General features: G+C 46.6%; 4 protein-coding genes across 9 annotated transcripts in view; all 4 read left to right on the plus strand.

The window, feature by feature from the left end:
- Positions 1-333: 333 nt before the first annotated feature.
- Positions 334-6,708, plus strand: fgf11.L (fibroblast growth factor 11 L homeolog). Its single transcript, XM_018253916.2, has 5 exons — positions 334-1,660; positions 2,372-2,482; positions 5,138-5,241; positions 5,943-6,141; positions 6,561-6,708. Exons 1-5 carry the CDS (start codon positions 1,468-1,470, stop codon positions 6,659-6,661), a joined length of 708 nt encoding a protein of 235 aa, XP_018109405.2. The 5' UTR covers positions 334-1,467; the 3' UTR covers positions 6,662-6,708.
- Positions 6,709-7,124: 416 nt separating this feature from the next.
- On the plus strand, positions 7,125-21,034 carry chrnb1.L (cholinergic receptor, nicotinic beta 1 L homeolog). Of its 3 annotated transcripts, XM_018253915.2 has the most exons (11): positions 13,954-14,061; positions 14,340-14,479; positions 15,946-15,990; positions 16,231-16,340; positions 16,475-16,583; positions 17,466-17,613; positions 17,924-18,115; positions 19,014-19,237; positions 19,419-19,582; positions 20,087-20,234; positions 20,768-21,034. In XM_018253915.2, the coding sequence occupies exons 1-11, from the start codon at positions 14,001-14,003 to the stop codon at positions 20,906-20,908; spliced, it is 1,482 nt and encodes a 493-aa protein (XP_018109404.1). In that variant the 5' UTR covers positions 13,954-14,000; the 3' UTR covers positions 20,909-21,034. The 3 variants fall into 3 exon arrangements, with proteins under 3 accessions (XP_041443350.1, XP_041443351.1, XP_018109404.1); XM_041587416.1 differs by lacking the exons at positions 13,954-14,061; positions 14,340-14,479 and adding an exon at positions 7,125-7,493; XM_041587417.1 differs by lacking the exons at positions 13,954-14,061; positions 14,340-14,479 and adding an exon at positions 7,384-7,918.
- Positions 21,035-27,160: 6,126 nt separating this feature from the next.
- On the plus strand, positions 27,161-41,186 carry LOC121393065 (ATP-binding cassette sub-family B member 10, mitochondrial-like). 3 transcript variants are annotated; one of them, XM_018250528.2, is made up of 6 exons: positions 27,161-27,317; positions 27,425-27,476; positions 29,402-29,488; positions 33,454-33,555; positions 33,683-33,723; positions 38,704-41,186. In XM_018250528.2, the coding sequence occupies exons 1-6, from the start codon at positions 27,171-27,173 to the stop codon at positions 40,858-40,860; spliced, it is 2,586 nt and encodes an 861-aa protein (XP_018106017.1). In that variant the 5' UTR covers positions 27,161-27,170; the 3' UTR covers positions 40,861-41,186. The 3 variants fall into 3 exon arrangements, with proteins under 3 accessions (XP_018106017.1, XP_018106021.1, XP_018106020.1); XM_018250532.2 differs by lacking the exons at positions 27,161-27,317; positions 27,425-27,476; positions 29,402-29,488; positions 33,454-33,555; positions 33,683-33,723 and adding an exon at positions 35,399-35,541; XM_018250531.2 differs by lacking the exons at positions 27,161-27,317; positions 27,425-27,476; positions 29,402-29,488; positions 33,454-33,555; positions 33,683-33,723 and adding an exon at positions 36,088-36,261.
- A 4,985-nt stretch (positions 41,187-46,171) lies between these two features.
- sat2.L (spermidine/spermine N1-acetyltransferase family member 2 L homeolog) overlaps positions 46,172-53,007 on the plus strand; it is a 7,038-nt gene continuing 202 nt past the window's right edge. The window contains exons 1-6 of one of the 2 annotated variants that reach the window (XM_041584784.1): positions 46,172-46,338; positions 47,083-47,134; positions 48,899-48,985; positions 51,838-51,939; positions 52,209-52,249; positions 52,372-53,007. The exon at positions 52,372-53,007 is cut by the window's right edge and continues 202 nt beyond it. In XM_041584784.1, coding sequence (XP_041440718.1) covers positions 46,321-46,338; positions 47,083-47,134; positions 48,899-48,985; positions 51,838-51,939; positions 52,209-52,249; positions 52,372-52,566 — 495 coding nt within the window. In that variant the 5' untranslated portion in view covers positions 46,172-46,320 and the 3' untranslated portion in view covers positions 52,567-53,007. 2 annotated transcript variants of the gene reach the window in all.

Consider the following 53,007-nt stretch of genomic DNA (forward strand, 5'->3'; position numbering starts at 1 on the left):
TGTTCACGTTTGGATGACTGTGTCCCTCCCGCTCCCCCTTCCCTCTAATTCTGATCAATTTTCTGATTAACTGAGAGTCTGGCGGCCGTGTGTATATATTATATATATCTCTCTCTGGGCAGCGGCGCAGCATGGGGGCTGGGAGGGAGCATAGAGTGCCCAGCGGAGACTGCAAGACTGGCACCCCCACCTTATCTCATGTACACTCACTGGCACACTCATACTCACTGGCACACTCACTGGCACATACTCACAGACTCATACTTACTGGCACACTCACTGGCACACTCATACTCACGGGCACACTCATACTCACGGGCACACTCATACTCACGGGCACACTCATACTCACGGGCACACTCATACTCATGGGCACACTCATACTCATGGGCACACTCATACTCACTGCCAGACACATACTCAACACCAGATTCATACTCATGGGCACACTCATACTCATGGGCACACTCATACTCACTGGCACACTCATACTCACTGCCTGTGCCATACAAAGGTTACTGTGTGTGCCCCTCGGTGTTGGTGGAATAACTTCTGTTTAACAGTCACAGCCCTCAACTCATCACATCTGCCCTTTTCCTGAAACCCCAGGAGCTGACGCTCTGCTAACCTTACACTGACCCCCAGACACAGGAAGGAGTTGGCAGGAATCCCTGGCAGGAAAGTCTCACTCGCTGTTCTTGGCGCTCGTCCCACCGCTCAACATTCACTTGTAATAAAACTGTCAGCTGCTGGCGGCACAGTGTTTGGGCTGGAACCAGTGAGATGGAACTGAGAGGCGGCAGGGGCCACAAGTGCCCAAATTCACCCCCAGCCCCACTGTAAAGTTTAAGGTTTAGGGGGCATACGTGGGTTCTAGTGATACACTGGGGGGAGATAGAGGGGCCACTCCAGGAATATATTACATATTTGCCTTTATTCCCATACAGGGGCACATGCTGAGTGAGTGGGTGGGGGAGTGAGTGGGTGGATGAGTGGGTGAGTAAGTGAGTGTGTGGGTGAGTAAGTGAGTGGGTGGATGAGTGTTTGTGCAGCAAAGGAAAAGGAGGTCAATGTCACACCTTCCACACCCTCACACACTGATGTGACTGGAGTCTCCTGGCTGCTGAGATGTCAGACATTGTTCCTCACACCTCCCTGGTCCCATCCATTTGCCTCCTGACAGTTAAACAGGGGGGGGAGGGAGGCGGAGAGAGAGGATTGGGGGGGCCCAGTGAGCACCGAGGGGAAGGGAGAGGCTCAGACTCACAATGAGACAATAACGGAGCTGGGACAGAGAAGGAACTCGTGGGGAGAAGGTTCTGTTGAGCCCAGGATGGAAATGCTGGACCCCAATAACCAGGAGACAGATTAGTGGAAGGAGACCCCCAATCCTAAATGTAAATCACTGGGAGATGTTGCCTTTGGATCGACACCTGCTCTGAGGGGCCACACTCGTTGCTGAAGGGAATGGCAGCTTTGGCGAGTTCTCTTATTCGACAGAAGCGAGAGGTTCGGGAATCGGTGGGACCTCGTCCTGTTCCCCCACAAAGGAAAGTCTGTCCCAGAGGAACCAAGTCCCTGTGCCAGAAACAACTTCTCATCCTGGTCTCCAAAGTCCGGCTCTGTGGGGCCCAACTGGGGACACAAGAAAAGGACTCAGGTGAGTGGGGGGTTCAGACATGGGGAGAGAAGGTAGAGAACTTTGGGGGTGTAAGACAATCCAGTAGAGAAAAAACACAGAGCGGGAGAGGCAAATGGAGAGTCACTCAGTGAGTGGGAGAGATGACAAGACTTTGGAAAGGCAAGGAGTGCCTGTGAGTGTGGGATAGTGCAAATTACTGAGGATAAATCACTAATAGACTAGTGAGAACCTGCTGCCGTTCCTTTGCTGACCCCAAATTCACACCTAATTCCAACTGCCCCGACATTACAGACCCTAAGCTTCTGTTATTCCTTTCCTAACCCCCCATGTCACTAGACCCTGTTTCTGCACCTCCTCTACTTTCCCATCACCCCCAACTATTCTTTCCTTGCCCAACATCTTCTCTTGTGCTTCTCCCCTGCTGTCCCTCCCCCACCCAGAGAAGTGCCATTGCATCTCTTGCTCTGCTGTCCCCTCCATTCCTCCCCCTGCCAGCCTGTCTGTATAATGGATTGAGTGCTCGCTCCCGCGGGACAGAAAGATGAAAGAAACCAGGTCACGGGCATTTGGAAGGAGAAAAAAAAGAGAATGATTAAAAATTTCTAGAGGGAGAAGAGGAAAAGGGAGAGGATGGGGTGGTTGTGTCGAGCTTGAGTTACTAGTATTAATATCACTCATCCCCAACCTTCCTATGTTTTGTACCCCCTTCTCCTCCAATTCACCCCATAGAGCCACAGCTGAAAGGCATTATCACTCGGTTGGTCAGTAGAGTTGGATTTTACCTTCAACTTCTCCCAGATGGTACCATCCAGGGTTCAAAAGAAGAGGGAAACCCATACAGTGAGTATGAATCAGAACTGGACCAAAACACAAGGACTTGCTTAGAACTCTCTAGACAGAGGAGAGGACCTGATCCGAGCCTGATCTCAACTCAAACACGCTGAGTTTCTCAGTCTTTTACACTGAACAATGAGGGAAAACTAGACTTTGAGATAGAGCTTGACATAAGAGGTCACAGCCTTCTAGAGTCAATAATAACGGCTTGGTTGGAACCACCTAAATGAGACTGAAATGGTTGTTCACCTCAACTCCTAGACTCCAGTATAAAGGCCATTAATAACCACCAAGAATCAGAAAAGAGGTCCAGAATATCTAAACCTAAGGTAGTACAATCTCCCAAACTGAAGAGCAAGAGTCTGGTACCAACCATGTATATGAAAGAGCTTGGCCTAGTCTGAAATGTAATCAGTTGGGTATACCCACCAGCCCTATTCATAACCCTCACAAAATCTTTATCCAAAACCTGAGGGACATCTAGACCCAAACACAAGGGCTCAGTGAGCACCCTACAAGAAGAACTGCAGTAGGAAGCCATGAAAGGATTTAGACAGGAGAAAAAAAAGATCTGCAATGAGGGCTTTTCATTATAAAATAGCACAGGATCTCTTCATCTCTCCCTGGTTGACATAAGACCAGAACCCAAAGTCACATTTTTACTCAATTATGGATAAAACTGGAGCAGAAATAGGTTGTAAGATAATTAGATATTATCTCAGGCGGATCAGGCAGGAAGAACTCAAATTAAATGCAATGTGAGCTCCACATTAATTCCAAGCACACACATCTACAGGCATGGAGTGCTGCATAATGTAAGACCAACCCAAATATTCTGTGCTCAGGCTCCAGCCCACATACTAACTGTATCATCTCATCTGATACGATCATTGCTATATCACATAGGATCTCCCCAAATATAAGCCGGTTGGAAAGCATTTTCGGGAGATTTGTTGCCTGCAGTAGAATTATCACAGGCAACAAACCTGGATAAGGAGAAACCCCTCCAACAGAGACTAGATGATATAGGGAGGCCCTGCCACAGAGACTAAATATAAGCAGAACTAGAAGATAAATAAAACACCCTTGCACAGAGACTAGAAGATAATGAGAAGCCCTCCAACATAGACTAGAAGAACAGGAGAACCCCCTTCCATTGAGACTAAAGGGTAAAGTGAATCGTCCTCCCATAGAGACTAGAAGATAAGGAGAAACTCCTACCGAAATTAGATGAAAAAGGGAGCCACCTCCCACAGAGACTTGAAAATATGGAAAACCCTAGAAGATAGGGGAGAGCGAGAACATTCCTTTTGCATAGATTTGAAGACAAGGAGAAGCCCTCCAACAGAGACTAGGAGATAAGGAGAATATTCTACCACAGAGACTAGAAGATAAGGAAGAACCCCCTCTCATAAAAATACGAGATAAAAACCCTACTAGAGAGAGTAGAAGAAATGGAGAACTCCAACCCACCAAGACTTGAAGAAATGGATCTCTTCCCACCAAGACTAGAGGGTAAAGGCCGGAACTCCTTCCAAATAGAGTAGCAACCCCTTCCCCCACAGAGAATAGAAGGTGTGAAGAACCTCCTACAAGATAAAAAAAATCCCTGCCACAGACACCAGAAGATATGGAGGACCCCCTCCCAAAGAGATTAGACTACAGGGAGAACCAACAGACACTAGAATATAGAGGGGACCCCTCACACAGGCTAGACAATAAAAGGAAGCCCCTCCCACAGACGCTAGAAGAGAGAGAGAACCACCTCCGACATAGACTAGTAGGTAAGGAGAACCCCCTGCCACTAGGGTTGCCACCTGGCCAGTATTTTACCAGCCTGAGCGGTAATAATGATGGCTGATCCCAATGTTATTAATAGGGAATAAAGATAAATATATAGGAAGGTCAGTGATCCCAATGTTATTAATAGGGAATAAAGATAAATATATAGGAAGGTCAGTGATCCCAATGTTATTAATAGGGAATAAAGATAAATATATAGGAAGGCCAGTGATCCCAATGTTATTAATAGGGAATAAAGATAAATATATAGGAAGGTCAGTGATCCCAATGTTATTAATAGGGAATAAAGATAAATATATAGGAAGGTCAGTGATCCCAATGTTATTAATAGGGAATAAAGATAAATATATAGGAAGGTCAGTGATCCCAATGTTACCACAAAGACTAGGAGATAAAGGGAAAACTTTCCACAGAAAATATAAGATATGGGAACCTTTCCCACAGACAATAGAAGGGAAAGAGAAGCGCCTCACACAAAGATTAGAGGATAAAAAGAACCCTCCACAGACACTAGAAGATAAATTAGAACCAAGAATATAGGGAGAACCATGGAGACAGTATAGAGGGAACCAGACTAGAAGATAAAGGGAATCCCCTCCTGCAGAGGCTAAAAGAAGGCAAATCCCACCCACAGACACTAGAACATGAGGCCCCCATGTCACATAGACTAGAAGATGAGGAGACCCCACCAGTAAGCAGAAGAAACACAACACACAATGCTGCAGAACATGACAATAAAATGAATTTTGTTCAGAGACCCTGTTTAAAGCTCCCCACTTTCTCCCCCCCCCCCGTTCTTCTTTCCCTCCAACTGTGACCCCTGCCTCTGCCCCCTCCCTCCTCTTGTTGTCTCTGCAGCTCTGTTCAATGTCATCCCAGTAGGTCTACGTGTGGTGGCCATTCAGAGCTCAGCTTGTGGTCAGTATGTGGCGATGAATTGCGAAGGTCACCTGTACAGCTCAGTAAGCTCCTCCTCTTTCTTCTGACCCCCCCACCTTGTGCACCTCTTCTCTTTTCATTTTATCTACACCCCCCTCTTTCTTCCCTTAACCACAACCTGCCCAATGCTCCATACTTTATCCCAAATTCCCTCCATCTCCCCCTCCACTTCATCTCTATCTGACCCACTTTCTTCTTCCCTTGACCTGAAACCATCTCATTATTCTCAACCTCCTCCTTCTTTCTTTCTCCCATCTTTCCTTCACCCTTAACTGCCCCCCACTTTCCTCTCTCTCTTGCCATAACCCAGTTCTTAATGCTAAATATAGAGACACTAAACACCAGAGCGTAGGTGAGAAGTGGGAATTCCCTGTATGTTTTTCATTTACCCATTGAGAGACGGGAAGGGAGAAAAGTGTTTCCCGGGGAAGAGATATCGGGAGCTGAAAGAACCTGCAACTGGATGCCAGGATGGGGTACCCCACTTGCTTCCTATACTAAGCATGGGGGTGAAGTCTCTGGATTAATGGGGAGAGGGAGGTAGAACCCCAAACCTGTAGTGTGATAAGTAGCCGGTGATACCCGACAGCCTAGGGACCCAGATTAAGTTCTAATACCCTGTAATGCCCCCTAAGAGCTGGCACAGGGAAGACTAATAGACTATAGACTTAAATTCATGGGAGGTCTCCTCACTAAATTCCTTGATCCTCTCTCTCTGTTTCAGCTTCACTTTACGGCCGAGTGTCAGTTTAAAGAGAGCGTCTTTGAGAGTTACTTTGTCACCTACTCCTCTACCCTCTACCGCCAACGCAGCTCTGGCCGCTGCTGGTACCTGGGCATTTGTAAAGATGGTAGAGCCATGGAGGGCAATAGGGTGAAGAGGCATCGGCCAGCGGCTCACTTCTTGCCCAAGCTCAGTGAAGGTGAGGAACGAGGGGCATCTGGGGGGATGTGGGAAGGAAATGTGGAAATGGCACTAATTCTGTGTCTCATCTTACTCCTTTCCCCAAATTCTCCCTCAACTGTCTCTAAAAACTCCTTGCTACACCCTCTGCCTCCCCAACCTATTGCTACTCTCCTAAATCTCCTCTTCTTCCCTTCCACTCCCTCATTTTATCTTCCTCACCCTTCTAACCCGCCATCTTTGCTTCTTCATTCTTACCTTCCTCACAATACCCAACAAAATCCTCCTACTCCCCAAATCTCAACCCTTTCATTAAATCCTCACCTCTGTTTATTGCTCATCCACATCTGCCTCCACTTGCCCCTGTGCCCATCTACTTCTCTTCCACATTCTCCATCATCCCCCAATCTGTGTCCTACCCACTCACTTATTTTACAGTTGCACTTTATAAAGAACCCTCTTTACATGATGTGGTTAAAGCATCTCCAAAAAGAAGACTGACCCCTAAACCCAGTGCCAGGCTCAGGGGGGCACGGTGAAGAGGCTGAGAATGGAGGTGAAGGCCAGCAGATAGACAAGGAACAAGCAAGATCAGAGTGGGGAGGGTGCAAGAGAAAAGATGTGGGGAAGGACGCAAGAGAACAGAGGTGGGGCATGGCTTGCTGATGTTATAGAGATCTATGGGGGAGTAAAACTGCCATATTGGGGCAGGACTTGTGAAGAGTTGATGAAGATGATCAAGACCTTTAGGAAGAGGTGGGAAGGTCAGGGTGGAGGGTTACCTGGGGGAAATGCAATTTGGGGGTTCTCTTTTCTCCACACCTCCTCTGAGAAGTTTAAGATCAGATTCCAATAGGAATGGAGCTGGTTCTAGAACTGACATGAACCAATATGGCAGCCACCAGGCTTGGAGCTTTTTGTGTTCTCTCCTCTTGGCCTTTACTTGGGAATCAGAACTTTACCTCTTGGACTGATACAAATTAAACACTTGTGGGACATCTCATGCATCTTGGAACTATACCTCCAGGACACCTCATGCAGACAGCGATTTCATGGGAAATCTCATGGAACTTGGCGTTTACCTCTAGGACTGATACACCTCATGAAGACATGCATCATGGGAAATCTCATGGAACTTGGGCGTTTACCTCTAGGACTGATACTCCTCACAATGACTTGTGTGATTTGAAACTCAAGGTATCGCTTTGTAGCCCTACAATTAATTCAGGGGACTTTACCCATAGGACTAATATATTTGGACAGTGCCTGATTGGACGATGGGCTTTACCTCTAGGACTGATAAGAGGTGACTTTATTGGGCTCATTATGTTGGACTTGTACCTCAAGGAAGCCGGAGTCTCTACATCTCAGGTTAGGGGACCCCTGCCTATATCTATATATATACCCTTATGTTACTATGCATCTAATGATATATAGGGGCATCTATATGTACTAGAGACAAAGCAATAATCATTCTGTACCGTTTCTACCTTGGCCATATGGGGGAGGGGCAAAATGTCTACGGACATGCAATATCCATGAATATAGATATATACCCCCAGCGCTCTCTAATCCTTGTGCTTCTATGCAGGATTTTTGTAGCCAATAAATGCGCCCGATCAGCGTCGAAGGACGGGAAATGGTTCTTGTAAAGGGGAAGTAAAATATTGGGCCCTTATATCTCATTAAGCCAAGGGCTGTGCTGTGATTCCATTTCAACCACTAAACCTTTATCTATGGCAGGAACCAAAGGGTGGCGCTGTTCTGCACAGCCTTATGGGAAGAAAAGGCCTCTGGTGAGAAGTGGTACTGCAACTAATAATCTATAAATGTATTTCTATCATTATTCTCTGCAATAACAAGAGGAATGCCAGGAAAGCTAGAGCAGTATTTCCATGTGAGTGAGCATGCTCAGTGTATAGATTTGAGTGTGAGTGAGCATGCTCAGTGTATAGATTTGAGTGTGAGTGAACATACTCAGTGTATAGATTTGAGTGTGAGTGAACATACTCAGTATATAGATTTGAGTGTGAGTGAACATACTCAGTATATAGATTTGAGTGTGAGTGAGCATGCTCAGTGTATAGATTTGAGTGTGAGTGAGCATGCTCAGTGTATAGATTTGAGTGTGAGTGAGCATGCTCAGTGTATAGATCTGAGTGTGAGTGAGCATGCTCAGTGTATAGATTTGAGTGTGAGTGAGCATGCTCAGTGTATAGATTTGAGTGTGAGTGAACATACTCAGTATATAAATTTGAGTGTGAGTGAGCATGCTCATTGTATAGATTTGAGTGTACATGCTCAGTGTATAGATTTCTGAGTGTGAGTGAACATGCTCAGTGTATAGATTTCTGAGTGTGAGTGAACATGCTCAGTGTATAGATTTCTGAGTGTGAGTGAGCATGCTCATTGTATAGATTTCTGAGTGTGAGTGAGCATGCTCAGTGTATAGATTTCTGAGTGTGAGTGAGCATGCTCAGTGTATAGGTTTCTGAGTGTGAGTGAACATGCTCAGTGTATAGATTTCTGAGTGTGAGTGAGCATGCTCAGTGTATAGATTTCTGAGTGTGAGTGAACATGCTCAGTGTATAGATTTCTGAGTGTGAGTGAGCATGCTCAGTGTATAGGTTTCTGAGTGTGAGTGAACATACTCAGTATATAGATTTGAGAGTGAGTGAGCATGCTCATTGTATAGATTTGAGTGTGAGTGAGCATGCTCATTGTATTGATTTGAGTGTGAGTAAACATACTCAGTATATAGATTTCTGAGTGTGAGTGAACATGCTCAGTATATAGATTTGAGTGTGAGTGAGCATGCTCAGTATATAGATTTGAGTGTGAGTGAGCATGCTCATTGTATAGATTTGAGTGTGAGTGAGCATGCTCAGTGTATAGATTTGAGTGTGAGTGAGCATGCTCAGTGTATAGATTTGAGTGTGAGTGAACATGCTCAGTGTATAGATTTGAGGGTGAGTGAGCATGCTCAGTGTATAGATTTGAGTGTGAGTGAACATACTCAGTATATAGATCTGAGTGTGAGTGAGCATACTCAGTGTATTGGTCCATAAGACTTGAACTTGCTGCAGAGCTTGTGGGGAATCTAATGAGCAGAACCAGCAGAACCCAAATCACCAGCCCTGCAGTAAATTCTATGAGAGGAGCAGAATCAGGTTATTGGGCAGTGAAGGATGATGGGAGATGCAGTCCAACAGCAGCTGCTGGGCCTTGGCTTGGTTTAAAAGGCAACTAACCCATATTATATGGACACCAGCACAGGAATACCCACTTTATTCAGCAAACTAGTGTCTCACTAGAACAGTGGGATCCTGTAGTTCAACAACATCCCCCCATGGACACTATTGTGCCTACATCTCCCAGCATGCTCAGCAGATGCCACAGCGTTTAGTCTGATGTAACAGGTCACATGTGTCAAGATTTCCAAGCCCGGCCGCCATGTTTTCCCCCATAATGCAACGTTGATAAGCGCAGGAGGGACTGAGCAGCACTGAGCGCAACTATACGGGAACATCTGGACTTTTAATAAACTGAGGGAAACTGCAGGGCCGCAACTTGTGGATGGACATGAACCCCCCAAATGTTCTGACCCGTGTTTATTATAAAAGGACTAAATGGATCCCATTATTTGCCTCAATCACCTTTTCATTTCACTACAAAATCTGCTCAGGGCTATTTGTTTGGGGGAGGGGTGTGTATTGGGGGAGGGGTTTATTAGGGAGGGGTGTGTATTGGGGGAGGGGTTTATTAGGGAGGGGTGTATATTGGGGGTGTATTGAGGGAGGGGTTTATTAGGGAGGGGTGTGTTGGGGAGGGGTGTATTGAGGGAGGGGTTTATTAATGAGGGGGTGTTGGGGGAGGGGTGTATTGGGGAGGGGTTTATTAGGGAGGGGTGTATTGGGGAGGGGTGTATTGGGGGAGGGGTTTATTAGGGAGGGGTTTATTAAGGAAAGTGTGTATTGGGGGAGGGGTTTATTAAGGAGAGTGTGTATTGGGGAGGGTGTAATGGGGAGGGGTTTATTAAGGAGAGTGTGTATTGGGGGAGGGGTGTATTTGTCCATTAAATGCAGGGAGTTCAAGTCCATCCAGGGCACAGTGTGGGAGGAGCTTAAATAAGACAAAATTTGAATAACCACTTCTGGTTGGGTGTTTTTTTTTATCAGTGGGCGTGGCTGATTTTCACTGCACACTGGGGGTTCTGAAGCCCCAAATGCACAAATTGAGCCTATTCAGAAGCTGCTGAAATTCCTGTGGCCACCAGGGGGGGGGGTGTAGAACCCCCATATTCAGGGTAAGAACTCCCAGCAGTGCAGGGGGGACAGTCTCCTTTATTCTTTTATTTATTCTCCCCCACAACATAATTATAGGAATACAATTGTCACCACTGGGGGCCCCTATGAATAGAGTGCAGGGGCCCAATGGGAGGTGTTTGTTTATCCAGGGTGCGGTGTGTCCCTAATAGACTGAATGAGGCGCATGAATTGCGAGTGGCTGCACACAATCAATCTCGCTGTCCTTGCTGCGGGCACTGGCCATTCCCATGCAGGAGTCGCTGCCAGAGAAGCAATTGCTGCAACATCGCATGTGGCACCCGGCCAGCCCTCCTTCTGCTCCTCGTTTTCTCTCGTCTCCTTGGCAGGAATTCCACTTACATTGACTGCATAATAAAGGTGAACTATCCCAACCCTACTCTCCCCTCCCCCAGGGCCCGAGGGGTTAATACACTGCTCCCCCAGTGACATTGGCGCATTACTTTCAAGGTCTCCTTGCCCATAACTGTCAGGGGAAAACTGTCAATCAAAAGGGCACATGAGGCTTTTCCCCTCTGCAGAGAGGACACATAGGGTTAAGTCTTACTGCATTGGCCACAGTACAACTGCCCAGGACATGTATAGTGATATCAAGTACAACATGGATAACAAAGGATCTGATAGTTATAGTTCAGCTACATCTCAAGCAAAATTGTGTGTTTATGAGTCGGACTGAATGTCATTTTACTATATTTCGGCACATTCCACTTTCTCTCTGGTCCCCAAATGGGAACTCATCTACCAAGGTGCCATTAAATATTATGTCCAGACCTGAATGAAAGGGCAAATCAGTGACCATTTACTGAATTTGGAAACAGGTACAAAGAGGGCCATGAATTCTGGGAGTAGTAGTTCAATAAGGCCGAGCAGTATCAGACTCTAATAATAAACCTACAACTGGATGAAGATTATTGACTCATAATTATGACACCAATACAGAGCAGACAATATAGGGGCACCTCTGGGTACAGTCATGGATAGTCATAGAACTAAACCTCCAACATGGAGACAGTAGGGCAAGATGGAGACAGTAGCACAAGGTGGAGACAGTAGGACAAGACGGAGACAGTAGGGCAAGATGGAGACAGTAGGACAAGGTGGAGACAGTAGGACAAGATGGAGACAGTAGGACAAGATGGAGACAGTAGGACAAGATGGAGACAGTAGGACAAGATGGAGACAGTAGGGCAAGATGGAGACAGTAGGACAAGATGGAGACAGTAGGACAAGGTGGAGACAGTAGGGCAAGGTGGAGACAGTAGGACAAGGTGGAGACAGTAGGACAAGATGCAGACAGTAGGACAAGATGGAGACAGTAGGACAAGGTGGAGACAGTAGGACAAGATGGAGACAGTAGGACAAGATGGAGACAGTAGGACAAGGTGGAGACAGTAGGACGAGATGGAGACAGTAGGACAAGGTGGAGACAGTAGGACAAGGTGGAGACAGCCAGGACCAAGGTTGGAGACAGTAGGACAAGTGGAGACAGTAGGACAAGTGGAGACAGTAGGACAAGATGGAGACAGTAGGACAAGATGGAGACAGTAGCGACAAGATGCGAGACAGTAGGACAAAGGTGGCAGACAGTAGGACCAAGATGCAGACAGTAGGACAAGATGGAGACAGTAGGACAAGGTGGAGACAGTAGGACCAAGATGAGACAGTTGGACAAGATGGAGACAGTAGGACAAGTGGAGACAGTAGACAAGATGGAACAGTAGGACTGGAGACAGTAGACAAGTGGAGACAGTAGGACAAGATGGAGACAGTAGACAAGATGGAACAGTAGGACAAGGTGAGACATAGACAAGATGGAGACAGTAGGGACAAGATGGAGACAGTAGGACAAGATGGAGACAGACAGACAGACAAGAGAGTAGACACAGTAGGACAAGGTGAGACAGTAGGCAAGGTGGAGACGACAGGTGGAGACAGTAGGACAAGGTGGAGACAGTAGGACAAGATGGAAGAGCAGTAGGACAAGATGGAGACAGTAGGACAAGATGGAGACAGGTAGACAAGATGAGACAGTAGGGGACAAGGTGGAGACAGTAGGACAAGATGCAGACAGTAGGACAAGATGGAGACAGTAGGACAAGGTGGAGACAGTAGGACAAGATGGAGACAGTTGGACAAGATGGAGACAGTAGGACAAGGTGGAGACAGTAGGACGAGATGGAGACAGTAGGACAAGGTGGAGACAGTAGGACAAGGTGGAGACAGTAGGACAAGGTGGAGACAGTAGGACAAGATGGAGACAGTAGGACAAGATGGAGACAGTAGGACAAGATGGAGACAGTAGAACAAGATGGAGACAGTAGGACAAGATGGAGACAGTAGGACAAGATAAAGACAGTAGAACAAGATGGAGACAGTAGGACAAGGTGGAGACAGTAGGACAAGATAAAGACAGTAGAACAAGATGGAGACAGTAGGACAAGATGGAGACAGTAGGAGAAGATGGAGACAGTAGGACAAGATGGAGACAGTAGGACAAGATGGAGACAGTAGGACAAGATATCCAGAAAACGCAAGGTTCTGAGCTTTCTGTATAACAGGTCCCGTACCTGTATATAAATTCAGACGTGAGCTATTTTCTGTGGGAGCTGTATGCTGCTGCCCCTTACGGCTGATATGGGACATTACCACAAAACTACAACTGTCCAGAAATGTTTTTCGAGACTGCTCAGAGCTTTACCCATAATCCTGTGCACTAGAGACACATTGTATAGAACAGGGATCCCCAACCTTTTTCACCCGTGAGCAACATTCGGATGTAAAAAGAGTTGGGGAGCAACACAAGCATAAAAAATGTTCCTGGATGGAGCCAAATAAGGGCTGTGATTGGCTATTGGTAGCCCATATGTGGACTGGCAGCCTACAGGAGGCTCTCTTTACCATTACACCTGGTTTTTATACAACTAAAACTTGCCTCCAAGCCTGGAATTCAAAAATAATCACCTGCTTTGAGGCCACTGGGAGCAACATCCAAGGGGTTGGGGGGCAACATGTTACTCACGAGCTATTGGTTGGGGATCACTGGTATAGAGTATATGGTACTGGGCCAAGAGAGATTAAGGACATAAAGAGCTGAATTCACCAGCACTTGGCACAATCCTACCCAGAATGCCCAGGACTAGTGTAGCCCTACTGCCCCGTGTGCTTCTAATCTGGACTTTCACACCAGCCTAGTGTTGTCTGGGGCTGCTGGGAAGTGGAGTTCTGTAACTGCTGGAATGCTGGGAAATCTTCTGTAACAGCTGGAATGCTGGGAAGTGGAGTTCTGTAACAGCTGGAATGCTGGGAAATCTTCTGTAACAGCTGAAAAGACACAGAGGCTGCTGGGAAGTGAAGTTGAGGAAGGAAATATATGATGGGCCGGGGCCAATAGGAAGGGAATGTTGGATTAGTTGCCGGGCAGGAATGTGTGAGATGTTTATTTCTGGCAGGGACAGGTGCTGGGGGGTCGGGGGGGGGATATTTGTACACAGACCCCCTGTCAGTCAAACGGGAGCCAATTGCAGGGGGGGAGCAGTGGGACAGAAACACAGACATGATGGAGGAGCAGAGGGGAGCTCTGCTGTGGCCCCTGATTTGGGGGTTATTACTGATTGGTGAGCAGAGAATTGTGGGGGGAAATAAGAGTTGGTGGGGGCAGACAAGAGACAGGACTGGGTGAATGAGACGAGTTGTATGGGGGAGTCAGAGGGGTAATTACAGGGTTAATAGGAGGGGGTGCATTTAAAGGGGAAGGAAACATTGTATAGAGATATTTTAGATTTGATACAAAATTGGTGGGATTATTTTAGCCCTTACTGAATGTGCAGCCGGGGGGCCCCAGGAGAGAAATAGGTGAAATGGGGCAGTAAAAGTGTGAATATTGACCCCCCAGGAACACAAGCCCTAGACAAAGAGGCGCAACTGAGGGACAAAGTGTTTGAGAATTACAACATCAATGTCCGACCCGCGAGGACCCCCGATCAGAGAGTTGTGGTGCAGGTGGGAATGACCCTCGCGCAGCTCATCAGTGTGGTGAGTCCCTCGTCTCTTACACACAACAGCGGGTGTATTGTGTAATGGGGGGACAGCGGGTGTATTGTGTAATGGGGGGACAGCGTATTGTGTAATGGGGGGACAGCGTATTGTGTAATGGGGGGACAGCGTATTGTGTAATGGGGGACAGCGTATTGTGTAAGTGGGGGGACAGCGGGTGTATTGTGTAATGGGGGGACAGCGGGTGTATTGTGGTAATGGGGGACAGCGTATTGTGTAATGGGGGGACAGCGTATTGTGTAATGGGGGGACAGCGTATTGTGTAATGGGGGACAGCGTATTGTGTAATGGGGGGACAGCGGGTGTATTGTGTAATGGGGGGACAGCGGGTGTATTGTGTAATGGGGGGACAGCGTATTGTGTAATGGGGGACAGCGTATTGTGTAATGGGGGACAGCGTATTGTGTAATGGGGGGACAGCGTATTGTGTAATGGGGGACAGCGGGTGTATTGTGTAATGGGGGGACACGGTTGATAAGCGGGGTGGTATTGGTGTAATGGGGGGACAGCGTATTGTGTAATGGGGGGACAGCGTATTGTGTAAATGGGGGGACAGCGGGTGTATTGGTGTAATGGGGGGACAGCGGGTGTATTGTGTAATGGGGGGACAGCGTATTGTGTAAGTGGGGGGACAGCGTATTGTGTAATGGGGGGACAGCGGGTGTATTGTGTAATGGGGGGACAGCGGGTGTATTGTGTAATGGGGGGACAGCGGGTGTTATGTGTTAATGGGGGACAGCGTATTGTGTAATGGGGGGACAGCGTATTGTGTAATGGCGGGGACAGCGTATTGTGTAATGGGGGGACAGCGTATTGTGTATGGGGGGACAGCGTATTGTGTAATGGGGGGACAGCGGTGTATTGTGTAATGGGGGGACAGCGTATTGTGTAATGGGGGGACAGCGGGTGTATTGTGTAATGGGGGACAGCGTATTGTGTAATGGGGGACAGCGTATTGTGTAATGGGGGGACAGCGGGTGTATTGTTGTAATGGGGGGACAGCGTATTGTGTAATGGGGGGACAGCAGGTGTATTGGTGTAATGGGGGGACAGCGGGTGTATTGTGTAATGGGGGGACAGTGGGTGTATTGTGTAATGGGGGGACAGCGTATTTTGTAATGGGGGGACAGCGGGTGTATTGTGTAATGGGGGGACAGCGGGTGTATTGTGTAATGGGGGGACAGCGTATTGTATAATGGGGGGACAGCGGGTGTATTGTGTAATGGGGGGACACAGAGGGGTCAGTACTACAAGACCAGACTTCCCTGTAACTGGAGAGACCGTTGCTTTGCTTATGTCCATATGTCGCTACATGAACAACAAGTAACAAGAAGATCCAGTCTGTGACAGATATTGGGGTACAGAGACACTGACATACAGTGAAGAGGGGTGACGGCAGTTACGCAGAGTGGGGGCACATATAACACCTTTATTGTCTCCCACAGAGTGAAAAAGATGAGGAACTGAAGACTAAAGTTTACCTGGAAATGGTTTGTACCCAACAGTGTTGTGCCCCCCTCCTTTATCTACCCCACTGCCCCCCTCCTTTATCAGTTACCCCTTTATCTACCCCACTGCCCCCCTCCTTTATCAGTTACCCCTTTATCTACCCCACTGCCCCCCTCCTTTATCAGTTACCCCTTTATCTACTCCACTGCCCCCTCCTTTCTTAATTACCCCTTTATCTCCCCAACTGCCCCCCTCTATGACTCACTCTGTTCTCCCCTAAGGCCTGGAACGATCAGCGACTCTCGTGGGACCCCAAACAATACGGGGGCATTGAGTCCCTGAGAATCTCATCCTCCCAGGTCTGGACCCCCGATATTGTTCTGATGAATAAGTAAGTGATTTCTACCCCCATCTTGTATTCTCCCCTCAACCCCCACCCTCATTCTCGTTCTCCCTCCGCAAATGTTACATCGTCCCCCCCAGTTTCCCTTACTGACCCCCAACATGTCCCTTCCCTCTCCCCAGTAACGACGGCAATTTCAACTTTGCTCTACAAGTGGATGTTCTGGTCTCCCCCAATGGCAATGTCACGTGGCACCCCCCCGGCCTGTATGTCAGCAGCTGCAGCATTGAGGTACCTGCCCCCCACACTCTTGAACCCTCATAGTGGCGCCAAGTTGTACCCCCAGGGTACCCCCACATCACCTGACGTGTCTAACGCTGAGTACCAGTCACTGCCAGTAATCAGTGCCCACAACAGTGCCAGCGTCTGGACTGACTAATCAGTGCCAGTGTGAGTAGGGATAGTAGTGCCTGACTGAGTAGGAATAGTAGTGCCAGTTTGCATAGGGATAGTAGTGCCAGGCTGTGTATGGAATGCAGTGCCAGGCTAAGTTAGGATAGTAGTGCCTGACTGAGTAGGAATAGTAGTGCCAGTTTGCATAGGGATAGTAGTGCCAGGCTGTGTATGGAATGCAGTGCCAGGCTAAGTTAGGATAGTAGTGCCTGACTGAGTAGGGATAGTAGTGCCAGTTTGCATAGGGATAGTAGTGCCAGGCTGTGTATGGAATGCAGTGCCAGGCTAAGTTAGGATAGTAGTGCCTGACTGAGTAGGGATAGTAGTGCCTGACTGAGTAGGAATAGTAGTGCCAGTGTGAGTAGGGATAGTAGTGCCAGGCTAAGTATGAAATGCAGTGCCAGTGTGAGTAGGGATAGTAGTGCCAGGCTAAGTAGGGAAAGTAGTGCCTGACTGAGTAGGGATAGTACTGCCAGTTTGAGCAGGGATAGTAGTGCCAGTTTGAGTAGGGATAGTAGTGCCCGACTGAGTAGGGATAGTAGTGCCAGTTTGAGTAGGGATAGTAGTGTCAGTGTGAGTAGGGATAGTAGTGCCAGGCTAAGTAGGGATAGTAGTGCCAGGCTGAGTATGAAATGCAGTGGCAGTGTGAGTAGGGAAAGCCGGTTGAGTGTAATATCATTAATGCAATGTATATAATTAGAGGTGCCACTCTGCCCGCAGGTACAGTACTACCCATTTGACTGGCAGAACTGCAGCATGGTATTCCGCTCATACACCTATGGGGCTGATGAGGTGACCCTGGTACATCCCAAAGATGCCAATGGCAAAGAAGTGACCCAGGCTGTGATCTTCCCCAACACCTTTGAGGGTCAGTGACTGTGGGGTAGATGAGATGGGGGGGCATTGTGATTGGAAATTTAAGGGTCATTGGGGTGTTTGTAGTGGGCAGGGCTACTCCTGATACCAGTTTGGGGCATCATGCTTAGGGAGGGGTGAGAAGCTGCTGCGGGGGGGGGGATAGGGGAGATGAAGAACTAAATTGTTTTTGTTGGGGTACTGTTTGTGCACAGTGGGGTCCCCCAGTCTATGAACAGGGCGGAGCTTATGTACAGTAAGACTTTCCAGTCCTGTGTAGAGTATTGTCCATATTCAGCATCAGTGACTCTATCTCCTTCCAGAGAATGGTCAGTGGGTTATTCGCCACCGCTCGTCCCGCAAGAACTCCAGCCCCAACGACCCACTATACGAGGACATCACCTTCTACCTGGTCATTCAACGCAAGCCCCTCTTCTACATTGTCAACGTCATCGTGCCCTGCATCCTCATCACTATCCTGGCCATATTTGTCTTCTACCTTCCACCAGATGCAGGTCAGGACCTTCTAGTCTAGCCACAAACGGATCTGCAATCTGATATAGAATGTCACAGATAGATACTGGGGGTCTTCTGGGGGGTTGAACAAGTGTGATTAGAGGCTCAGTATGAGGGAAGCTGAGGGAGGGAAAGAGACAGAGGAGAAAAGTGAGTGCTCAAGAGTAGTGAGAGTAATGGAGAGAATGGCGGTGAGAAGAAGTGATCAAGCAGAAGAGTGAGAATGAGAAGGACATGAGTGAAGGTCAGTGAATGAGGATGGAGAAGTGGAGAGAGACAGGACTAGTGAACTTGAATGAATCAGTAAAGTTTCTTTCATTGACACAGAGACGCAGAGAAAGAGAGAGGCAAGTCCATTTGAGTGGGAAAGTGATGGGATAGACAGAGGGAGAGAAGAAAGCAGACAGATAAATGGAGTTGTGTTGATGGTGGGAAGGTAAGGTGGACTTGTACAAGGAGGGAGGGAGGAATATTGACAGGTGGGTGGTGCAGTTGAGTAGACAAGACAAGGAGTGCAAGTAGAGTGAAGACAAGTCAATGTAGATGAAGTATTAAAGTGAGGGAAGGAGGGACAGTCATAGCATGTGATGTGGAAAAGAAGGAAAAGTTGAGTGAAAGAGAGAGATTGAGTGAGTGAGTGAGTGTGCAAGGGATGTGTACTACTCAAGAGAGACAGCTTGTGAGAGCAGCGGAGAGACAGTGAGCCAGAGAAAGAGTGGGAGCATGTGAGATCATACTCTAAAAAAAGGATTCCATGCTTTTCATCTAATCTTTGTGTTTTTGGTATTTTGGGATTGTGCACCCCATAATATAAGGAACCCAATATTAAGGACCCCACACATTTCCTACAGAAGTGGGGTACTGAGACATCTTCATTCTCTGTCCCCCCCCCCCCAGGTGAGAAGATGACCCTGTCCATATTCGCTCTCCTCACACTGACTGTCTTCCTGCTGCTTCTGGCTGATAAAGTCCCCGAGACGTCTCTGGGGGTCCCCATCATTGTCAACTACCTCATATTCACAATGACCCTCGTCACCTTCTCCGTCATCTTCAGTGTGGTGGTCCTGAATCTTCATCACCGTTCCCCCAACACCCACCACATGCCCCAATGGGTCAAACAGGTAACGTACTGTCTCATTACCCCTCCCCCATGTAATATCATCAAACTTCGTGTCATTTATCAACACAAATTTACAAAGATAACAAGTAACAAATTGATGGGTTGCCAACGGTAACTGGCCAGGGTCCGTGAGGAACATCTCCCATAGACTTCTGTTGACACATTTCCTCTTCCCTCAACAGATCTTCATCCACTACCTGCCCAAATACCTGTGCATTCGCCGACCCAAACCAGAGACTCCTCTACCTGTGGCTCCTCCCCCCCGGCAAGTCACATCCACCCGCCATGCTGATGAGTATTTCATACGTAGGCCGGAAAATGACTTCTTCCTCCCCAAACAAGAAAGGTATCTCATGGGCTGGACAATGACAGGGCGTCTGTGATGTACCAATTCTGTGTGCAGATATAGAGTGGAGCTGAGTATCTGAAAGGAGATGGGTATGGAATATCTTGGATGTAGAGTGGTACTGAGTATTACAATGTACGAGTGGAGCTGAGTATCTGATAGTAGGTGCGTATTGAGTATCTTGGATGTAGAGTGGAGCTGAGTATCTGAAAGTAGATGGGTATTGAATATGTTGGATGTAGAGTGGAGCTGAGTATCTGAAAGTAGATGGGTATTGAGTATCTTGGATGTAGAGTGGAGCTGAGAATCTGAAAGTAGATGGGTATTGAATATGTTGGATGTAGAGTGGAGCTGAGTATCTGAAAGTAGATGGGTATTGAATATCTTGGATGTAGAGTGGAGCTGAGTATCTGAAAGTAGATGGGTATTGAATATGTTGGATGAAGAGTGGAGCTGAGTATTGTATAGTTGCTATATGGTGGGACTGAGTATCTCTCTACTCAGGTACCACGCAGACCCTTTCTCACGGGATATGAAATGGTTTTTGGAGGGTCCCAGTTTGGGTCTGGTTCTTCCCCGGGATCTCCAGTCTGCAGTGACTGCCATCAGGTACCTGGCACAGCAGCTACAGGAGCAAGAGGACTATGATACTGTGAGTAGGGGCACCGGGCACTAATACTGTGTAGTATCTTGTTGGGGCAGAGGGAAATTATGGTTTGCTATATGGGCTCTAAACGGGTCAGTACTTGAGCTACAGGAATAAGGAGTGATGCTCTGCAGGGTGGGTATTTGGGGTAGAGGGACAGGGAGAAATGCTCTGCAGGGTGGGTATTTGGGGTAGAGGGACAGGGAGAAATGCTCTGCAGGGTGGGTATTTGGGGTAGAGGGACAGGGAGTGATACTCTGCAGGGTGGGTATTTGGGGTAGAGGGACAGGGAGTGATGCTCTGCAGGGTGGGTATTTGGGGTAGAGGGACAGGGAGAAATGCTCTGCAGGGTGGGTATTTGGGATAGAGGGTCAGAGAGTGATACTCTGCAGGGTGGGTATTTTTGGGTAGAGGGACAGGGAGTGATACTCTGCAGGGTGGGTATTTGGGGTAGAGGGACAGAGAGAGATGCTCTGCAGGGGTGGGTACTTGTAGGTAAGTGGGACAGACCATGATGCATTTCTCTGCATGTCCCACAGCTGAAGGAAGACTGGCAGTACGTGGCAATGGTTGTTGACCGACTCTTCCTCTGGACTTTCATTGCCTTCACCAGCCTGGGGACCCTCAGTATCTTCCTGGATGCCAACTTCAACCTGCCCCCCGATACCCCATTCCCCTGAACCCCAACCCCTCAATTTCTATTCATTGTTCCAAACACAGCAGCCTCTGCCCCTTGTGTGGCCCCAACTCCTCCCATCATTCCTTGTGGCCTTGCTTTTTGGTTTTGCTGCAATAAATCTCTTTGTACAAAAACTCAGCTGTTTCCTTTCCTGACACAGGAGCTTTTATACCAATTATTATTGCCCTACCCCAGCAAGGTCCCTATCACAATCCCATCAGTCCCTGTCCCAGTGAGCTTACAATCTAAGGTCCCTATCACATTCCCATCAGTCCCTGCCCCAGTGATCTTACAATCTAAGGTCCCTATCACATTCTCATCAGTACCTGCCCCAGTGAGCTTACAATCTAAGGTCCCTATCACATTCCCATCAGTCCCTGCCCCAGTGAGCTTACAATCTAAGGTCCCTATCACATTCCCATCAGTCCCTTCAGAGCAGATATCAGCAGCACACCGTAGATATGAACAAACGTGTATTTTATTGCTTCAAATCATTTTAAACAGGGCAACGTTTCGGGCCGCCCGGGCCCTTTATCAAGCCTAGTGTTATAATTCCCACATCCATATTTAAAGCATGAGGAGGGGGTGTGGTAAAAAAAGGCCACTCCCTCTTCCTGTGACATCATACAAAATCAGTGTTATTTACTTAACCCATGATGGTCAAAATTTTTTTAAAAAATATATAAAGACTCCAGTCCATTACAGTGAACTCCATAAAATGTCCATCTTCCACCTGGTGTTCCACACACATAAAAATGTGGTGATAAAAAGTTGTGTTTAAAATTTGTGTATAAAATTTAAAAAAGACATAAAAAGGACCAATTGTGATAAACTCTAATAGTGAACATTGCAAAATTTGATAAAAAGAGAAAAGTTGTTGCTTTACATAAAAGGCACATCTTTAAATGATTAACAGCCCATTTCGCGAAATACACCCCAAAATACATAATAGATTCGAGCAGTATAATCTTTGTCACCCGAGGCCCACTCCATATCCATTCCGCATACCGCACTCAGTACACACCCGAGATACATAATGATATGCCTGGAAATGATGTCGGCACTCAGGGTATCTGCTATCAGTAACCTTTGAAAATATTTCACTAGTATACAATCACAGTCTCATATTAAATACAGGACATATACCTCTACCTAAGAAATAAACATGGCAGGTGTGTATTCTCTATTAAGGCCCCGAGGCCAAATGGTATCCAACTTGTGAATCCACATCATCTCAAGTTTCTTGAGCCTAAGTAATCTATTGCCACCCCTTCTCGGTTCTTCCACTGAATCAATTACTTGAAACTTCAGCTGACTTATGGACTGTCTGGCTGTATGGAAGTGCGAAGGAACTGGTAACGCCGTTAGGCCTCTTCGTATAGTAGATTTATGCTTAGATATCCGATCCCGAATCTTTTCAGTGGTCTCTCCCACATACAACAAACCGCATGGGCATTTCAACACATAGACCACAAATGTAGATTCACAGGTGTAATAGTTATTTATCATGTACTTTTTGCCCGAATGCGGATGGAAGAAACAACTGCCCTTAGTAATTGAATTGCATTGTGTGCAATTTAGACAAGGGAAGGTTCCAAATTTTGGATTTTGATGCCACTCGCTATTTTTTGGACACCACAGAGTATACTATGCCGCAGAAAACCTTTTTGCTTGATTTGTTAGAGATTGTGCTCCATCAGAATTACTTTTTATTTGAGGATACTTTTTATATGCAACAAAGGGGGACCGCGATGGGCAGTAATGTCGCTCCAACTTATGCGAATTTATATACGGCACATCTTGAGGAGACTGTAATATATGCGCATTCATTGTACCAACAGCATTGCAAGCTTTTTTTGCGCTATATAGATGATCTTTTGATCATCTGGGATGGCGCACAAGAGAGCTTGGATGAGTTTCATAGGTTCCTTAATTCCATTGAGTCAACATTGAAGTTTACCTGTGTGTCAGATAGAGCAACTCTGAGTTTTTTAGATGTGCAAATAATTTGAAAAGGTGTTAGCCTTGAGACAAATCTTTTTAGAAAAGAAACAGACAGGAACAATCTCCTACATTACAGTAGTTTCCATCCGGATTCACTTAAAACCTCATTACCCCTGTCGCAATTGACGAGATTGAAACGTATTGTAAGTGATGAAGTGGAGTATCAAGGCACAGCAGGGGAGATGAGGGAGAGATTCAGGCAGAGGGGTTACCCGGAAGGGGTTATTGAAATGAACATGGACAAGACACAAAATAAAAATAGGAGTGAACTACTCGCCCCAGTCAAGAGAGATACTAGGAAGGGTGAGAGATTGGCCTTTGTGACTACTTACAATACAGCGAGTAGGCGAGTGGGTAACATCATTCGTAAGCATTGGCATTTATTGAGATCGTGCCATCCAGATGTGGCGGCTTTTCGTGAGGCACCCCTTTTGGCATACAAGCGAGGGAGAAGTTTGAAGGATCAGTTGGTAAAGGCAGATGTCAGAAGTAAAAAAGGCCCAAGGCAGAAATTTTTGCAAAATCCAAAATTTGGAACCTTCCCTTGTCTAAATTGCACACAATGCAATTCAATTACTAAGGGCAGTTGTTTCTTCCATCCGCATTCGGGCAAAAAGTACATGATAAATAACTATTACACCTGTGAATCTACATTTGTGGTCTATGTGTTGAAATGCCCATGCGGTTTGTTGTATGTGGGAGAGACCACTGAAAAGATTCGGGATCGGATATCTAAACATAAATCTACTATACGAAGAGGCCTAACGGCGTTACCAGTTCCTTCGCACTTCCATACAGCCAGACACTCCATAAGTCAGCTGAAGTTTCAAGTAATTGATTCTGTAGAAGAACCGAGAAGGGGTGGCAATAGATTACTTAGGCTCAAGAAACTTGAGATGATGTGGATTCACAAGTTGGATACCATTTGGCCTCGGGGCCTTAATAGAGAATACACACCTGCCATGTTTATTTCTTAGGTAGAGGTATATGTCCTGTATTTAATATGAGACTGTGATTGTATACTAGTGAAATATTTTCAAAGGTTACTGATAGCAGATACCCTGAGTGCCGACATCATTTCCAGGCATATCATTATGTATCTCGGGTGTGTACTGAGTGCGGTATGCGGAATGGATATGGAGTGGGCCTCGGGTGACAAAGATTATACTGCTCGAATCTATTATGTATTTTGGGGTGTATTTCGCGAAATGGGCTGTTAATCATTCAAAGATGTGCCTTTTATGTAAAGCAACAACTTTTCTCTTTTTATCAAATTTTGCAATGTTCACTGTTAGAGTTTATCACAATTGGTCCTTTTTATGTCTTTTTTAAATTTTATACACAAATTTTAAACACAACTTTTTATCACCACATTTTTATGTGTGTGGAACACCAGGTGGAAGATGGACATTTTATGGAGTTCACTGTAATGGACTGGAGTCTTTATATATTTTTTAAAAAAATTTTGACCATCATGGGTTAAGTAAATAACACTGATTTTGTATGATGTCACAGGAAGAGGGAGTGGCCTTTTTTTACCACACCCCCTCCTCATGCTTTAACTATGGATGTGGGAATTATAACACTAGGCTTGATAAAGGGCCCGGGCGGCCCGAAACGTTGCCCTGTTTCAAATGATTTGAAGCAATAAAATACACGTTTGTTCATATCTACGGTGTGCTGCTGATATCTGCTCTGATTGGATAATTTGGCCCTGTAACAGGCGTGGGTCCTTCAGTACAGCACCTGGTACCGCAAAGGTATGTGTTCAAGGTTTTAAGCTCTCTACCTCGGTTTCTGCATTCCCATCAGTCCCTGTCCCAGTGAGCTTACAATCTAAGGTCCCTATCACATTCCCATCAGTCCCTGCCCCAGTGAGCTTACAATCTAAGGTCCCTATCACATTCCCATCAGTCCCTGCCCCAGTGGAGCTTACAATCTAAGGTCCCTATCACATTCCCATCAGTCCCTGCCCCAGTGAGCTTACAATCTAAGGTCCCTATCACATTCCCATCAGTCCCTGCCCCAGTGAGTTTACAATCTAAGGTCCCTATCAATTCTCATCAGTCCCTGTCCCAGTGAGTTTACAATCTAAGGTCCCTATCACATTCCCATCAGTCCCTGCCCCAGTGAGCTTACAATCTAAGGTCCCTATCACATTCCCATCAGTCCCTGCCCCAGTGAGCTTACAATCTAAGGTCCCTATCACATTCCCATCAGTCCCTGCCCCAGTGAGTTTACAATCTAAGGTCCCTATCACATTCCCATCAGTCCCTGCCCCAGTGAGCTTACAATCTAAGGTCTATATCACATTCCCATCAGTCCCTGCCCCAGTGAGCTTACAATCTAAGGTCCCTATCACATTCCCATCAGTCCCTGCCCCAGTGAGCTTACAATCTAAGGTCCCTATCACATTCCCATCAGTCCCTGCCCTAGTGAGTTTACAATCTTAGGTCTATATCACTTTCCCATCAGTCCCTGCCCCAGTGGAGCTTACAATCTAAGGTCCCTATCACAATCCCATCAGTCCCTGCCCCAGTGATCTTACAATCTAAGGTCCCTATCACATTCCCATCAGTCCCTGCCCCAGTGAGCTTACAATCTAAGGTCTATATCACATTCCCATCAGTCCCTGCCCCAGTGAGCTTACAATCTAAGGTCCCTATCACATTCCCATCAGTCCCTGCCCCAGTGAGTTTACAATCTAAGGTCCCTATCACATTCCCATCAGTCCCTGCCCTAGTGAGTTTACAATCTTAGGTCTATATCACTTTCCCATCAGTCCCTGCCCCAGTGATCTTACAATCTAAGGTCCCTATCACTTTCCCATCAGTCCCTGCCCCAGTGAGCTTACAATCTAAGGTCCCTATCACATTCCCATCAGTCCCTGCCCCAGTGAGCTTACAATCTAAGGTCTATATCACATTCCCATCAGTCCCTGCCCCAGTGATCTTACAATCTAAGGTCCCTATCACTTTCCCATCAGTCCCTGCCCCAGTGAGCTTACAATCTAAGGTCCCTATCACAATCCCATCAGTCCCTGCCCCAGTGATCTTACAATCTAAGGTCCCTATCACATTCCCATCAGTCCCTGTCCCAGTGAGCTTACAATCTAAGGTCTATATCACTTTCCCATCAGTCCCTGCCCCAGTGATCTTACAATCTAAGGTCCCTATCGCATTCCCATCAGTCCCTGCCCCAGTGAGCTTACAATCTAAGGTCCCTATCACATTCCCATCAGTCCTTGTCCCAGTGAGCTTACAATCTAAGGTCCCTATCACATTCCCATCAGTCCCTGTCCCAGTGAGCTTACAATCTAAGGTCCCTATCACATTCCCATCAGTCCTTGTCCCAGTGAGCTTACAATCTAAGGTCCCTATCACATTCCCATCAGTCCCTGCCCCAGTGATCTTACAATCTAATGCCGGTGTCTCAATCACACACAGTAGGGTCAGTATGTATGTAATTGGGGTGTGGGAGGAGTCCTGGAGTGTGTGGGTCACAACCCCCTCCCCCGTGTGGGTGACTTGTCTGTGTCTATTGATTGTACTGGTACAATAAAGCTGTGCCCATATGTACACAAGGAAAGTGCTCAATCACAGGAGAGTGGGGCAACACATAACTGACAGAGGGACTGTATAAAGCTGAAATGCTGCTGAATAAAAAGCTAAATAAGTCAAAGACCACAAATAATAAAAAAATGAAGACCAATTAGAAATGATCTCAGAATATCCCTGTGTAGATGATACTAAGAGTTAATTTAAAGGGGAACAAGCAGAGATGAGTGTATAAGTGATAATAGTGTCCTGTATAAATACATATATCCCACAATTCCTCCACACATAACAACCTCTGGGCAATTAAGGGTCAATGTCCAACCCTTGTGCACTTTGCCTCCTATTTGTGTCAGTAGATGATGCAGCCAGTTAGAGTGTGAGCTCTGTGGGGCAGGGAAGTCCTTATGTATGACAGACAGTTAGTGTGTGTATTAACACTTATACAGGAGACATTACACACACCCAGTGCTGCTACTTTCATTCAGGAGTCATAACCAGCAGTGCAGCACAGACAGAATAGGATTTATTACGTCACTAACAGACTCTTCACAAGACCCACCCCCCAGGCAAAGGGCAACAAGTGTCCCTGCAGTGTAACAAGCGATGCATTGTGGGAACAGACATGGGGTCAGTGTAGGAAGTGTGAGGGGAAGAGGGAGGAGTTACAAGGATACAAGGGCGGTACCTAATGCACTGGAACCAATGAGAAGTCTCAAGAGGCGTGGCCTTTCCTGCTCATCAATCACTCCCCTCCCCCTGTCTCTCTCACTCTCCCCGGGGTACACAATGGATTGGCTGATCCGACCGGCACAGGCACGTGACTGCTCCCACATAATGGCCATGATACAGGTATGAGCCCCCCATTGTACTCACTGTACTGTAGGCTTAGTGCTGCTGCTGGAGTCCTGCTGTAGGGCACTTACATTACTCTCAGCCTCTCACATGTGTCATTACAGGAGCTGGCCCAGTATGAGGGAATCTCTCACTTCATCAAACTCACAGAGACAGGTAATGTGGGACAGGTAATGTGGGACAGGTAATGTGGGACAGGTAATGTGGGACAGGTAATGTGGGACAGGTAATGTGGGACAGGTAATGTGGGACAGGTAATGTCAGACAGGTAATGTGGGACAGGTAATGTGGGACAGGTAATGTCAGACAGGTAATGTGGGACAGGTAATGTGGGACAGGTAATGTGGGACAGGTAATGTCAGACAGGTAATGTGGGACAGGTAATGTGGGACAGGTAATGTCAGACAGGTAATGTGGGACAGGTAATGTGGGACAGGTAATGTGGGACAGGTAATGTCAGACAGGTAATGTGGGACAGGTAATGTGGGACAGGTAATGTGGGACAGGTAATGTCAGACAGGTAATGTGATACAGGTAATGTGGGACAGGTAATGTGGGTGGGGACAGAAGTGATGGACAGTTCCAGTCCTGGGGTCCATGTTTCCCTCGGTGGATTGGGGGACACACAGGGGTGACAAGCTGAGTGAGTGTAACATTACAAGGGGTGAGGGGCTCAGTAATGTCGACTGTCAGGAGTGGGTTCCAAGCTGACACTTTCCATTCCACCTGCACCAGGTGAGACATCAGGGGCCACTCTCACTATTATTATTATTATTATTATTATTATTATTATTATTCCTCCTCTCCTCATTAAACTCTAGTCTCCCAGTCTCTTTCCTTTATTATTCCATCTATTTATTGTCATACAAATAGGAAAATAACATGAAATAGGCCAAATATTTAGCAGCAGGAGGGGCCACTCACACCTGGGCCCCCCGGGAGTTTTCCTGGTCTCCCTGAGGTCCGGCAGCTGCACAAATCCCAGTCTGTCAGCAAAGATACAACCAGGCAACTCCCTGACACCCTTCCCTCAGGCATCAACTCTCTCACCTGATAGCAACTCCCCGTCTCTCTGCTACTCCCTGCACTCTGCTCTGATGCTTCGAAATCTCAACTCCCCGTCTCTCTGCAACTCCCTGCACTCTGCTCTGATGCTTCGAAATCTCAACTCCCCGTCTCTCTGCAACTCCCTGCACTCTGCTCTGATGCTTCATAATCTTAACTCCCCGTCTCTCTGCAACTCCCTGCACTCTGCTCTGATGCTTCATAATATCAACTCCCCGTCTCTCTGCAACTCCCTGCACTCTGCTCTGATGCTTCAAAATCTCAACTCCCTGTCTCTCTGCAACTCCCGGGACTCTGCTCTGATGCTTCATAATCTCAACTCTCTCTACTATCTCTCTGCTACTCCCAGTAATCAGCCCCACTTTATCTCATCACAACCCCCCCCCCCCCGGGCAACATTTGGGGATCCTGGCTCACAAGGGCCCATATTAAACACTGTAGTTGTACCTCTAGTAACTCCCTGCTGGCTGCCTGTGTATAGTACTTGCCCCTCACACTTGCCTTTATTTGCCCTTTAATCTGATTTATTGGAACAGAGAAACCAATGGGATTATAAAGGGGCGGAGCCAGTCAGAATGATCCATACTAATCAACATAAGAGCACTGAGCAAACTAATAATACAACTGCTGTTAGTAAATCAGCCCCACCCCAATATATATTTTCTCAGAGACCCCTCCCCCAGTGGGTGTGGCAGTGCTACATGGCTGGTGCAGTCACTGCTTGTCCTTCTGCAAATCACAGTGTTGGAACAGGAGTCTCCGACCAATGACAGTGCAGGGGCATCAGCACAGGAAGGAGCACCAATGAGGCAACTGGAAACTGCCCCCTCCCACCTTTGCCTGTCATGTGACTTTGTACAGCCAGTGTCAGCCCTCCAGGTGCGCAGGGGGTAGAAATATGGATCATCTAAATTCAATGCTACTACCTTGCAGTGTTGGGGTCCTCATAGAGAAGGCAAGTAGTGGGCGGAGTCTGGCTGGGAGGGCACTATGATTAACTCTTTCTTTCTCTATAGAGTTGCAGCGGGATGGATTTGGTGACACCCCCTGGTTTCGCTGTATAGTGGCCGAGGTGCCCGACAAGGAGAGAACAGGTGAAACAGGTGAGAAACAGTAACTGACAGAGATCATAGTGAGTAGCTCCTCCCCCAGGCAAAGCCCACGAGGAACAAAAGACTTTTTGTAAATAGGGTAAAATAGTTAAATAACTGCTATTCTCATTAACACTCTATTCCCTCACTTCCTAAATCCAACCCTTCCTTATACCTATCTAATGTATCAGCCTGTACCCCTGATTCACTTCCCAGCTCTCCCTGTAACACCCCTTTCCCTCCTCTAATCTCATTGGCTCCCTCCTGTCTGCTGGGAGGAGCTACTGGTGAATAAAGCATCCGACTCTTCCTTGTACCTATCTAATGTATCAGCCTGTACCCCTGATTCACTTCCCAGCTCTCCCTGTAACACCCCTTTCCCTCCTCTAATCTCATTGGCTCCCTCCTGTCTGCTGGGAGGAGCTACTGGTGAATAAAGCATCCGACCCTTCCTTGTACCTATCTAATGTATCAGCCTGTACCCCTGATTCACTTCCCAGCTCTCCCTGTAACACCCCTTTCCCTCCTCTAATCTCATTGGCTCCCTCCTGTCTGCTGGGAGGAGCTACTGGTGAATAAAGCATCCGACCCTTCCTTGTACCTATCTAATGTATCAGCCTGTACCCCTGATTCACTTCCCAGCTCTCCCTGTAACACCCCTTTCCCTCCTCTAATCTCATTGGCTCCCTCCTGTCTACTGGGAGGAGCTACTGGTGAATAAAGCATCCGACCCTTCCTTGTACCTATCTAATGTATCAGCCTGTACCACTGATTCACTTCCCAGCTCTCCCTGTAACACCCCTTTCCCTCCTCTAATCTCATTGGCTCCCTCCTGTCTGCTGGGAGGAGCTACTGGTGAATAAAGCATCCGACCCTTCCTTATACCTATCTAATGTATCAGCCTGTACCCCTGATTCACTTCCCAGCTCTCCCTGTAACACCCCTTTCCCTCCTCTAATCTCATTGGCTCCCTCCTGTCTGCTGGGAGGAGCTACTGGTGAGTAAAGCATCCAACCCTTCCTTGTACCTATCTAATGTATCAGCCTGTACCCCTGATTCACTTCCCAGCTCTCCCTGTAACACCCCTTTCCCTCCTCTAATCTCATTGGCTCCCTCCTGTCTGCTGGGAGGAGCTACTGGTGAATAAAGCATCCGACTCTTCCTTGTACCTATCTAATGTATCAGCCTGTACCCCTGATTCACTTCCCAGCTCTCCCTGTAACACCCCTTTCCCTCCTCTAATCTCATTGGCTCCCTCCTGTCTGCTGGGAGGAGCTACTGGTGAATAAAGCATCCGACCCTTCCTTGTACCTATCTAATGTATCAGCCTGTACCCCTGATTCACTTCCCAGCTCTCCCTGTAACACCCCTTTCCCTCCTCTAATCTCATTGGCTCCCTCCTGTCTGCTGGGAGGAGCTACTGGTGAATAAAGCATCCGACCCTTCCTTGTACCTATCTAATGTATCAGCCTGTACCCCTGATTCACTTCCCAGCTCTCCCTGTAACACCCCTTTCCCTCCTCTAATCTCATTGGCTCCCTCCTGTCTACTGGGAGGAGCTACTGGTGAATAAAGCATCCGACCCTTCCTTGTACCTATCTAATGTATCAGCCTGTACCACTGATTCACTTCCCAGCTCTCCCTGTAACACCCCTTTCCCTCCTCTAATCTCATTGGCTCCCTCCTGTCTGCTGGGAGGAGCTACTGGTGAATAAAGCATCCGACCCTTCCTTATACCTATCTAATGTATCAGCCTGTACCCCTGATTCACTTCCCAGCTCTCCCTGTAACACCCCTTTCCCTCCTCTAATCTCATTGGCTCCCTCCTGTCTGCTGGGAGGAGCTACTGGTGAGTAAAGCATCCAACCCTTCCTTGTACCTATCTAATGTATCAGCCTGTACCCCTGATTCACTTCCCAGCTCTCCCTGTAACACCCCTTTCCCTCCTCAGCATGTATGTACAGTATGTGTGTATGTATGTAGAGCTTCTTATGCACACACCCTGTACAGCAGAACAATACATGAACAGAACAAACATTGGGTCAAAACAATAATAAATAGAAATTACAGTTACAAGATTAAGTGCTCAGTGTTGGACAAGAGCAAGGAGGTCAATGTTCCATAGAGCTTACAATCTAATTGCCCCATATGTGTAAAGGGGAAGGGCTGCTGCCCAGGGAACACTTCTATATACATAACCTGAAAGGTTTGATGGTAGATTAGGGGCCACATCTTATCTTTGGACAGAGACAACTTATTTCTAATTTTGGTTCTGTACATGACCACAATGAAGTTTATATGAAACAACTCAGATGCAGTTGAACTGCAGACTTTCAGCTTTAATTCAGTGGGTGGAACAAAAAGATTGTATAAAATGTGATGAACTAAAGCCTTTTTTTAACACAATCCCTTCATTTCAGCAATTGGAGAAATGAAAAAAGTGAAAATAAAATGTTCACGTCTAATAGTTGGTAGAAAATCCTTTGCTGCAATGACAGGCTGAAGTGTTGGACTCATGGACATCAGCAGATTGTGGGTTTGCTCCTGTTTAATGCTCTGCCAGGTCTTTACTGCAGCCGCTTCTTTCACTTGCTCTTTGTTTGTGGCCTTTCTGTCCCACGTTTAGTCTTCAACAAGTGAAATGCAGCTCAATTGGCTTCACATCAGCTCAATATTCCACTTCTTTGCTTTAATAAACTCCTGGGTTGCTTTGGCTCTATGTGTTGGCTCATTATGAGACGCCTCCCAATCAATGTGAGTGCATTTAGCTGGAGCAGACAGTGTCTCTGAAGAGCTCACAATTCATTCTTGTGCTTCTGTGTCACATGATGGATAAACACTAGTGTCCCACTGGCAGCCATGCACCCCAAGCCATCACACTGCCCCCCAAATGTTTTATACACAACTGTGCTATGCTTTGGATCATCAGCTCTTCCCAAGCCTTCTCCACACTTTTTTACTCTTGCCATCATTCTGCTAGAGCTTCATCTTGGTTTCATCTGTCCAAACAATGTTTTTCCACAACTGTGCGGCTTTTTTAGATGTATTTTAGCAAAGTCCAATGTAGCCTTTGTATTGTTGGTGCTTATGAGTGGCTTGTACCTTGCAGTGCCCCCTCTGTATTTACTTTCATACAGTCTTCTCTTTATGGTAGACTTGGATATGGAGACTCTACCTCCTGGAGACTGTTCTTCACTTGTTTGGCTCTTGTCAAGGGCTTTCTCTTCCCCATGGAAATGATTCTGAGTTCATCCACCACTGTTGTCTTCCGTGGACGTCCAGGTCTTTTTGTGTTGCTGAGTTCACCAGTGATTTCTTTCTTTCTCACCATGTACCAAACTGGAGATTTTGCCTCTCCTAATATTGGAGAAATTTCTCAGATGGGTTTTTTCTGTTTTTGCTGCTTAAGGAGGACTTGTTTCACCTGCATGGAGAGCTCCTGTGTCCTCATGTTGTCTGTTCCACATACACCCCCCCCCCTCAAATCAACTCCAGGGTTTTATCTGCTTCATTGATAATGACATAACCAAGGAATTACCCCACCTGCCCATGAAATAGACTTTGACTCAATTGTCCAATTACTTTTGAGCCCCTGAAATGAAATGATTGAGTTGAAAAAAAGGCTTTAGTTTGTCACATTTTTATACAATCTTTTTGTTCAACCCACTGAATTAAAGCTGAAAGTCTGCAGTTCAACTGCATCTGAGTTGTTTCATTTCAAATTCATTGTGGTCATGTACAGAACCAGAATTAGACCAAAGTTGTCTCAGTCCAAAGATTTATGGGCCTGACTGTATATATACGGACACCAGCGGGTCACAGACAGTTATTTGCACTTATATGTGCTGGGTTGTTAAGGGCAAAAATCACAATTGTTTGTCTTTGGGTGGCAATTTGCTGCTGAGTAACTGACAGATTTCCCATCAAGGGGCCAAGTCTATGGCAGGGACCTGAAATCAGTTCTTCTCCCCCTCCAGGTGCCCCCTTTGCTGGATATGCTCTGTTTGCCAACAGCTACAGCAGCTGGACAGGCCGCACCCTGCACCTCGAGGATCTCTATGTGTCTCCCCAATTCAGAGGTGGGTATTTACCCCAAAGCTGCCCATCCATTAAGGGATCCACTCATTTTGTGGGGGCACTTCCTGCTCCTGCACCTTCTGTAACGTAAAACCCTTCCTTTAACCCCTTGCCTTTTTTCGTCAACAGGGAGGGGCCTTGGGAGGCTTCTGATGAAGAAAGTAGCACAGGTAATTTGGGTCTAAAACACAAGGTTTTTGGTGGGTGGGAGCATTTTGTACCATTTGAAGTCCTGTGGACATGTTGAGGGTTAATTAAGATGGGCTCAGCATCACATGACCTGTAACACTGTAGCTGCCTCCTCCAACTCCCAGCATCCCTTGCCTATAAGTGTAGTTAAAGGGGAAGATATATTTCAATATGAATATGAACATAAAGGACTATGGGCCCCAGGGCCACTTCCCATTAGGGTTGCCACCTGGCCAGTATTTTAATATATAGGAAGGTCAGTGATCCCAATGTTATTAATAGGGAATAAAGATAAATATATAGGAAGGTCAGTGATCCCAATGTTATTAATAGGGAATAAAGATAAATATATAGGAAGGTCAGTGATACCCAATGTTATTAATAGGAATAAAGATAAATATATAGGAAGGTCAGTGATCCCAATGTTATTAATAGGGAATAAAGATAAATATATAGGAAGGTCAGTGATTCCCAATGTTATTAATAGGGAATAAAGATAAATATATAGGAAGGTCAGTGATCCCAATGTTATTAATAGGGAATAAAGATAAATATATAGGAAGGTCAGTGATCCAATGTTATTAATAGGGAATAAAGATAAATATAGAGGAAGGCCAGTGATTCCAATGTTATTAATAGGGAATTAAAGATAAATATAGAGGAAGGTCAGTGATCCCAATGTTATTAATAGGAATAAAGATAAATATATAGGAAGGTCAGTGATCCCAATGTTATTAATAGGGAATAAAGATAAATATATAGGAAGGTCAGTGATCCCAATGTTATTAATAGGGAATAAAGATAAATATATAGGAAGGTCAGTGATCCAATGGTTATTAATAGGGAATAAAGATAAAATATAGGAAGGTCAGTGATCCCAATGTTATTAATAGGGAAAAGATAAATATAGAGGAAGGTCAGTGATCCCAATGTTATTAATAGGGAATAAAGATAAATATATAGGAAGGTCAGTGATCCCAATGTTATTAATAGGGAATAAAGATAAATATATAGGAAGGTCAGTGATTCCCAATGTTATTAATAGGGAATAAAGATAAATATAGTAGGAAGGGTCAGTTGATCCCAATGTTATTAATAGGGAATAAAGATAAATATATAGGAAGGTCAGTGATCCCAATGTTATTAATAGGGAATAAAGATAAATATAGAGGAAGGTTCAGTGATCCCAATGTTATTAATAGGGAATAAAGATAAATATAGAGGAAGGTCAGTGATCCCAATGTTATTAATAGGGAATAAAGATAAATATAGAGGAAGGTCAGTGATCCCAATGTTATTAATAGGGAATAAAGATAAATATATAGGAAGGCCGGTATTTTTTTCTAGAAAAGGTGGAAACCCTACTTCGCATATTAGGAGGAATGGCTGAGACGTGTGTTGGAATAAACCACTGTGCAGACTGCGGGGGTGGGAGGATTATCCCATGGTGCCTCTCTCTGACTCTCTGCCCAATTCTCAGGAGGGATTAAAGTCCGGCTGCTCCCAGATCCACCTGACGGTGCTGAAGTGGAACGAGCCGGCCATTCACCTGTACCGCTCCCTGGGGGCGGAGAACCTGACGGAGGAGCCGGGGTACCAAGTGATGAGCTTCAAGCTGGAAGCCCTTAGGCGCATGGGGGAGGAGGCCATGAACTAGTGAGCCCCCCAAACACTGGCTCTACCCAGGGGCCACAGCTACAGGAGCAGAAGGAAAAAGCAAATATTGACTGGAGCCGGTCAGCCGCCAGTGGAGAAGTCCCAAGCTGTAGTTGCACATAGGGTTGCACCAGGCCTGGCAGGTAAAGGTGATGCTTGGTGCCAATGTTATTAATAGCAAATAACAGCAAGTATATAGGAAGGCCGGTATATTTTCCCAGGAAAGGTGGCAACCCTAATTACCTAACAGGAGCAGACTCCCATCCCATACATTGATATGAGGGGCCTCCCCTAAACCCCACTCTGCTCTTGTCTGTGACAGACTCACTTCCCTGCTGCTCTCTGGACTTTCAATTGTCTTGCCACACCCAATATGGCGGACAGGAAAGGATTACACTGAGGCCCCGCCTTTATAAACTCTATTGAAGCTGTCACTGTGCTCCTGTCTGTCACACTGAAAGTTGTTTACAGTAAAAGTACTTTTGTTTACTGTGTGTGTGAGGTGTCTGCTTCCTACTGTCAATGCTCAGCTGTGTGCTGTAATAATAAGTACAGCTAATAGTCACGTGCTTGTGTCTCTGTACACTCGGGGGACTGTGGCAGTGACAGGGTTAAACACACACGCTGTGCCTCTGACATCCGGGTATTATCTGACGCCCCTTACAACTGACTAAAGCAAAGATGGCCACTGACAGGAAACGGAGTCGTGGAAGGGAACATTCTGCCAGCAGTAAACATGGCGCTAGGCAGGAAGTGATCCTCAGCGGAGTCAGTAGAGGTTACAGGTAGCGGCCATCTTGGGAAGGTCAGAAGTGAAAAGTAAAAGCAGAGCTTGTAGTTGGGGAGTGGGAGCCCAAGCACAGGTAAGTGCGATGAACTTCTTGTCTCAGTCCCGCTTCCCTGTCCCCATAATTCAGACTTAAGCCGCAGCTCCTCATAAACCCAACGTTATCCTTCCATTCATTTCTCATTCATTCCTCACTCCTCTCACAACTTTATCCCCAGTCCTCTTGTCCTGTAAAGTCTCTGTGCTGGGACTGACGGGGTTAACTGCTGCTGGGACTGACAGGGTTAACTCTGCTGCTGGAACTGACAGGGTTAACTCTGCTGCTGGAACTGACAGGGTTAACTCTGCTGCTGGGACTCTGGGACTGACAGGGTTAAGTCTGGGGCTGTTACTGAGGGGCAGTTGGGGGACACAGGAAGGGACTTGTTGCTCCACAAAACTGAGAAGTAAAACCACAGCTTGGACTTAGGGAGTTGGAGCCTAAACAGCAGCACCTGTCACTTCCCCCACCCACTTCCTTCTTCCCCATAATCCTCCTGGTTTAACCCCTGCACTCCCACATGCCAGAGAAGGTACTAGGATAGGGTCCTTTTCTATATAGGCCTTCCTATATATTTATCTTTATTCCCTATTAATAACATTGGGATCACTGGCCTTCCTATATATTTATCTTTATTCCCTATTAATAACATTGGGATCACTGACCTTCCTATATATTTATCTTTATTCCCTATTAATAACATTGGGATCACTGACCTTCCTATATATTTATCTTTATTCCCTATTAATAACATTGGGATCACTGACTTCCTATATATTTATCTTTATTCTCTATTAATAACATTGGGATCACTGACCTTCCTATATATTTATCTTTATTCCCTATTAATAACATTGGGATCACTGACCTTCCTATATATTTATCTTTATTCCCTATTAATAACATTGGGATCACTGACCTTCCTATATATTTATCTTTATTCCCTATTAATAACATTGAGATCACTGACCTTCCTATATATTTATCTTTATTCCCTATTAATAACATTGGGATCACTGACCTTCCTATATATTTATCTTTATTCCCTATTAATAACATTGGATCATATCACTGACCTTCCTATATATTTATCTTTATTCCCTATTAATAACATTGGGATCACTGACCTTCCTATATATTTATCTTTATCCCTATTAATAACATTGGGATCACTGACCTTCCTATATATTTATCTTTATTCCCTATTAATAACATTGGGATCACTGACCTTCCTATATATTTATCTTTATTCCCTATTAATAACATTGGGATCACTGACCTTCCTATATATTTATCTTTATTCCCTATTAATAACATTGGGATCACTGACCTTCCTATATATTTATCTTTATTCCCTATTAATAACATTGGGATCACTGACCTTCCTATATATTTATCTTTATTCCCTATTAATAACATTGGGATCACTGGCCTTCCTATATATTTATCTTTATTCCCTATTAATAACATTGGGATCAACCATTAATTTTAACGTCCGGTTCAGTAAAATACCGGCCCGGTTTGCAACCCTAACTAGGGATGAGGGGGGTGAGATACATGTTCATGTCCAAATCCAGTCCGTGTGTCTGTTCCCAGGCCTTCCCTGACCAATATCTGACCAGAAATTGACCTGATGATGATCAGACAGGTATAAAAGTCCCATGAGGCCATTGTTGTTATGGGTCACCCCCCGACTTCCTGGTCCCCATTATATTGACCTCAGGGTGGACATATTGGGGCAACATTACTAAATAAGAGGATCATTGTGTGGTCAGCTTTACACGCTATCCCCCCCAATGAAACATGCTCAGCTAAGAGCAATTGCCGGGGACCCGGCTGAGATTTTGGGAGAAAGTTTAACGTTAAGGGACAGTTGGGGGTTGAACACTTCTTGTTGTTCTGAATATTGTTGGCTCTATGTGTGATACAATGATGATTTCATACAGGAACCCTGTTGGCAGCTGAGGGCCCACCCTAAAATTGAAAGCAAAGCTCTACTGTGTTCTTCCTCTGCCCCACTTGCTGCAGCCCTGTACTTACTGTAGTGCCCACTGTCTGACTCCGGAACTATCGTTTAGGCTACAAATAGTAATTCTGTAACCCACCCAACCAGTTGCAGGTGAAATGCCCCCCCACGGGCTCAGCAGAACATCAGTATGACACAGCAGATGATTAGCTCTGCACACCCAGATCATAGGAGGGCCGGGCTCTTATCAGAGGTTGACATGGGGCAGGGGGAAGGCCCTACAGGCCACATGAATGAGCTGACAGTTAGGCAGAATACCCCCCCCCCCGTACTGATTGAGTAACTTGGTATAAGGCATGAGAGGGGGCTGAGTGCTCATTTAGCCCTATGTTCTGTGTTGCTTCAGCCTCTCTGTTTCCTTCATTACCAGCCTTCACTTTGCTTTGGGACTTTTGGGCCCATTGCCCAGCGCCTCTCTCTTTTCCTCACGCCTTTGTGTTTGGGATTTTCAGGACATGCTGATCGGCACCTTGCTTGGAGCATCTGTGGGGAGAGAATGGCTGTGGCACAAGCTGCTGGTGCATGTGGTCTCCAGGGCTTATGTTGGACCTCTGTACAGAACGAGACTCCAGCAAGGATCTGTTGGCCGGCCAAGGACTCTACATGGAACTTCATTCTGTCAGCAGGCAACACCAACCTACTCCTCACTGAGATGCCCTCGGAAGCAGACGCTAAGGCCAAGCCTAACTTGGCCCCTTAGTCACAGGACATTATGGACTAGCAGGTGGCGTTGGTACAGCAGTGCCACCTCCTCACAGGCTGCAGGAGACCAGGCAAAACCTTTACAGGAGGACAATCCTCCCACCACAAGTAGGAAGGACGTGAGCTCAAAGGATTTAAGGAGGCTGCTTTCCCTCGCCCATCCTGAGAGATGGAGACTTTCTGCTGCCGTGGGATTTCTGACCGTATCCAGCGTAGTCACCATGTCAGCTCCATTTTTCCTTGGGAAAGTTATTGACGTCATATACTCTAATCCCTCTGGAGACTTCTCCTCCAGCCTGACCTCCCTCTGTGCCTTTCTGAGTGGAGTCTTCTTGTGTGGAGCCTTAGCCAACGCAGCTCGTGTCTACCTCATGCAGACCTCGGGCCAGCAGATTGTGAGCAGGCTACGCTCGGCCCTCTTTGCCTCTGTTATGAGACAGGAGGTTGGGTTCTTTGATAAAACCCGCACTGGGGAACTGATCAACAGACTGTCCTCCGACACGGCTTTGCTTGGCCGATCCCTCACAGAGAACCTGTCTGATGGCCTAAGAGCGGTGGCCCAGGCCTCAGTCGGTGTGGGAATGATGTTTTATGTGTCTCCAGAGCTGGCTACCTTCGTCCTGAGCATTGTCCCACCCCTTGGCATCATGGCGGTGATCTATGGAAGATACCTGAGGAAACTCTCCAGACTGACGCAGGACTCCCTGGCTGAGACCACCCAACTGGCAGAGGAGCGCATTGGCAGCATAAGGACTGTCCGTGCATTTGGGAAAGAGCTCCTGGAGATGAAGAAATACGACCATAAAGTAGACAATGTGCTCCACTTGGCGTATAAAGAGGCTCTGCTCCGCTCTGGCTTCTTTGGACTTACTGGTTTGACTGGGAATATCATTGTGCTGGCGGTGCTCTACAAGGGAGGGCTGTTGACCCAAGCTGCTCAGATGACAGTCGGAGAGCTCTCCTCATTCCTCATGTACGCTTTTTGGGTAGGGATAAGCATTGGTGGCTTGAGCTCCTTCTATTCAGAGCTAATGAAAGGATTTGGGGCAGGGGGTCGTCTTTGGGAACTGCTTGACCGGGAGCCCATCATGCCTTTCAATGAGGGCTTGGAGTTAAAACCATCAGCCTTTAAAGGGGCCCTGGAATTTCAAGACATTTGCTTCTCTTACCCCAGCCGTCCCGACATCAAAATATTCAAAAGACTCAACCTTTCTATTCCTGCAGGGTCAGTGATGGCTGTAGTAGGCCCAAGTGGGTCGGGAAAATCAACTCTTGTCTCTCTCCTGCTGAGACTTTATGATCCCCGCGTGGGGTCGGTTCATATTGATGGGTACGACGTGCGGCAGTTGAACCCTCTCTGGCTGAGGTCAAACATCGGCACAGTGAACCAGGAGCCCGTGCTCTTCTCCTGCTCCATCTTTGAGAACATTGCCTACGGAGCAGAGGACCCCACAGCAGTCACAGAAGAGGATATCCGTAGAGTCGCCAAAATTGCCAATGCTCTGGGCTTTGTGGAGAGCTTCCCCAAAGGGTTTCATACAGTAGTCGGGGAAAAGGGGGTCTTGCTTTCTGGTGGGCAGAAACAAAGGATCGCCATTGCCCGTGCCCTTCTGAAGAACCCCAAGATTCTCCTTCTAGATGAAGCAACGAGCGCTCTGGACGCTGAGAATGAGTTTTTGGTGCAGGAGGCTCTGGAGCGACTCATGGAGGGACGGACTGTTCTGATTATTGCCCATCGCTTGTCCACCATCCAAAATGCCGACTCTGTGGCGGTTCTTGATCAGGGTCGGGTGGTGGAGTGCGGGACCCACAAGGAGCTGCTGGCTAACAGAGAGGGAGTCTTTAGCAAACTGATGGACAAGCAGGCCGTTCTGCTGCAGGGCCACCAACAGCACATTCTTCAGTGAGGGGTGGGGCAGTAGATGAGGGGCCCAGGAATCCCCCCACTATAACTGCAGCTGACTGTATAAATTCCCAGCAGCCCCTGAGAGCAGAAAGGATGGGGTGGTGGGAGCTATAGTGGAACAGCTGCTGAAGTGCTGCAGATATCTGTGGTGTAAGTACCCCGGGGCAGATTGTTATTTATAAGGTAAGGAAACTGCACTGTTGTACTGGGACGGCAATATATGTACCCCAATATAAACCCAGTCCTGTTGTGTAATGCACTGGGAATACCCCCCATATGGACAGAGCTGCTACAGGAATAATCAGGAATAAAGTTTTTATGTCTCTAGTGTGCGGAGTCTACTTTATCTCTTCTGTGTCTGGGCAGTGGGGACTGTGTGTCGGGATAAGGGGTTGTAATTGTGGGGTCACTTCCCCTTTATATTCCTTTACTGTATTAGTCCCACCACCCCTGCTGGGAGTCTGTTCCCTGTATCTATCCACCTTTCACTCTCCCTCCTATTCCTTTACTGTATTAGTCCTACCACCCCTGCTGGGAGTCTGTTCCCTGTATCTATCCCCCTTTCTGTAAAGTATCACTTCCTTATGTTCCTTTCACTCTCCCTCCTATTCCTTTACTGTATTAGTCCTACCACCTCTGCTGGGAGTCTGTTCCCTGTATCTATCCCCCTTTCACTCTCCCTCCTATTCCTTTACTGTATTAGTCCTACCACCCCTGCTGGGAGTCTGTTCCCTGTATCTATCCCCCTTTCACTCTCCCTCCTATTCCTTTACTGTATTAGTCCTACCACCCCTGCTGGGAGTCTGTTCCCTGTATCTATCCCCCTTTCTGTAAAGTATCACTTCCTTATGTTCCCTTTCACTCTCCCTCCTATTCCTTTACTGTATTAGTCCTACCACCCCTGCTAGGAGTCTGATCTCTGTATCTATCCCCCTTTCAGTCTCCCCCTTCCACATGTACAGTGTGTGGCCCTAAAGTGAGTCAGTCAGACAGATGACAGATGGCTGCATAAGGGGTTAAACATGGGGTGGGCAGTCTCTGCCCTTATTTGCCCCACACACAGATGAGTGTATCACAGAGGCAGATATTGTTGCTCCACACTGCCACCTGCTGGAGCTTCTTATTAACATGAATGTGCAAGTGAATGTGTTCTACACTGTGTATATTGTGTATATTGTGTATATTGTGTATATTGTGTATATTGTGTATATTGTGTATATTGTGTATATTGTGCTTCTCTCAGTACAGGATCCCGGGCAGCTGTAAGTGAGCCAGTGTGTATAGTAAGGCAAGATGCTGTAGGAACGTGTGTGTATAGTATTATAGTAAGTCAGGCTGAATAAAACACACGTCCGTATCATCTACAAGGACTCCAAGCTCCGTCTCCATTATGGATTTGCCTAGTGCAGTCCCATTAAGGGTATAAGTGGATATTGTTACATCCCAGGTGCAGGACTTTACATTTATCAACATTGAATCTCATTTGCCACTTAGCTGCCCAGATTGCCAGTTAGTCAAGATCCTGTTGCAAGTGCCACATCCTGGATGGAATTAATTGGGCTGATAGTTTTGTCTCATCTGCAAACACTGATAGATTACTTACAACACCCTCCCCTAAGTCATTAATGAACAAGTTAAATAAAAGTGGAGTCAATACTGAGCCCTGGGGGACCCCACTAAGAACCTTACTCCAAGTAGAGAATGTCCCATTAACAACCACCCTCTGTACCCGATCCTGTAGCCAGTTTCCTATCCACGTGCAACTACTACACCCCCATTGTGCAACTAATACACCCCCATTGTGCAACTACTACACCCCCATTGTGCAACTACTACACCCCCATTGTGCAACTACTACACCCCCATTGTGCAACTACTACACCCCCATTGTGCAACTACTACACCCCCACTGGCGTATCCCCATCATAAACACAATTCAATTATTAAATATTGTGATGGGGATACAGCAGTGGGGGTGTAGTAGTTGCACAAAGGGGGTGTAGTAGTTGCACAGTTTGATATATTTGTACCTAAAAATACAGACTGAATGATGGTCATTCCCTGGCAGTCACATGAGCTCAATGCTGGGCTGTGATTGGGGCAGGGAATATTGTAGCAAGGAATGATGAGGTGGAAGGGATAGAGAATACAGCACTGCTGCCTGGAGAAGCCTGACTGGTATAAAGCAGAAGAGGTTATAGGGAGAAGTGCTTGGGTGCCACATGGAGGAGGACAGAGGAACAAAGTGTAGCCACTGGCCTAATAGCCACATAATAGGCACCACTAGCCTTGTTCCTATAGACAACTAGCGTATCTTATTGGTCAGCTGGAAACAAGAGCAAGTGCATTGGGGGGGAAAGTCAACCCAAGTAAAACGGACTGGTCTGAACACCCCTGACTGTCCCACTGCTCTGGTATGGGTAAGGTATGGGTAGAGTTATGGGTAAGGTATGGGTAGAGTTATGGGTAAGGTATGGGTAGAGTTATGGGTAAGGTATGGGTAGAGGTATGGGTAAGGTATGGGTAGAGTTATGGGTAAGGTATGGGTAGAGTTATGGGTAAGGTATGGGTAGAGGTATGGGTAGAGTTATGGGTAAGGTATGGGTAGAGTTATGGGTAAGGTATGGGTAGAGTTATGGGTAGAGTTATGGGTAAGGTATGGGTAGAGGTATGGGTAGAGTTATGGGTAAGGTATGGGTAGAGTTATGGGTAAGGCATGGGTAGAGTTATGGGTAAGGTATGGGTAGAGTTATGGGTAGAGTTATGGGTAAGGTATGGGTAGAGTTATGGGTTGGGTAAGAGTTATGGGTAAGGTATGGGTAGAGTTATGGGTAAGGTATGGGTAGAGTTATGGGTAAGGTATGGGTAGAGTTATGGGTAGAGTTATGGGTAAGGTATGGGTAGAGTTATGGGTAAGGTATGGGTAGAGTTATGGGTAAGGTATGGGTAGAGATGGATAAGGTATGGGTAGAGTTATGGGTAGGGTTATGGGTAAGGTATGGGTAGAGGTATGGGTAGAGTTATGGGTAAGGTATGGGTAAGGTATGGGTAGAGTTATGGGTAAGGTATGGGTAGGGTTATGGGTAGAGTTATGGGTAAGGTATGGGTAGAGTTATGGGTAAGGTATGGGTAGAGTTATGGGTAAGGTATGGGTAGAGTTATGGGTAAGTTATGGGTAAGGTATGGGTAGAGTTATGGGTAAGGTATGGGTAGAGTTATGGGTAGAGGTATGGGTAAGGTATGGGTAGGGTATGGGTAGAGTTATGGGTAAGGTATGGGTAGGGTTATGGGTAAGGTATGGGTAGAGGTATGGGTAGAGTTATGGGTAAGGTATGGGTAGAGTTATGGGTAAGGTATGGGTAGAGTTATGGGTAGAGTTATGGGTAAGGTATGGATAGAGTTATGGGTAAGGTTTGGGTTGAGTTATAGGTAAGGAATGGGTATAGGTATTAGGGATGCACCGAATCCAGGATTTGATTCAGGATTCTGCCTTTTTCAGCAGGATTCGGCTGAATCCATCTGCCTAGCCGAACCAAATTTGCATATGCAAATTAGGGGTGGGGAGGAAAATTGTGTGACTTTTTGTCATATTGCACTGATTCCAGGGCACACATTTGCCCCCCTTATTTTACTTGCCAGTTATTAATGCCCTTAATTTGCCTCACTACCAATGGGACACTGCCCAGGTACTATTGTGCCAGGCTTTCTAGGAGTTGTAACTTTGTGGGTAGAATTTGTTCTTACCTGGGACTGGGAGTTTTCCAGATTTACCAAACTCAACTCATTGGATTTCACTCCTGCAGGACCCCAGGAGCAGCAAGTGTCTGTATATAGTTCTGTCTTCATTGTTCTACCCTGGGAATCCACAGCAAAGGCAGATACTCTTCAGAACATTCTGTCATTCTGTCATTCTATAATTCTGTCATTCTATAATTCTGTCATTCTATTGTTCTGTCATTTTGTCATTGTCATTTTATCATTCTATCGTTCTGTCGTTCTATCATTCTGTCATTCTATCATTCTTCATTCTGTCATTGTCATTCTATCATTCTGTCATTCTGTCATTCTGTCCATCAGGATATTTGGGCAGTGGACTGGGGGGGGGGGGTTTGTACGAGTGTAATGTAATTGTAATGTTATTCTAAATTATGTTCATATTCTGTTGTAAAGTTGCCAGTAAAAACCCTATAGGCCAGGCCCCACCCATACCTGTCTTTACTGCCTCCTGATTGGTCTAATGTGGAATTTCAGGGGGTACAGTGGGAACTGGCAGAACTTTTGGGGCTCACGGGCAGGTCACTCACACAAATCTGCCACGGAAATAGTTTCTGGAGGGGGAGCACCTTATAGTTATGTTACTGTATCTCCTCTTATGTACCTGTCACACCTGAGCTAAAAGTCCATTTCTACTAATTAACTCACCCACTGATTGTGAGCATGTGCGGAGCAGTGAGGGGCAGTGAGCATGTGCCGAATAGTGAGCATGTGCGGGGCAGTGAGGGCCACTGAGCATGTGTAGAGCAGTGAGGGGTAGTGAGCATGTGCGGAGCAGTGAGGGGGTAGTGAGCATGTGCGGAGCAGTGAGGGGCAGTGAGCATGTGCGGAGCAGTGAGGGGCAGTGAGCATGTGCGGAGCAGTGAGGGGCAGTGAGCATGTGCGGAGCAGTGAGGGGCAGTGAGCATGTGCGGAGCAGTGAGGGGGTAGTGAGCATGTGCGGAGCAGTGAGGGGCAGTGAGCATGTGCGGAGCAGTGAGGGGCAGTGAGCATGTGCGGAGCAGTGAGGGGCAGTGAGCATGTGCGGAGCAGTGAGGGGCAGTGAGCCGGAGCAGTGAGGGGCAGTGAGCATGTGCGGAGCAGTGAGCATGTGCGGAGCAGTGAGGGGCAGTGAGCATGTGCGGATCAGTGAGGGGGTAGTGAGCATGTGCGGAGCAGTGAGGGGCAGTGAGCATGTGCGGAGCAGTGAGGGGCAGTGAGCATGTGCGGAGCAGTGAGGGGCAGTGAGCATGTGCGGAGCAGTGAGGGGCAGTGAGCATGTGCGGAGCAGTGAGGGGGTAGTGAGCATGTGCGGAGCAGTGAGGGGCAGTGAGCATGTGCGGAGCAGTGAGGGGCAGTGAGCATGTGCGGAGCAGTGAGGGGCAGTGAGCATGTGCGGAGCAGTGAGGGGCAGTGAGCATGTGCGGAGCAGTGAGCATGTGCGGAGCAGTGAGGGGCAGTGAGCATGTGCGGATCAGTGAGGGGGTAGTGAGCATGTGCGGAGCAGTGAGGGGGTAGTGAGCATGTGCGGAGCAGTGAGGGGCAGTGAGCATGTGCGGAGCAGTGAGGGGTAGTGAGCATGTGCTGAATAGTGAGCATGTGTGGAGCAGTGAGTGCCACTGAGCATGTGCAGAGCAGTGAGGGGCAGTGATCGCAGGAGAGTGAGATTGTTCGGCACGGAGCAGTGAGTTACAAGGACAGAAGTACAATGACAACTCCCTGCAGGGTGAGAGCGGCACATGCTGGTGACTGTGGGGAGATCATACGAATGATTCAGGTAGTGGAAACGACTGTGTTTGTATCTGGAGTATCAGAGTTGTAACTCCCGGCACCCAGGTGTATAATATGGTTGAGAAGGTGCAAGGCCCAGTTATTCAGCCTGTGGTTTTGCTGTGCATTATGGGATTGATCATCCGTAAAATGCACCTTTATTTGCAGCAGTCCCACAGTGATACCTCTTACTGACTGAGGAGTGAAGGGTTAATCAGCAGTAAGTCCGTTCCATAATTCAGTGACTACTCCCAGTAACCCACGTGTAACTCTTTGGGCTCCCTGTATATTGACCTGTCTTGTTAACTCTTTGACTGACACACACAGCCTCAGCACATTAACCCTATGTGTGCCACATATTTTACTTCAATTTCTGACTACATTAACCCTGTGCGTGCAATAAATCTGTCCTTCTCCGCTCCCTGTACATTTACTTATTTTGTTAACCCTATGGCTGCTGCACACAGACTGCTGGTCATACAGAGCCTGTGGAAATGATAGAATTCTCCTGTTGCCTTGCATATGTGGATAGGGTAAAACTGTCCTATTGAGTGTAGGAAAAGAGAGTATGAGGTTTCTGCACACCTGGCTGTGTTACTCCATGGCTCCACCTAGTGGTGAAAGTAAAGCTCAGATCAATGTGAGAGATGTGGCTGAGAATGTCGCACACTGATGTGTTTGTGTATTTGTCCCACTGCAGGAACTGGCTGATTATGAGAAATTACCTGACCAAGTGAGAAACACAGTGGAAGGTGAGCTCTGGGGTGATGTTGTGTGTGTGTGTACAGTATGTGCTTGTATGTGTGTGTCTGCTTGTATGTGTGCATATGTTCATATGTGTGATTGTGCATAAGTAGTGATGCCCTTACATCACAGATGTCATCATTATATGCCTTCATACCATTTGATTTGGTGACATCATAGCTACACCTCTTTTTTGAATAACATTTTCAGAGGTAGATGTACTGTGTTAGGCTAGCCACCATGCCATTTCATACTACTGGTCACTGTTCTATATAATGTTGGGAATCACTGTGCCATCTAATACTGGGAATCACTGTACCATTTAATGCTGGGAATCACTGTGCCATTTAATGCTGGGAATCACTGTGCCATTTAATACTGGGAATCACTGTGCCATTTAATGCTGGGAATCACTGTGCCATTTAATACTGGGAATTACTGTGCCATTTAATACTGGGAATCACTGTGCCATTTAATGCTGGGAATCACTCTACCATGTAATGTTGGGGATCACTGTGCCATTTAATACTGGGAATCACTGTGCCATTTAATGCTGGGAATCTCTGTGCCATTTAATGTTGGGAATCACTGTACCATTTAATGCTGGGACTTACTGTGCCTCTAATACTGGGAATCACTGTGCCATTTAATGCTGGGAATCTCTGTGCCATTTAATGCTGGGAATCACTCTACCATGTAATGTTGGGGATCACTGTGCCATTTAATACTGGGAATCACTGTGCCATTTAATGCTGGGAATCACTGTGCCATTTAATGTTGGGAATCACTGTGCCATTTAATACTGGGAATCACTGTGCCATTTAATACTGGGAATCACTGTGCCATTTAATACTGGGAATCACTGTGCCATTTAATACTGGGAATCACTGTGCCATTTAATACTGGGAATCACTGTGCCATTTAATACTGGGAATCTCTGTGCCATTTAATGCTGGGAATCTCTGTGCCATTTAATGCTGGGAATCACTGTGCTATTTAATGTTGGGAATCTCTGTGCCATTTAATGCTGGGAATCACTGTGCCATTTAATGTTGGGAATCACTGTGCCATTTAATACTGGGAATCACTGTGCCATTTAATGCTGGGAATCACTGTGCCATTTAATACTGGGAATCACTGTGCCATTTAATGCAGAAGTTTTATTAACAGCAGACATGACTGGACCAGCTGATTCCTGTTCCTTCATGTCCATCATAAAGATCAATGGGCACATCCCTTGGCACAACTGATAAATGGGTATTTGGCTGAAGAAGCACCAAGGCCTTTGTTCCAGCACAACCAGCCAGTGTAACATGTAGGTGCTATAGAAAGTCAGGGTGCTGTTTATATTGCAATGGCCAAAGCTGGGGTATCTACACTTGGCCCTATACTTTTATGGGCCCCAAAGAGCAACAGTATGGAGGAGACAAGAAAAGGCACCACACCGTGATACAGCAAGTATATATAGAGGAGGGCTGTAGAGAATGAACTATGGTAATAGCTCAGGTACAATGAGGGGCCTTGCCGTGGCACGTGAGCTTACATATTTTGGCCAAAGTGTGGTACTAACACCTCATTTTTTGTAATAATTATTTGAAAGGCAAACTGTGCGCTGGCAATTTTTCTCTTTATGGTAATAGCTGCATTGGATATTCTGCCCCATCACCAGCAGGGACAACTGTAGCCAAGAAGAGTATTTATTTTTAATTAACCCAATTAGGTTTTCCTCTCCACCTTCCATGTACTGACCCATCTAACCCATATTCCCCCAGGTCTCAGGCGAGATGGATTTGAGGAACCTTCCCCTTTATTCCGCTGTCTGGTGGCTGAACCCACAGATGGAGATGTAAAAGTCAATGGTAGGTGGAGACCATGGTTGGTCCATTTGGAACCATCTCCTGTGTGGGACATCTCATGTGGGACATCTCCTGTGTGGGACATCTCATGTTGGACATCATCATCATCATTTATTTATATAGCGCTGTCAAGATACGCAGTGCTTTACTGCAGTTATAGCAAACAGGGAATAAATGGTGGATAACAGACAAGGATTACAGAGTACAATAGGGTTTACAAACTAAAGGTTAGGGTACAATTGAGACATTAGGATTATATAAACACTTTGTCATTTTTGATACAGCAATGATTAATTAAGGTACATCGAATAGGCCTCTTTAAACAGGTGGGTCTTTAAGGAGCGCTTGAAAGTTTGGAAAGAAGGAGAAAGTCTGACAGCTGGAGACAGAGAGTTCCAGAGAAAAGCAGAGGCCCGAGAGAAGTCTTGTAGGTGAGAATGGGCTGAAGTGATCAGAGGAGAAGTGAGGGAAGATCAGAAGCAGAGCGTAGGTTTCGTGAAGGAGTGTATTTGGAGATTAGAGATGAAATATAGGGAGGGGTTTCAATATTAAGGGCCTTGAATGTGAGTGTAAGTAATTTGAATTTGATTCTAGAGGAGATTGGGAGCCAGTGAAGGGACATACATATGGGAGCAGCTGATGTTGAGCGGTGAGATAGATGAATGAGTCTAGCGGCCGCGTTTAGAACATATTGGAGTTGTGAAAGGTGACTTGTTGGAATACCTGTGAGGAGTAAGTTGCAGTAATCAAGGCGGGAGATGATGAGAGACTGAATCAGTGTTTTAGTCGATTCTGAACTGAGATAGGGTCGTATTCGAGCAATGTTGCGCAGTTGAATACGGCAAGATTTTGCAAGTGTTTGAATGTGTGGTGAAAAAGACAGATGAGAGTCTAAGATGACTCCTAGGCAGCCTGTGTGGTGGAATGAAAGGTGGTGTTGTTTACGTTTAGTGATATCTGAGGGACAGGGGAAGATCTTGGAGGAAATATAATGAGTTCTGTTTTAGAAAGGTTCAGTTTCAGGTGTGACATCCAGGAGGAGACAGCAGAGAGACAGTCTGTGACTTGGGAAAGGACAGAATTAGAAAGATCAAGAGTAGACAAGTAGAGTTGGGTGTCATCAGCATAAAGGTGATACTGAAGTCCAAATGACTGAATGAGTTTTCCTAGTGAAGTTGTATAGAGCGAGAACAGCAGGGGGCCAAGAACAGAGCCTTGAGGAACTCCAACAGAGAGTGGGAAAGTAGTAGAAGTAGAGTTAGAGAAGGAAACTTTACAGGAACGGTCAGACAGATAAGATGTAAACCATGAAAGAGCAGTGTCCCGAATGCCAGATGAGTGTAGAATGTCAAGGAGGAGTGTGTGGTGAACTGTGTCAAAGGCTGCAGAGAGATCTAGAAGGATTAGAATGGAATAATGACCTTTAGACTTTGCCAATAGAAGATCATTGGTTACTTTGGTGAGTGCAGTTTCAGTCGAGTGTGATGGGCGGAAGCCAGATTGCAAGGGGTCGAGGAGGGAGTTGTGAGTGAGATGCTGGATCAGGCGTTTATAAACAAGCCTTTCTAGTAATTTGGAGGCGAATGGAAGAAGGGAGACCGGTCGATAGTTAGTGGGAGAGCTGGGATCAAGGGAAGGTTTTTTGAGGATAGGAGTGATTAGTGCTTGTTTGTATAATGATGGAAAGGTACCAGTAGAGAGTGAAAGATTAAATAGGTGGGTAAGTGCAGGAGAGAGTGTATCAGAGATTGGGTGGAGAAGGCGAGAGGGTATGGGGTTAAGGGAGCAGGTGGTGGGTTTTGAGCTGGCTAGAAGTTTACTAACTTCATCTAGAGTTGCAGGGGTGAAGGAGTGCAAAGTAGATGTGAGTGGACTGCACGTTGTTCTGAGATTGTTGTTGGACGGTATGCTCAGCCTAATGTGATTGATTTTTTCATTAAAGAAATGAGCAAGGTCTTGGGCGGTAACATTAATAGGTGGAGGAGGTGGAGGGGGGCATAGGAGTGAGTTAAATGTTGCAAACAGCTGCTGTGGTTTGGAGGACATAGTAGATATTAGATAAGAGAAGTATTGTTCTTTGGCTAATGATAGAGCTCGGTTATAGCAGGAGAGCATGAATTTGAAGTGGATGAAGTCAGGATCAGTTCGTGACTTTCTCCACCGTCGCTCAGCTGATCTACTACATCTTCTGAGGTACCATGTTACACTAGTGTGTCAGGGTTGGGGTCTAGCTGGCCGGCTGTGACGGGTGGTAGAAGGTGCAAGGGAGTCAAGTGCTGTTGAAAGGGCATCGTTGTAGAGAGAAGCTGCCATATTGGGACAGGAGAGAGTATTAATATGAAATATAGATTGTGCTGATACTGTTGATAATTGTTATGGTTCAAAGGCATTAAGGTTTCTATACGTGTGGGTAGAGAGAGATGGTTGTGAAGGTGCAGGTGAAAGCAGTATCTGAAAGGAGAGGAGATGATGGTCAGACAGAGGGTAGGGAGAGTTAATTAAGTTGGATGGGCAGCATCATGGGACATGGGACATCTCATGCGGGACATCTCATGCGGGACATCTCATGTGGGACGTGGGACATCTCATGCGGGCATGAGATCAACTGCCATTCAGTCCTCCTCTTCCTCCCAGTAAATTCTCTAGGACATCATATTATCCTTGAGAGCAGAGGTAGCACAGAGCTCAGAATACCAACCTCCAATTGTTCTGGCTGCGAGTGATATGGATTTGGCTGTATCTGGATAGGGTAAAATGACTGGGCTACAAGCAGTGGCCCACTCTGAACCCCCACAGTTACAGTACCAGTGCCCTGGGCTAATGGATCTCATGGCATGAATGTGTTTGTGTTCCAGGTCCGGCGCTGGTAGGTTTCGCTCTTTGTTACATTACGTACAGCACGTGGAAAGGGCGCGCTCTCTATATGGAGGATCTGTATGTAATGCCCCAGTACAGGGGTAAGTAACTGGCCAATAAGCACTGCACTCTATCCACTCTATGTTCTTCCCCAATTACTTATCAGCCATAGAGGGCGCCATTTCTGGTACATGCATGGGTCCCCTGTGTATTGCACCTTCACATACATAGAACCGTCACTAAGAGAGCGGGGTGTCTGGGAAGGAGACCTTGCCCCTAGTCCAGGTTTACATTACCCTGAGGGCACCCATCACCCATGAGCAGGTCCATGAGTAGATCCTGAGTAACATTGGCTCCTTATGTGTTGCAGGCAAAGGAGTTGGGTCCCAGCTTCTAACAGCGGTCGCTGAGGTGAGTGCCTCTGGTTCGCCTTTAAAAAGCAGCCTCCGTTCTCTTCTTCCATCCACTCCACCCCCCATTTTCCCCTCACTTTGTTTCATTTAGTTCTTCTCTGATCTCCGTCTCTTCCCCAGATGTGTCTGTCTCTGGGCTGTTGTCACCTTCAGTTCTCCGTCCTCGACTGGAACGACCTGGCCATATCCTTCTACCATTCCCGAGGTGCCAAGGACCTGTCCCAAGCTGAAGGTTGGCGCATGTTCCGACTCCTGCCAGATGATCTCCACCGAATGGTCTCTGCCCACCCAAAATCTGGTACTGCTGAACCTTGATAAAGGGAACCCTCTTTATCTCAGAACCTATCACTGCTGGACCTGTTAACTCTAAATATGGCCACTGGGCCTCTGATAACCACTGACCTGCTGCTCCTGCTGGTGGAGCCACAAGCACTGCCCATGGTGATACTCATGTACCTCACTATACTGCCCTACGTAGTATTACTCAACTCCTTACCTACCAGCCTAGTCTGTGTGTAAATCTCCATGTGTCTTCAAGAGTAAATGAATTTCATTAGAATGGCTCCATGAACATCATTGATGGCTTTTTATGGTCCCCCAACCGACGTCCTTGTTCTAGTCTGTTCCTCCTTTTGACTTGTCCTTCTCTTCAGAACTTCTTAGTTGTACCAGTCGCAATTTCAGAACTGGGCTGAACCGTGTGGTTATTCCGGGTTCAGTCACTGGGTGTCGCCTCAGGCCAAGATGTTTCCTGAA

The sequence above is a fragment of the Xenopus laevis genome, chromosome 3L (assembly GCF_017654675.1).
Source record: "Xenopus laevis strain J_2021 chromosome 3L, Xenopus_laevis_v10.1, whole genome shotgun sequence".
NCBI classification, from domain to species: Eukaryota; Metazoa; Chordata; class Amphibia; order Anura; family Pipidae; genus Xenopus; species Xenopus laevis.

Bases quoted from the DNA above. Each gene is read 5' to 3' on its own strand.
- fgf11.L (XM_018253916.2), top strand. From the start codon at position 1,468: ATGGCAGCTTTGGCGAGTTCTCTTATTCGACAGAAGCGAGAGGTTCGG. The intron at 2,483-5,137 runs GTGAGTATGAAT...TTGTCTCTGCAG, and splicing joins AGAAGAGGGAAACCCATACA to CTCTGTTCAATGTCATCCCA. The intron at 5,242-5,942 runs GTAAGCTCCTCC...TCTCTGTTTCAG, and splicing joins AAGGTCACCTGTACAGCTCA to CTTCACTTTACGGCCGAGTG.
- chrnb1.L (XM_041587416.1), top strand. From the start codon at position 7,125: ATGCATCTTGGAACTATACCTCCAGGACACCTCATGCAGACAGCGATT. The intron at 7,494-15,945 runs GTTAGGGGACCC...TGTCTCCCACAG, and splicing joins CCGGAGTCTCTACATCTCAG to AGTGAAAAAGATGAGGAACT. The intron at 19,238-19,418 runs GTAACGTACTGT...TTCCCTCAACAG, and splicing joins TGCCCCAATGGGTCAAACAG to ATCTTCATCCACTACCTGCC.
- LOC121393065 (XM_018250528.2), top strand. From the start codon at position 27,171: ATGAGAAGTCTCAAGAGGCGTGGCCTTTCCTGCTCATCAATCACTCCC. The intron at 27,318-27,424 runs GTATGAGCCCCC...GTGTCATTACAG, and splicing joins ACATAATGGCCATGATACAG to GAGCTGGCCCAGTATGAGGG. The intron at 27,477-29,401 runs GTAATGTGGGAC...CTTTCTCTATAG, and splicing joins CATCAAACTCACAGAGACAG to AGTTGCAGCGGGATGGATTT.